This window comes from Pelobates fuscus, chromosome 6 (genome assembly GCF_036172605.1).
Source record: "Pelobates fuscus isolate aPelFus1 chromosome 6, aPelFus1.pri, whole genome shotgun sequence".
NCBI classification, from domain to species: Eukaryota; Metazoa; Chordata; class Amphibia; order Anura; family Pelobatidae; genus Pelobates; species Pelobates fuscus.
In genome coordinates this window covers 20591126-20663214 of record NC_086322.1, presented here as the reverse complement: position 1 = coordinate 20663214, position 72089 = coordinate 20591126, and the positions used below count along the sequence as shown (strand labels likewise).

The following is a 72089-nucleotide window of genomic DNA, read 5'->3' as shown; positions in this document are numbered from 1 at the left end:
GAGTAATTCGGTGAAATCCTGATTGAACAGGGGTCACATAGCTTGATAATACTCACATATTTGCGTCTGAAAGCATGTTTTCAACATTTTTGACAATTAAGGGAACAATGATATCGGACTGTAGCTAGATACCAAGGTCTCTCTGAATGAATCTAAACTATAACCATAAGACTTGCCTATAATGGTGTGTAGGTCGAGGAGGTCAGCTGACACCTACAGAGATAACAGCAAGACTCTAAGCTTCCATAGCTGTCAGTGGGTATTACATGCCTGTATAGTATACACTTAAATGAAAGTAGTCTTACAGTGTCCAGGTTAAATATTAGGTAAGATATTAGAACTCTGAACCATGGACAGTTATTTGGATTGTTTAGTAAAGTCTAGTGCAGGCATAGACAACCTTCGGCACTCCAGATGTTTTGGACTACACCTCCCATGATGCTTCAACAGCATTATGGGTGTAAGAGCATTATGGGGGATGTAGTCCACAACAACTGGAGTGCCGAAGGATGCCTATCCCTGGTCTAGTGGTTACATTTTAATCTTTTTGCCATGTTTTAGATACAGGGATAGGCAACTTTCGGCACTCCAGATGTTGTGGACTACATCCCCCATAATGCTCTTACACCCATAATGCTGGCAAAGCATCATGGGAGGTGTAGTCCAAAACATCTGCAGTGCCGAAGGTTGCCTATGCCTGTTTTAGAGTATATAAACATATGATGATGATGATAAAATCGGTTAAAGGGCATTAATTGTGTGAAAAATGTTAGCTTTGACCAGGGTTTATGACTAAGTGGCTACTACAAAAGACATTTGTGTACAACTACAAATGGTATGCCATGATGGGAGTCCTTTTCATTCCTGGGCTGCTATACGGTCTCAAAGGCAACATAGGCCCAGCACACAAATCAATATGTAAAAACTGACATGGGGAAGCTCTTTAACCCCTTAAGGACACATGACGTGTGACATGTCATGATTCCCTTTTATTCCAGAAGTTTGGTCCTTAAGGGATTAAGTGACCCTGTAACTTTCGTAAATACAATGAAATTTATGCATTGGAGGTACTGTTGTACTCGTGAGATATCACAGTATACAAATAATTGTATTTTATTGCATTATAAAATTCATATTAAAAAAAATAATATATATATATATTTGTATTGTGTGTGAAATGAAAGCTCTGTTTCTCCTGAAAAAAAATAATATAATAAGTTAGGGTGCACACTTAATACAAAAGAGGTACCGTATATACTCGAGTATAAGCCGAGTTTTTCAGCACATTTTTTGTGCTGAAAAAACCCAACTCGGCTTATACTCGAGTCATAGTCTGTATTATGGCAATTTGCATTGCCATAATACAGACTGGGGGGAGAGGGGGGCTGGCAGAGCTGTACTTACCTTTCCTGCAGCTCCTGTCAGCTCCCTCCTCCTCCGCGCCGTCCGTTCAGCACCTCGGTCAGCTCCCAGTGTAAGTCTCGCGAGAGCCGCGGCTCTCGCGAGACTTACACTGGGAGCTGACAGAGGGAGCTGCACAGACCGCGCGGAGGAGGAGAGAGCTGACAGGAGCTGCAGGAAAGATAAGTACAGCTCTGCCAGCTCCCCTCTCCCCCCCACTGAACTACCAATGACACTGGACCACCAGGGAAGGAGCCCCCCTCCCTGCTATGTATCAAGCAGGGAGGGGGGACGAAAAAAATATATAATTAAAAAAAAATTAAATAATAATAATTAAATAATAATACAAAAAAAAATATAAAAAATAAATAAAAATAATAATAATTAATAATATATTAAATGCCCACCCCCACCAACACATACACAAACACACACTGCATCACACACACTCACACTTCATTCATATACACACTGCACTCACACACACTGCACTCACACACACACACTGCACTCACACACACACACTGCACTCACACACACACTGCACTCACACACACACAATGCACTCACACACAATGCATTCATACACACACTGCACTCACACACACTGCACTCACACACACTGCACTCACACACACTGCATTCATACACACACTGCACTCACACACACTGCACTCACACACACTGCACTCATACACTGCACTCACACACACTGCATTCATACACACTGCATTCACACACACTGCATTCATACACACACTGCATTCATACACACACTGCATCACACACACACTGCATCACACACACACTGCATCACACACACACTGCATCACACACACTGCATCACACACACTGCATCACACACACTCACACTTCATTCATACACACTGCACTCACACACACTGCATTCATATACACACACTGCACTCACACACACTGCACTCACACACACTGCACTCACACACACTGCACTCATTATATACACACACTGGAAATAAATATTCAATTAATATATACGCACACACACTGCACTCATACACATACACACACACTGCACTCATACACGCACTGCACTCATACGCACTGCACTCATACGCACACACTGCATTCATTATATACACACACTGTAAATAAATATTCAATTAATATAATTTTTTTAGGATCTAATTTTATTTAGAAATTTACCAGTAGCTGCTGCATTTCCCACCCTAGTCTTATACTCGAGTCAATAAGTTTTCCCAGTTTTTTGGGGTAAAATTAGGGGCCTCGGCTTATATTCGGGTCGGCTTATACTCGAGTATATACGGTAGATTATGGTTGAACAGACATATAGCTCAAATTCTAAGTTTTGTTTTGGTCAGAATTTGGACAATTGCCTCCGTCCTTAAGTAAATATGACCAAAAAAATCTGTCTGTCTGTCCGTCCATCCTTTTCTCCACTTGCTTCTGAGCATGTTGCTCAAGAAATACATCTTTATTCCTCTATAAAAATGTTACAAGATTTAATAAATGGATAGTTTCACACATTTCGTCAAGTGAACATAATCATCAAGGAGCGTGATAAATTGATGATAAATTTGCCTCGTTGGCAAGACATGTTCTATATATTTTAAAAGGTTAATAAGGCTGACATTCTAAGCAGGAACTCCTGTGCTTTGCGATTGTGCTATTATGTGACAAGTGATTGAAGTGGTAAATCAAACCAATGGTCAACATTCATACCTGTAGTTGCTTTTCAAATGGGAAGTTGAACTTTCCCAGTAATTAATTAAAAGCTGAAAGAGAAACGGTTCTAATTTAGAAAATTAGGGCAAAGTTTAACGAGTGTTCTGTGTGACAATACCTCGTCCTTTCTTTTAGAACAAAGTACAGAACTGGAAAAAAATGATTTGAAGAATTCTTAAAGGACCACTCTAGTGCCAGGAAAACATACTTGTTTTCCTGGCACTAGAGTGCCCTGAGGGTGCCCCCACCCTCAGGGACCCCCTCCCGCCGGGCTCTGGAAAGGGGAAAGTGTTTAAAACTTACCTTTTTCCAGCGGTGGGCGGAGAGCTCTCCTCCTCCGATCCTCCTCTTCTCCTCCCCGTCGGCTGAATGCGCACGCGCGGCAAGAGCTGCGTGCGCATTCAGCCGGTCACATAGGAAAGCATTCATAATGCTTTCCTATGGACGCTTGCGTGCTCTCACTGTGATTTTCACAGTGAGAATCACGCAAGCGCCTCTAGCGGCTGTCAATGAGACAGCCACTAGAGGAAATAGGGGAAGGCTTAACCCATTCACAAACATAGCAGTTTCTCTGAAACTGCTATGTTTATGAAAAAAATGGGTTAACCCTAGAAGGACCTGGCACCCAGACCACTTCATTAAGCTGAAGTGGTCTGGGTGCCTAGAGTGGTCCTTTAATGAACTATTTTGACCTGAAATTCCATTTCTTGCTTTAGAATATAAATGACAATGTGCAGAGTGGAGACAGTGCCTGCATGCTACTAGGGTGCATGAAGAATCGGGTATCAGACAGAATTTGGGGTGTCAAATGATTGGGGTGAAGGGGATGAACGCCGCCTTTGTAGATGTTGGTGTCGTGTAGCAGACGGCATGACGTGTCCAGATGAAGTAACCGATGCACGTACATTTAAAGCGCCACTCTCTCTTTTTTTTTTTCCTTCCTCACTTTTTATTTTCCTTTGCACCTTTTACCTCCATAATAATATCTCCCTGCTTTAAATGTTATGGAGCACAGACTGGAGTGATTCGAGTCAACACTGGCAGATATGAGCCAGAACAGAGGTCACAGCGCTGGGGTATGAGAGTAGTGAACCAAAACAACTAACTGCTCAATTCCCTGCCATTTAGGAGTTAAATCACTTTAGTTTCTGTTTAACCCCTTAAGGACCAAACTTCTGGAATAAAACAGAATCATGACATGTCACACATGTCATGTGTCCTTAAGGGGTTAAAAAGCCCTAGTTGGTGTGACTGACACAGCCTGCATGGAAAATAGTTTTATTTCAATCAGATGTTAACATGCTTTAGAAGTTTTTAAAGAACTAATGGCCTCGTACCATTTCTCCTTACTTTCCTTTGATTGTGCTGTATACCTGCCAAAACCCCTGTATTAAGCAGTGCAGTCCTGAATTTAGGTCTTTGCTGCCACCTATAGGAACACACTGGTGCTTTATCAATCAGCATTTGGCTGTGCCAACTTGTGTGTAGCGGTAGCGGTAGCGGTTATCGTGTGGTGCGACACATTACATCCCCCCATTCAAACCCTTAACCCAATCAAAACTAGGAAACATATATGTGTGGTATAAAAAGGCCACAGCTTTTATTTATAATTTAACAAACATATTTATAAAACCAACCATAAATAAAACAAGGTATAAGCATTATTTAACTTGAACTAGTCCTTGCCAACCGTACCACCAACCCTCTAGGGTACACGCCCTACCGAGGCATCAGCCCTCCCCCCTCGTCTAGGATACCTGGCCTTCACCTTGGCCTTCCAATACCACATGCCAACCCCTGGCCACCATTCCTGGCACAGAGGGCACGCGCAAATACCCAAACCTTTCCCGAGGTTAGGGGAGGGGGCCCGACCCAGCATCCTTCTTTTCCTGTACTCCTCTTCCCAATTGGTTCGGCAAGGACCATACCCGCCACTAGCCCCGCTGCATTTACGCCTAAATCAGCGGGCGCGACCCCCAAGCAACGCCATGGCCTGCTCCAACGCATCCTGCAGCTCTAGGTTAAACAAGTCCAAACCGACATCAGTGAGATGGACCCCATCCGGGCGAAAAAAGATTGCTGCCTCCCGCTCGAAAATACGGTGTCGCACTGCCAAGCCCCCGACACCTAGCACAAATTTGGAAACCCGCTTATTAATCTTTACTCGACAGCGCTCCATAGCTCCCTGATCGCGTGCGCACTTCCAATAGTTCCTGGAAACTATTCCTGACCATATTAGGCAAATTTTCGGAAAAAGTACTCGCAAGCGCGCCAAGTCTCGCCTGATCAGCTCCCCTAAGCCCCATGCAGGCAGCGAACCTAAATCGTTCCCTCCCAGATGCACCACCAAAACATCCGGGATTCCTAATAAAGTGGATAACTGCACGACCTCAGGCAACAGCTGACCCCATTTCATGCCCCGGAACCCGAACCACCGGACCTCCGCCAGTTCCCGAGGTATTCCAAGCCTTGTCCCACCCGGGCGAACCCCAGCCCGCAGGTGGGCCCAGTAGATGTAGGAATGACCGATTATCCAGATCCGTCGGCCGGGCCCTGTGGAGAAAACACAAGGGGGATACTGATCAGACGTGTGGGCCGAACATATGACCGAAACCTCCCCGATTCCCATCTACCAATCCTTTGAATGGCCTGGTCCGAGAAACCTAAACGAGAGGCTTCCGTAGCGGCCCCAATCCGAAAAGAGTGACCCCCAAAGTCTGTGCTCGAAATACCCAGTTGTTCGAGTGCCAAACGGAAAACCCGGAGAAATTGGAAGCGAGAAAGAAAAGACCCATCCCCATGAATTAACAATGGGCCTACAACACCCGGGCGACACAGAAGGTAAGATTGAAAAGCTGCGACGGGACAGACAGCCGAGCCGGGAATGGCGCGAAGGGAAACCCATGCCCCCCTACCAAAAATGTCAGTTTTCGACTTTCGCACCAAAAAACGCACCGTATCATCCACGACAGACACATCATGGAACAACAAGCCGCCTGGAATCTGTTTGCTAGGGCTCACAAGCTCCCCAATCCGCAGAGCACCAAAGAAGGCGAAAGAGAAAGCCACCCGAAACAAACGCGCTTCGAAATCGGACAAACAGACCCTGGATAAGACCGACGCGATACCAAGTAGCAGTGCGCCAGAAACCGGTCTCCTGGAATCCCGAGGCTGCGGACCTCTACGCCAGCCATGCATTGCAAGCCGGACCATGCAGTCTTTGGTCACATCCGGCACGCGAGTCAGGTTGAACCAGAAGCTCAGACCTGACAGCTTCCCCAATACCGTGGCTGGGGAACAACCACTAGCCTCCCAAAACCAGAGCAACCGTAAAACCCCTTGAACCCTCTCCGCAGATGAAGAAAACCCACCTTGGTCCTGCTCCAGAGCGACCCAGTCCCCCCATGCCTTACCGTACCGGGCCCAAGTAGCATCCGACACTGAAGACCGAATCCATTCCCTTATTCGCTCAGGCCAAGGGACCATAGCTCTCTGGGACAGGGAAGGCCCTTCGTATCTACTTCGGGCGCGATCAGACGAAACACCTGCCATTGGAAACGAGAAAGGGCGTCAGCCGTGGTATTCTCTACACCGGGAATATGCACAGCGCGACATGTAACGTTCAAAGACAGGCAACGCAGTACCAAGCTCCACAGGAGCCTGACCACCGGAGGAGAGGAGGCTGTCAACCGATTAATGGCCTGGACAACGCCCAAATTGTCACAGTGGAACACGACACGCCTGTCCTTGATCTCCGGCCCCCAAAGATGGAGAGCCACCACAATGGGAAAAAGCTCCAAGAACGCCATGTTCTTGGTCAGGCCCGAGTCGAACCACGATCTTGGCCAAGGTTCTGCGCACCATTGTTTTCCCATGATAGCCCCAAAACCCGACGAACCCGCGGCATCCGTAAACAGGTGCAGCACTGAGTTCGCTACCTCGGGCTGCTGCCAGTAAGACCTACCATTGTACTCTTCCAGAAAAACCGCCCAAACCGCTAAATCCTCCCTGAGCGGTTTGGTCAAGCGGACGAAGTGGAATGGCTTCAGTATCCCAGACGTGGCAGCCGCCAGGCGTCGGTTAAATACTCTGCCCATGGGCATAATCTGACAGGCAAAGTTTAATTTGCCCAACAAGGATTGAAGTCGTTGCAGCGTGATCTTCCGCAAGGAGCTCGCCTCCTGGACCACCCCACGTAGATCAGCCAACTTGTCCAACGGAAGCCGACATTCCCCGACGACCGAATCAATCTCGATCCCGAGAAAGCACAAGCACGTGGAAGGGCCAATCGTTTTGTCAGGTGCCAGCGGCACGCCGAACTTACAGGCCACATCCGACACTGCTTGTAAGATCCGGGAGCATATCGGGGAATGCGCGGGGCCCACACACAGAAAGTCATCTAAGTAGTGAAGCAGGGAATCGTAACCGGACTCCATTCTCACTACCCATTCCAGAAAAGAGCTGAAACATTCAAAATAAAAACAGGATATTGCACAACCCATCGGGAGACACATATCCACGTAATAATGACCTTCAAATGCACAACCCAAGAGATGATGGCACTCTGGGTGAACTGGTAGGAGGCGAAAAGCAGACTCGATATCAGTTTTTGCCATGAGTGCTCCGGGGCCAGCGGCCCTTACTATGCCCACAGCAGCGTCAAAGGACGCATAGGAAACGCGGCATAATTCAGCTGCAATGTCATCGTTTACCGAGCACCCATGAGGGTGCGACAGGTGATGAATCAGCCGGAACTTTCCCGGTTCCCGTTTGGGCACCACGCCCAACGGTGAAACCCTTAGATCGGGGAGTGGCGATTCCCGAAATGGGCCCGCCATGCGGCCCAGCGCTACTTCCTTCGCCAGTTTTTGCCTGACCACCCCTGGATATTCAGAAACAGATCTCAGGTTTCTGCAAAAACCGGAGACCTGCCGAGGCCGGTGAGGGATCCAAAACCCCTGCCCAAATCCCTCCAGTAATAAGGCTTCTTATTCTTATAACGATTTAGCCATGGGCGCATCGCGTCGACGTCCACCGGCGTCTTCGCCCTTAGCGCCCACGGAGTCCCCTTTGTCGCCAGTTTTGGCTCGTTTGAAGCATTTTGAAGCAGGGTGGGACCCGCCGCACCCCGAACATTCATGCTTGAAGCGACAACTAGACCCGAATTTGCATTGGCCATCGTTATATTGCCAACAGCAGCCTGTTTTACGTTGACTGGCCGACGCTGCGGTTGAAGAACCCGCGCCGGCCCCCCCAAGAAAGGACGACAGGCCCCCTTGATGTGAGGCTGGGCGGGTCATGATAGCTAACCACAAGCCAATGTCCATTTGATCCCAGCCCATGGAAGGCCGAACCGCTAAACGTTGGCAGAGCTGCTCATCATACCGCCACCACCCTAACCCGCCGTACACCCGACAAGCGTTCCATATCACGTCCTGGTAGCAGAATAGGGAAGAACATTTGGCGGGAGTCTTCTCACCTATCACGCTGGCTAAGATCGAAAAAGCTCGGATCCAGTTTCCGAAAGTTTTCGGAATCTTCCGATACCGAAACTTTTCTTTGTCCTTTTCGGACTCTTTAGCGTCAGCGTCCACCCGGGGAAGATCTTCCATAGGGAGGAGAGAAAAAATTTCAACAAATTCCCCCTTGTCTATTTTTGCGCACAATTCCGGTGTTAGATGGAGGCCCAGAGGACCTGACCAGCACATGTACGCCGCACCGTGCGCGGCCGGAGCAACCCCCAAACCCGAGAGAGCAGCGGCGTCCCCGGCCGTGCCCCCTGCAGTTTCCGGCATCACCGTCAGTAACGCCGAGGTTGAGGGGCTGGGGGCCTGTGTCATATTGGCGGGCATTGACGCCGCGACTGCTGAAGGATCAGACCCTGCGGAACCTGCCCAACCCGCCCGAAGTTGGTTATCTAAAGCCACCGGGGGGGAAGCCCCGGGGCGATATCCCCGCTCAAGGGTTAGCAAAACCTGCTTCATAGCCTGGAGTACAGAACCCCATTCTTGCACTTCCCCTGCGCCAGCACCCCCCAAACCCGACCCCGTTATACCGGAGTACTCACCTGCAGGAGCTGAATTGGAAGGTAGCAGCGGGACTTCAACATGCCCACCAGGCTGCAACGGCCCCAAGGGAACTGCGACCGCAGGAAGCACTGCACCAGTCACAGCATCAGGGAACCGACTTGTCAGCCGACCAGGGGTGACCTGCGAAGACAGGACAGGTGAAAAAGAACCCTGCCCACCCATCCCAGGTAATTGGGGACCCGCAGAAGTGGTAAAAACTGTGTGTGAATCTGGCATGGCAGAAAGAGCCCCAGAGGGGGCAGCATGGGCCGTAGTTAACGGTGGGGCAGATGCAGAGGGCATCAGACCCATAGGGAGGGGTCCAAGGGGGGTAGGATGGGCAGGAGAGAGTGTTGGGAGAGCTTGATGGGCGGCTGAGGTTGATGAGAATGCAGGATGGACGGATGAGGTTGATGGAAGTGCATGCTGGCCGGATGAGGTTGATGGGAGTGCATGCTGGCCGGATGAGGCTGATGGGAGTGCCTGCTGAACGGATGAGGCTGATGGGAGTGTGGTAGTGGCCGGGCCAGGGGAGACAGAGCGGGGAGGATGAGAAGGGGGGGGGGGCTGTGCCCACGAGTAGCCGGACCTGGCTCTATACCCCGACCCCCCGAACCCCCCAACCCCCTACTGGTTGCCCTGCCGCCTCGCGGCCTACTCACCACTCCTGAAGAAGGGCCGGCCGCCGACCTCACTTGCTCGCGCTCCGCCTGAGATCCGCCATGAACCGAGCGCCTGTCAGGTGCCCGGGTCGTCGCCAACGTTGTGCTGGAAAGTGATCTCGCGGCCGACCTCCTGGAGGCCCGCGAGATCACAGGAGCAGGAACCGGCGCGGGACGGCCATCACCTCGCCGAGAAGCGGCAGCCGCACGGGAAGCTCTAGACCGCCTCGGGGAGGAGGCGACAGACTGCACTGACTCGCTGCCGCCCGCGGCCGCGGGGGACCTGGCGCGCGCGCCGGCAACGGGGCTCCTGCTCCTACCCCTCACCCGACCCTCCCGCGAGGGGCTGTAACGGGTAGGGGGACGCGCCCGGCGGCGCGGAGTACCCTGGCTGCCGACAGAGGGAGCAGCTACCAAGGAGGCACCCTGCAGTCTTACCAGCTGGGCCTGCAGGTGCCGGCCACCGTCCTGGAGGGCCTCAGCCCGAAGAGCAGCAAGGATTCCATCGATATCCATGCTCCTGGCCGTGGGGTAAGCAAAAGCAACAATAAATGATAGGAAACAGGGGGAGAAATTGTCACCTTGCCGTTATTTTTAAGATGGCTGAGGTGAAGGGGACAAAATGTCCGTTATTTATACAACCCCACCCAAACCCCTAACCTAAATGCCACACCCATTTTACACCCACACCCACCACACCCACACATGCCTCCTATCCAGCTAGCTTTCAGCCCGCCTCCTCTGGGCCTGAACTGATCCCTTTCTCAGTGTATTTCGGACGTGTGCAGAGCATCTTTATAAATATGACATTTTTGCTCTTTTGATGGATGTGACCGGTTGATTTTAATGACATTTAATAAGCACACATTGTATCTGATTGCTATTGGCAGATTTTTGGTTTCCGAATATCTCAAGTAAGTCCAGAATCGCAGATGTTTAAGATTAATACGCTACATGGGGCAGGAGGCCCGAAATATATCTTATAACTGACAGAAGCTGCAGGTTTTAGCTGTGAGCTATTAGACCTGCTTTTTATTAACAAACTGTTTGGGAGTTCCCAGTAATACCTGCAGCCAATAATATGATATATCAGCCTGCAAGGTCTGCTGATTCAGATTTCAATCTGAGATGGTTAATGTACATCCAATATCACATCGCATGAGCCAAATATTGCTGTATCCGCCTCAATCCCCATTCTCCATTTCAACTTGGAAATGGAACCAACATTTTATTTGTATAACAGTTTCCATATATATATATATGAGGGAGCACCCCCTTTGTGTTGGTGTTTGCATGTTCAAACCTCTTTGGTTACGGAGGGTGTTCCACCTTAGAACATTGCTGGGTATTCACTGAGCTCCAAATATATTCTAGCATATTCAGCGAACAGGAAGAATTACCTGGAATTCAAAATGAGCTTCAAAACGTTAGGACAAAAAAGATGAATTGGAAACATTCTCAGAGTAATTCTGATTCCAAATTGCTATTTTGGCCTTAAATTTGAGAATCACTTTAAATTCACTTCAAATTCCCAGCTGTTCGCACTTTAGTGAAGACGCCTGTTAGAGTTGGGAAGTGTAATGGTTACAGCAATTCCCCTGGTCTGTACCAAGAGGAGTGGTTTAAACAGGTTAAGGGGAACCGGCTGCATTTTGGTTATAATTTTTGTGTTTGTGAATAGCTTAAGTAACAAACGGATATATAGCCGATTTTAACAGGTAATAAAAAGATGATGTTAATATGACTGCAATAAATACATTTGTCTTTTTTAAATAACTGAATCAGGGGCAATTATGCCCCTGCAGTCTCACTCTTCAATTTTCTGCCATTAAGTGATGAAATATTTGTTATTTCTGTTTATGCAGCCCTAGACACACCTCCCCTTGCTGTGGCTGATACAGCCGGCATTAAAAAAAAAATTGGTTTAATTTTCAGATGTTAACTTACTTTTGAGGTTTGTTTTTTTACCTCGTACTCAGTTGAAGATTAAATACACACAGAAAGCTCCTGCAAGTTCAGTACAGGAGATAAGAATTTCTAAATTACACCCTGTTCCAAATTATTATGCAAATTCTATTTAAGTGTCACAAAGATTAAATGTTTTGCTTTTCAGTTTAACTCATGGATGGCATTGTGTCTCAGGGCTCTTTTGATCACTGAAAACAATCTCAGACACCTGTGATAATTAGGTTGCCAGGTGAGTCCAATTTAAGGAAAAACTACTAAAGGAGGGTGTTCCACATTATTAAGCAGAGCACCATTTTCATGCAATATGGGGAAGAAAAGGGATCTCTCTGCTGCCGAAAAGAGTGAAATAGTTTAATGCCTTGGACGAGGTATGAAAACATTAGATATTTCATGAAAACTTAAGCGTGATCATCACACTATTAAGAGATTTGTGGCTGATTCAGAGCACAGACGGGTTCGTGCAGATAAAGGCACATTGAGGAAGATTTCTGCCAGATCCATGCATCGGATCAAGAGAGCAGCTGCTAAAATACCATTACATAGCAGCAAACAGATATTTGAAGCTGCTGGTGCCTCTGAAGTCCCACGGACATCAAGGTGTAGAGTCCTCCAGAGTCTTGCAACTGTGCATAAACCTTCTATTCGGCCACCACTAACCAATGCTCACAAGCAGAAACGGCTGCATTGGGCAGAAAAATACATGAAGACTAATTTTCAAACAGTCCTCTACACTGATGAGTGCCGTGCAACCCTGGATGGTCTAGATGGATGGAGTAGTGAATGGTTGGTGGACGGCCACCCTGTTCCAACAAGGCTGCAACGTCAACAAGGCGGTGGTGGAGTCATATTTTGGGCCGGAATCATGGGAAGAGAGCTGGTCGGCCCCTTTAGGGTCCCGAAGGTGTAAAGGTGACCTCTGCAAAGTATGTGGAGTTTCTGACTGACCACTTTCTTCCCTGGTACAGAAGGAAGAACTATGCTTTCCTTAATAAAATCATCGTCATGCATGACAATGCACCATCTCATGCTGCAAAGAATACCTCTGCATCAATGGCTGCTATGGGGATAAAAGGAGAGAAAGTCATGGTGTGACCTCCATCCTCCTCTGACCTCAATCCTATTGAGAACCTTTGGAGCATCCTCAAGCAAAAGCTCTATGAGGGTGAGAGGCAGTTTACATCCAAACAGCAGCTCTGGGAGGCTATTCTGACATCTTGCAAACAAATTCAAGCAGAAACTGTCCAAAAACTCACAAGTTCAATGGATGTAAGACTTGTGAAGCTGCTATCAAATAAGGGGTCCTATGTTAAAATGTAACGTGACCTGTTAAAATGTTTAAAAAGTTAAAATGTTGTTGTAAGTTTGATTGAAATAGCTTTTCAGTAAAGCAAACACAACAAATGACAATTTTCAGTTCTGTACAACCTATAAAGTGTCGTGTAACTTACTGTGTGTAATAATTTGGAACAGTGCATTGTAAGTTTTTATGTTTAAAAAAAATACTGTTATCCTCTTTACAGGAAGGCTGTGTAAGTCACATGCAGGGAGGTATAATCAGGGCTGTAACAGTGGTTTAACTGTTAAATGGCAGAGAATTGAGCAGTGACTATAGGGGTATGATCTATACACCCAAACTCTTTCATTAAAGGATCACTATAGTGTCAGGAAAACAAACTCGTTTTCCTGACACTATATCATCCTTAGGACCCCACCCTCAGGGTCCCCCTCCCTTGGTGCTGAAGAGGTTAAAACACCTTCAGCTACTTGCTTTAATCCAACGCCGGGCTCCCTCGGCGCTGGGGACCTCTCCTCCCCTGCCGACGTCAGCTTCTGCCGCGCCCGCATTCAAACAGTCCATAGGAAAGCATTTGTCAATGCTTTCTTATGGACGTTCTGCACGCTGGATGCGATTTTCGCGTCCAGCATTGCAGAAGCGCCTCTAGCGGCTGTCAGGAAGACAGCCACTAGAGGGTGGCTTAGCCCTGCAATGTAACCTTGCAGTTTCTCTGAAACTGCTATGTTTACATCTGAAGGGTTAAAACCTGGGGGACCTCTGACTTGCCCGATGCCACCTGAGAGCTGACTGGTTATGGGACTCTGCAGAGCCTGGACCACCGGACGGGGGAGACTCTACTAACGCAATTTTAGATAGTGCTGACCCAGACCCAAAGGGAGAGTACATAACCGCTAGTAACACCAGCAACAAAGTGCACACGAAACGCTATATTTTCAGCGGGACAGGTAATCCACCTGAGACTTCCAGACACACCCGCACACCACTTCGACTTGGCATAGGCCACGACCCGAACCAAGCCCGTGTAAACCAGAACCACTGAGGGGGCCACAGCCGCGGCTACTCCGGTACATACCGTGTAGTGGTACGGCTCTGGACACCCACCCAGTTACACGGGACCACATCCTATACAGAAGGGTCCACCAACACCTACTACATAAGTTGGTATACACACACACACGGACACACCCTACATAACTGCCACACACACACCCCCACCACCACACACGACTAATCACCCACACACACTCCAGGGGACAGCCAAACACAGGTAGACACACAAGCGCCTACGGAGACACACCCGCAGACGTTTTACGACTGTGACGCTGTGTCACGAGGGACCTCATACCCATAGCGCTCTAACTCTTCGCTGGACGCCCCGGGGGGTGCTCACCTGGCCCCCCGCCCCCCCCTCCCCCTCCTGCCTCTCTCGCCCCCCTCTGTGCTCTCCCTCCTTCCCCTTGCTCCCGTTCTTTCTCCCTGCCGCCCTACGGCGACTGATCCGGCAGGCAGGGCCGGATTAAGAGCCCAGTGGGCCTGGTGCTGATAATTATGATGGGCCTAATTACAAAATCTTATTGACCAAAAACACTAAAACAGTCCTACCTCCTAAGCGTCATGTTTCTGATGGAGATGATGCTGTAGGGAAACTCATAGGATGCAACTATGAGAAAACACATACCCTTTACTAATCTCATGCTTTCATCTTTCAAGTAAACCCATACCCCCTAACAGCAGTGTCCAGTAAAGCAGGAAGTCTATGGATGCGGTAAAAGGGTGGGCTACTGACACAAATCACATAACCAGAACGGCCGAAAGGGCGAACATACACAAAAAGGGGGAATATCTGTGTCCCTATGTCTCCCAGTCCCTTAGTGTTTGTGTCCTCATGTCTCCCAGTGTCCCCATGTCACTAGGAGACATGGAGAGACATTGGGACACTGAGAGACATGGGGACACAGATACTAGGGAACACTGGGAGACCTGGGAAATCTGAGACTCTTGGGGACACTGGGTGACAGACATGAGGGGACACGGGGAGACATGGGGCACTGAGACACTGTGATATATACGGGACACTGGAGACTTGATAAAAACCTGGGTACAGGTCAAAATGTTGCGGTGTCCAATAAACCTGCTTAAAGCTATCACAGTGAGTGCCTGAGATTTTTTTCTTTTATACTAGGGGACACTGAGACACTACGGGCACAGAGACACTACGGGCACAGATACACTACGGGCACTGAGAGACATGGGGCACTGAGACACTGATACATAGGGGACATTGGAGACTTGATAAAGACCTAGGTACAGGTCGAAACGTTGCGGTGTCCAATAAACCTGCCTAAATCTATCACAGTGATTGCCTGAGATTTTTTCTTTTATACTAGGGGACACTGAGACACTAGGAGACATGGGGACACAGAGACATTCGGAGACTAGGGGACTTTGGGAGTCTAGGGAACACTGAGACACTTGGGACACTGGCACACTACAGACACTGAGAGACACCAGGGACACATGGGGATACTGAGATACTAGGGACACTGGCTGGGAGACATGGGGACACTGCCATGTCTCCTATGTCTCAAAGTCGCCCAGTGTCCCCATGTCTCCCTGTGTCTCCATGCCTCTCAGTGTCCCCATGTCGCCCAGTGTCCCCTAGTGTTTGTATCCCCATGTCTCCCAGTGTCCCTTAGAGTCTGTGTCATCATGTCTCCCAGTGTCCTGATGTCACTAGGACACTAGGGGACACTTAGAGACATGGGGACACTGGGAGACATGGGGCCACTGAGACACTAGGGACAGTGGCTGGGAGACATGGGGACACAGACTAGGGGCCACTGGGAGACATGGGGCCACTGTGTCCCTAGTGTCTCAAGGTCATGGGCGTCCGAATGGGGGGGTAAAGGGAGGTACTTGGAATCAGCAAGGAATAGGAAGGGGCAGCAGGAAGGGGTAGGGACGGTCTGCAAGGAGCAGGAGGGGTCACCAAGGAGTAGGAAGGGTCTGCAAGGAGCAAGAGGGGTCAGCAAGGAGTAGGAAGAGGCAGCAAGGAGCAGGAAGGGGCAGCAAGGAGTAGGAAGAGGCAGCAAGGAGTAGGAAGAGGTAGCAAGGAGTAGGAAGAGGGAGCAAGGAGTAGGAAGAGGGAGCAGGAAGGGTCTTCAAGGAGCAGGAAGGGTCTGCAAGGAGCAGGAAGGGGCAGCATGGAGTAGGAAGAGGCAGCAAGGAGCAGGAGGGGTCAGCAAGGAGTAGTAAGGGTCTGCTAGAAGTAGGAAGGGGCAGCAAGGAGAAAGAAGGGGCAGAAAGGAGTAGGAAGGGTCTACAAAAAAGCAGGAAGGGTCTGCAAGGAGCAGGAAGGGGCAGCAAGGAGCAGGAAGGGGCAGGAAGAATCAGAAGGAACAGAAAGGATCAGCAAGGGGCTGCAAGAAGCTGGAAGGGGCAGAAAGAAGCAGGAAGGGCAGTAAGAAGCAGGAAGGGTCTGCAAGAAGCAGGAAGGGCCATCAAGGAGCAGGAAGAGCCATCAATGAGCAGAAAGGGATCAGAAAGAGAAAGGAGCAGAAGGGCGCAAAATAAGCAGAAAGTAGCAGAAACGTAAAGGAGCAGAAGGAGCAGAAGGAGCCTCAGAAGACAAAGAAGACTGTGTCAAATGAAGGAGAAGAAAATGAGATTGGAGCAGTTCATTCTGGACACCACATCATAAGGCGTTGGTACTTGGGCCTGGCAGGGAAACTTTGGACCTTCTCATCTCCCCAGGTAAAAACAAACAATATCAGTGTTAATGTGTTCACTTTTATTTACTGAGTGTCAGGAAACACAGAGGGCCGCTGGGTAGGGGTGCCGCTGATTGGCTAGATGGGTCAGCTAGCACTCTAAGCCAATCAGTAGCTCCCCATTTATAAAAACGTAAAACATTTTTATGAATCGGGAACTAGCGATTGGCTTAGAGTGTCAGCTGACCACTCTAGCCAATCAGCGGCACCCATGCCCAACGTCAATCTGCACTTCCTGACACTCTGTTTCAGAAATCGAATACCACTGAGCGACCTGGAGATCTGGAGCTGAAGGAAGCCTTTGGGGGTAAACCATTTGAGAGCGGTTTCACCACTTCAAAGAAAGAGCACCCAGGGGCCTCCTTGCATCACAGCATTTTAATTTAGATAAAGTTGTTATGGTGACCAGAATGTTCCTGTAATTTGATGAAAGGAACACTATAGTGTCAGGAATACAAACATATATTCCTGACACCATAGTTGTGAAAACGCTATTCATCCTTGCTTTATGTGAAAATGACTATGCTCCTTTCCTTTCACGACACTGTCAAAAAGGGGCCAAGCATGGATGTCATTACAATTATGCCCCCCCGGAAAAATACCTGCGAACGTCCATGCTCAGGGTCCCCATGTTCCCCAGTGTCCCAAAGTCTCAGCCTCCCCATGTCTCGGAGCTGCTGTCTGGACTCTCTGTGCAGAGCTGCTCCCCCGCGGATCAGTGAGTAGAGAGAGGCAGGGAGGGAGATGCCGTAACTTCTTATCACTGCCTCTCTCCACACAAACAGCGACCCCTACTGGCCGGCGCTGGTATTGCAGAATAATCTATGTTTATACTGAGACAGACATTTGTATTGCAGGTATTACTGCAATACCGGCACCGGCTAGGCAGCCTCAAATACCTGAGAAATACTTCTGAGAAATACCTGGCAACCCTAAGAAATACATGAGAAATACCTGGCAACCCTAAATGTAGTGTGTAAAAAAAAAAAAAAATGTAAAAAAAAATATATATATTTTTTTTTTAAACCAATGGGCCTATTCCATGGGCCTGGGCCTGGAGCTGCAGCTCCATCAGCCCCTATGTTAATCCGGCCCTGCCGGCAGGCCCCGGCCCCGTTCCCGCACACAAGAGGGGGAGACCCCTGGCTGGAGACACGGAGTGGACCGCTTACAGCTGACCAACGAGTGGGACACGACAATGGCCTACTCTCCGGCACCCCTGATCATTACGACGCAGAACTGCAGGGGCCTCAACACCCCTGAAAAGAGATCACACCTCTTGAGAACCCTCAAGAGACAACACGTTTCGTTTGCTCTCCTGCAGGAGACTCACCTGAGAGTGGAGGCAAACTCGCTGCTCAAGAACCGACACTACCCACTAAACTTCTATAGCAATCACCCCACAATGCGAAAAACGGGGACAGCTATCCTGATCGCAGCTAACCTCCAGTTCGTGCCCACAGACCATCTGTCGGATGGCGATGGCAGATACGTCTTCGTTAAGGGAATCCTGGCGGGTAGGACGTATACAGTAGCGAACATATACACCCCGAACTCGGGACAAGCCAGCTTCCTCCGCAGGACACTGAGAAAGTTAGCCAACTTCACGGAAGGAGTGCTGATAATGGGAGGCGACCTCAACGTCCCACTAGATCCTCTGGTCGATACATCCATGGGACGGAGTAGTGTCCCTGACTCAGCCCTGCAAACTATTCGAAGATCCCTCAGAGCGCTTCGCCTGACAGACGCGTGGAGGGCGCTCCATCCTACAGACCGGGACTACACCTATTACTCCACGCTACACCATAGGTATTCCCGGATCGACTACTTATGCGTACAACAGGAAGGACTCACATTCCTCCGAAAGGCTGACATCCTCTCGACCCCCTGGTCGGACCACAGTGAAGTGAGGGTAGAACTGGAATCACCACTTTACCGCCCAGCTAGGATGACTTGGAGACTCAATGACACCTTACTCCAAGATGTACCGTCGAGAACGTTGATCGCGGATCACATTCGTCGATACTTCGAGGAGAACTCCACAGAAGACGTTTCGGACATGACCATCTGGGAGGCGCACAAAAGTGTTCTGAGGGGCCACCTCATCAGAATGGCCATACAAAAAAAGAGGGAGGCAGGCGCACAGATTAAAGACCTCACCAGACAGATAGCAGATCTGGAACAGATACATAAAATAACCCAACACGACCCAACTTACCGTGAGCTGACCCTGAAAAGGAAACAACTCACAGACATCCTGGAACGTAATCACATGAGACAGGTGCAACGCTCAAAGGCATTCTTTTACACGCACGCTAACAAGGGGGGCAAACTTCTCGCCCAAATGCTCAGGGGACCGCAGAAGCAGGCGCAAGTACACACCCTGCGCACTAGACAGGGCAAGCTTACACAATTCCCAGATGATATCGCCAACGAATTCAGGGTGTACTACTCACAACTATACAACACCCCTGCAACAGATGGTGACACCAGTACCGCACAGAAGAGAATTGACACCACCAATTACCTACAAGAGTTCAACCCAGACTCCCTCACCCCGGAAGAAGCGGAGGGTCTTGAAGCACCCATCACTGAGGGGGAACTTAAGCTGGCCCTAAAATCGGCAAAAAACGGTAAGACACCGGGCCCGGACGGGTTCCCGGTGGAATACTACAAAAAATTTAGCGATGACCTAATACCGAGATTAGTAAAAGCCCTTAACAACCTACGTGATGGAGCTTCCTTTCATAAGGAATCCCTGGCGGCGACGATCACAGTGATACCTAAACCGGGGAAGAACACGGAACAGGTGGGTAACTACCGCCCAATCTCCCTCATCAACACCGACATAAAACTCTTCTCGAAGATACTCTCCCTCCGTCTGCAGGCCTTCATGCCTAGACTAGTCCACCCTGATCAGACAGGCTTCATCCCGGGCAGGGAAGCCAGAGATAGTACGCTCCGGCTCTTCATGCTACAACACCTGGCGAAACACCTACAGAAGAAGCTACTTTTACTATCCACGGATGCGGAAAAAGCATTTGACAGGGTGAACTGGCACTTCATGATGGAGACACTGAGGAGGGTCGGTGTCGGAGAGGGAATGATGACCTGGATCCAGACGCTGTACCATCAACCTAATGCCAGAGTCAGGGTGAATGGAGCCCTCACGGACAGTTTCGAGATTCGGAACGGAACCAGGCAAGGGTGCCCACTCTCGCCACTTCTGTTCGCACTCACCCTGGAACCGTTCCTCGACAAAATCCGCAACAACCCCCGGATCCTGGGCCTTACGCATAAGACTCAGGAACACAAAGTAGCCGCCTACGCGGATGATATGCTGTTCTTCTTAGCCGAACCCCTTGAGTCGCTCCCACTACTCATGAGCGAATTCCGGTTATATGGTACACTATCGGGGCTAAAGCTCAACCTGCCCAAATGCGAGGTCTTGAATGTGACGGTCAGGGGAGAGGAATGCGCCACCCTGCAACACCAGTTTCCGTTCCACTGGTGCACGGAATATATGACATACCTCGGGCTCCGGGTCACACCTGAAGCTAGAGATATATACGCACAGAACTACACACCCCTCCTGACAGACATCCTTGACGACCTTAAGAGATGGAACTTCAACCACATCTCCTGGCAAGGTCGTATAGCAGTCATTAAAATGAACATCCTACCAAGGATATTATATAAGTTCCACACCATACCTCGCACAATCCCACCGGCATTCTTTAAAACCCTCCGCTCAGCGTTCCTCAGATACATATGGAAGGGAGAGAGAGCCAGGATCAAACATGACACACTCTGCCTTCCCAAACCGTGGGGAGGTCTGGCCCTGCCGAACCTCCACAAGTACTACCAAGCCACGGTTCTACAACGCATCAGAGACTTGCACTTGGTGTCCCCTCACAAACGGTGGACCTCCTTAGGCCGGGAATTAGCGGACAACCACTTACACCTCTTCCTATGGTACAAGGAAGCAGACGCCAAGAAGGACCTCGGGGAGGACTCGCCAATCACCCAGACTCTTAGGACATGGACCCGACTGAGACAAACTTCCTATATCTCACCTACCCCGAGCCCCCTGATCCCCATTGCCCATAACACTTACATAGGCGACGGAATACCGCCTCCAGCATGGCCGCTACCAAACCAAGACGGGTTCATACCACTACATATGGCGATCACAGACAGGGGGATGAAGACGTTACAGGACATATCGGAAATAGAGAGACCCACGTTGATGCACCAATTTCATTATGCCCAACTTAAACACTTCTATCACAACTTGCCGCATAGAACTAGACTGCACAGGGACTTAACGTGGTTTGAACAGTTATGCTTCCAGACACCCGAGGCGGAAGGTACAGTCTCCACAATGTACCAGCGACTGGCGACAGGAGAGAGGGAAAGGAAAGATACCTTCAAGAGGCGCTGGGAAGACGCACTGGACAGAGAATACACAGAAAGTCAATGGGAGCAAGTACTATTGCTGCAACATAAGAGCTCTTCTAGCTCACAATACCAGGAGACGAACTACAAGTTGCTATCTCACTGGTACCGCACCCCATCTCTGCTACACCGAATCAGCCCAGAAATTCCAAACACATGCTGGAGATGCGAGACTGAGACCGGGACCCTCCAACATATTTGGTGGGAATGCGACGGTATTAAGCCATACTGGGTGAATGTTGGAGACGAAATACGAAAGATACTAGGCGAACCTCAGAACCTGATGGCAGACCTAGTCCTACTGCACCACACGGACAAATCGCTCTCAGCTTATAAAAAGTCGATCCTTCGACACCTCTTGAACGCGGCGAAGACACTGATACCACTGCTCTGGAAGAAGACGCACCCGCCGACGATCGGACAATGGAGACGTAAAGTGGACGACATCCAAAAAGCTGAATCCATAATAGCCAACCTGCTGGGCAAACAAGAAAAGCATGCAGATCAATGGGGACCCTGGTTCTTCTACCGCTCGCAACACACAGATGATGACTGAAGGGATGTGGGAATACGGGTCCCGGGCTTGCCTGATACAACTTCCCTACCTCCCCACTGATCTGCCATATCCTCGCCAGGGGCCGGGGGACAGGTGGGCAGGGACCCCGGTGAGACCGGAGCGGAGACCTCGCCACGGGTGGGAATGGATATTCGGGGGACGGGGTTAAGGGAACGCTATCAGCGCACAGAGTAACCAGAATTGCATGCAACGCGTGTAGGGAGATAATTATTTTCTTATAATATAGAATACACACACACTGACAACCGATGCAACACAAGAGAGACTGACACCACACGGAGCCGCACGGGGGAGGGCGGGCGGATGGAGAGACAAGGAGAGGTACATCTGAGACGCACACCACACCTACCACCACACGCACATACCAGCACCTATGACCACCCAAATTGACACCCACACATACACCCGAAGCAAGACTGGCCCAGAGATGACTCCCCAGACGCTGGGTACCTTAGCAGACAGATGGATAGCGGGAACATACTGGCTATGGACCACAGGGAACGCATGACCCGACAGCTACCACTTAGATGGCAGGGACGAATAGGGGAGCAGGGGGTCCGCAGACGCTACTCTAGCCCGCTCTCTACACTGGACACCCTGGTACCAGCAGCACACATGAACAAACCACTGGTGAGTCATATCAACTCCCAAACGCAGAACTACCTCAAGGCACCACATAATTCCCACCGACGGCTACCGGGGAGGGGGTGGGGGGAGCGGATGCCTCATGCACCCAAGAGAACACATGGTAACTGGACCGTGACAGCTAACCCCTGACCCAGCCTAGTAGTAAACTGTGTCCTGCACTGCCATTCCCACCACAACTGCAACCTGATACCTACCAACCCAAGCTCAAGTAGGGATATATAGGCCCATGCTAGAAATGCTGGACCCACTCTCCGAGCTCCGAACCAAGTCTTGCACCTAACATCATTAGACCCTGGTGTATGTTATGGGTGGATAGGTTGCTAAACAGACACCTAGAGCATGTATCTCTCGACACATCCCTCTGTGAAAAGCTATGGATATTACGCTCAATGGCCCCACTTGTCACTTCCAATGGCTCTCCCCGAGATCTGAGTGGCCGCACACGGGGGGCGGGGGGTGGGGGGTGGGGTCGGGGGGGGGGGGTCGGCAGGGGGGGGGGGAGGTATGGGGGGAAGGAAAACAGAAAACAGAATGTTAACATGTTGACAGTTAATGATGATAATTAATGTTAATTAATGATGATATGCTCGTGTTCAGAGGTGCCCTGCGTGTCGCTTCAATTGGAAAGATAACTTACAGTTTTTGCATGTTACCGTTGATGTTTTGATCGCCGGGACCTGCGTGTCCCACTTAATGTCTACTCAAACTTGACTAACTGAACATAACATCTCAATAAACACATATTTACAAAAAAAAAAGCCTGGGGGACCTGGCACCCAGACCACTTCATTGAGCTGAAGTGGTCTGGGTGACTATAGTGTCCCTTTAAGCTAAATTTGTTTTAGTGACTGAAATGTGTCCTTTTAAGTAAATCATAGAATCATTAGCAAAATGTACTTCATTTTTACTAATACTATTCAAACCAGCAACATGAGGGATTCGGCTATTCATTAATCCCATACATCTCCTGAACCAAGAGACTGTGAGACCTATGTGGTGCCATCTGGTATTGGACTCTAAATACTGGATTCTTGGTGGAAGGGAAGACCTGGAGTTAATAGTTTGGACTTCACCTTAAGAGGCAAATTTATGCTCAGCATGGTGGAAGCTGGCGTTTTGCTGAAGGCATGCACATCTACAGGATACGGCAACGTCAGACCAGATCGTACTGTAGGATTAGGCAATACACTTTTGGTAGATGACCATGTCATGATAGTTGGATGACAGAGCCAGAAGCAAGAAGTATCTCTTAGATCTTGACAGTCAGTACATAAAATGTCATTGTTACCAACAAACTTTAGGACAGCAATAGTCCTGAAGTTGGCAACTTGGCTTGCTCGGCTGTACTGGACTTGGTTCATGAATGGAAGTCACTATATTGTGGAAAACATGCAACGCAGGCATACACTGGCAATTATGTCTGGACAAATAAAGGTTACGCTATTAGGCTCAAGTGTGGACAGTGTGATGAGGGGATGACGTAATGCATGCTGCAAGAGGCGGGGTTAACGACTAAAGGCGAACACAAGCAGAAAGAGTGGGAGCGGAGAAATTGAACAGAAACTCCGGTATTCAAGCATCCAAGCGAGCCGAGCGCAAGTGCTCTAGCAGCAAAGCCACGGGAGAAAATGTTTTAATATTACACGAGGACGGAGCGGTTGGGGACTATATGAAGTTACAGTAAAAGGTTTGTTGTGGGCTGTAGGGGACCGTGGCACTGCCGTAGTCCAGAAGAGGCAGACGTGGTGGGGAGGCCAGTGGTGTGGTCGGTGTGTAAGGTGTGGGAACCCTGATACCAACGTGTTTTAAAACAGACACGCTACCACACAATACCTCGATAGAACCGAGACACTCACGTGGACACCGAGCACTTAATCTCTGCAGGTTGTATAAAGGCTGCACGCAGGTTGTAGGAAGAAAAAAAAAAGTGAGTCTCTGTAAATTATACTAATAAGCAAAAAAGGAAAAAAACACTACAATATATAAAACAATAAAGAAGTAAATTAAGGTGAATTGCTTAATAAATAGGAACAAGGGAGGAATGAAAAAAGGAGAAGAGGAGAAATCAGATAGGAAATAGGAGAGAAAAGAAGAAGAGAAAAAAAGAAAGGATTGCTTGAAATTGAACCAAGACTGATATAACCCCGGGAAAAAGCTTAAAACAAGGGAGCAAATTTTAAAGGAAAAGTTTAAAGAGAATGGAAAGGGAAGGGGGGAAAAAAGTTTAAAAAAGGGAAAGGGGGTAAAGGAGAACTGCAGATACAAATATACCCAACTAAAACGTGCCTTACATGACTTCTAAAAAAACAAATAACACAGCTTCTAAGAAATTGAAAAATGAAGAAAAAACTAAAAAAACGTGTCTCGGCTAATTATTTTTTTTTTTTCCACAAGCTTCAAATAAAGCCTCAAAAATCATAGATCTAAAGAAACAGATGATTCCATGAACTTGGCAGTGAATCTAGGAGAGCATACTTCATTACATGAATTCGTGGAAAGATGCTTTAAAGAAGCTCTACAAGAACTAAAAGTAGAAATCAACAACCGCACTTTAGAGATCAGAAAATAAATTGGGGCTTAATTGGAAAAAATGAAAATGCTTGAAGAAAATTTACAAAACATCGACACACAACAACTGAGCCTTCAAAACAAATTCCCTTCTCTCCAGAGTAAACAAGCAGGATCTAAAACTAGAGTCGCTAGAAGATCGCGCAAGAAGAAACAAGCTACGTTTTAGGAACATCCCAGAAGAAATCTGAGAAATTACCTGGTCCAATATTTTAAAGGGACACTATAGTCACCTGAACAACTTTAGCTTAATGAAGCAGTTTTGGTGTATAGAACATGCCCCTGCAGCCTCACTGCTCAGTCCTCTGCCATTTAGGAGTTAAATCCCTTTGTTTATGAACCCTAGACACACCTCCCTGCATGTGACTTACACAGCCTTCCATAAACACTTCCTGTAAAGAGAGCCCTATTTAGGCTTTCTTTATTGCAAGTTCTGTTTAATTAAGATTTTCTTATCCCCTGCTATGTTAATAGCTTGCTAGACCCTGCAAGAGCCTCCTGTATGTGATTAAAGTTCAATTTAGAGATTGAGATACAATTATTGAAGGTAAATTACATCTGTTTGAAAGTGAAACCAGTTTTTTTTTTCCATGCAGGCTCTGACAATCATAGCCAGGGGAGGTGTGGCTAGGGCTGCATAAACAGAAACAAAGTGATTTAACTCCTAAATGGCAGTGAATTGAGCAGTGAAATTGCAGGGGAATGATCTATACACTAAAACTGCTTTATTTAGCTAAAGTAATTTAGGTGACTATAGTGTTCCTTTAAGAAATTCGGGGTCGAAGATAAAGAATTCAACTCAACAATCGAACGAATACATTGCCTACCAAAACCAAGCACGTTGAAAAACAACACATTTAGAGATGTCATTGCTAATTTTCAATCCTTTGCATTCAAAGAAAACATCTTAAAAATGATAAGAAAAAATAAAGTGAAGGACGATAAATTTAAAGATGTGTTGTTTTTTTCCAGAAATTACGCAGGAAAATTTTTGCGGACGCTCTGCAGTTACTAAGACAAAATTATATTCGCTATAGCTGGGGTTTCCCAACGTCCAGCAATTTGTTCTGGGGAGGCAAAAAATGTGTATTCCAAACGCGAGAAACCTTAATATCTTGGTCAGAAGAGACTCTACCTAACTGAACAGTAACTTGGGACTTTAATATTTTAATTTTTTAATTTTATTTTTTATCTATTTCATGGTAGTATTGATAGGACCAACTATGATAAGCACCATACATGGCTCATAACTAAAGGCACGATAAGAGGATTGAACTATCTGGCACAAAAGACAATATATTGAACACATATATATAGGAACACAACAGAGCATAGCACAAATTGCACTGTATATAGACACAAGATACAATGGTAAGATTTGAATTAAAAGAATTCACATATTACACAAATACTTTATGATGGAACTTCAAAGAGGGTTTATTGTAAGGATGGTTTAAATTTTACTTACTATAAGATTAATTAACCTACACATCAAAATATGATTACATATTGTAACACAAGCACAGGTCGTTTTATAATATAGGGTAATATCTAATTAAATGACGGAGTGCACTTATAATAAGAAGATATAGTAATAAGGAAATAGTTGGTATAAGTTGTTTTCTGTTTTTTTCCTCACGCTCTCCAATACATATCAAGAAACATATAATAATAATAATAATAATGTTTGCTTCAACCAGTAGATTACGCCTGCTGTAGGTTCATTGAACTTAGTAGTTTGTCCCACCTCCCTTGGTATGTCAGGGGTAGTCAGTCATACTTATTCCCTCTATTTAGAGGAATTAGTTTGTGGTATGCTCTTCTTGATGGTCAAGAAGACTTTCACAAATGTGTTTTTTCTATGTATGTATACATGCCACTGTAGTACCTATCCTGAAAAAACATCTCTTGACCCGTCCTCCCCCTCTAACTATCATCCTATATCCCTGCTCCCTTTTTCCTCAAAGCTTCCTGTATGCTATAGGAGTCAATTCAAGGTACTAACTCACACCTATAAAGCACTGAACAAATCTAGCCCCTCTTATATCACAGATCCATAGGTATATCCAGGGCCGGCCTTAGGGGTGTGCGAGCTGTGCGGCCGCACAGGGCGCCATGTAGCAGGGGGCGCCGTGCGGCCGCACAGCCGGCCGGGATTTAAAAAAAAACAAAAAAACATTTTTTTTTTTTCAAATTTGCAGCGGGGGCGGAGCTTACCGTGCGGCGGGGGCGGAGCTAAAAGCGGAAAACTGCTGCAGGCGAAGCAGGAAGGAGTCCCTGCTTCCCCACCAAACAGTCACCAGGAGCTGCACTGCATCCACAATTAACTCCACAAGGATTGTCAGGTGAGTGTGACTCTCTGCCTGTGTTAATTACTGTCTGTGTGTGTATGACTGTCTGCCTCTGTGTGTCTGTGTGTATGACTGTCTGCCTGTGTGTGTCTGTGTGTGTGTGTATGACTGTCTGCCTGTGTGTGTGTGTATGACTGTCTGCCTGTGTGTGTCTGTGTGTGTGTGTATGACTGTCTGCCTGTGTGTGTGTGTGTATGACTGTCTGCCTGTGTGTGTCTGTGTGTGTGTGTGTATGACTGTCTGCCTCTGTGTGTGTCTGTGTGTATGACTGTGTGTGTCTGTGTGTATTACTGTCTGCTTCTGTGTGTGTCTGTGTGTATTACTGTCTGTGTCTGTGTGTATGACTGACTGTCTGCCTGTGTGTGTCTGTGTGTGTGTATGACTGCCACTGTGTGTCTGTGTGTATTACTGTCTGCCTCTGTGTGTGTGTCTGTGTGTATTACTGTCTGCCTCTGTGTGTGTGATTGTGTGTATGACTGCTTCTGTGTGTATGACTGCTTCTGTGTGTATGACTGCCTCTGTGTGTATGGCTGTCTGCCTCTGTGTGTATGGCTGTCTGCCTGTGTGTGTCTGTGTGTATGACTGTCTGCTTGTGTGTGTCTGTGTGTATGACTGTCTGCGTGTTTGTCTGTGTGTATGACTGTCTGCGTGTGTGTGTATGACTGTCTGCCTCTGTGTGTGTGTATTACTGTCTGTGTCTGTGTGTATGACTGACTGTCTGCCTGTGTGTGTGTGTGAGACTGTCTGCCTTTGTGTGTCTGTGTGTGTGTGTATGAATGTCTTCCTGTGTGTGTGTATGGCCGTCTGACTCTGTGTGTGTGTGTGTGTGTGTCACATACAACCAATACACGCATATCACACACTGTTAATACACCCATTACAAATATCACACATAACATACATATCACACACCGTCATCACACCTACTATCACATACACAGACAACACAAACATTACAGCATACATGGATGACGGGGGGGGGGGGGGCGCTGTGAAGATTTTTCGCACAGGGCGTCTAAATGCCTAAGGCCGGCCCTGGGTATATCCCTTCTCGGTCTCTCCGCTCTGCCCATGACCACCTCCTGTCCGTTGTCTGCACCCGTACGGCCAACTCACGCTTGCAGGACTTCTCGCGGGCGGCTCCCTTCCTATGGAATAGCCTGCCTACCACCATCAGACTCTTCCCTAGTCTTCAATCGTTTAAGAAGTGCCTTAAAACCCTCTACCTCACATACCTGTCTCTTGCTCTCTCCTGAAAGGCAGCCCACCTTATTTGATTGCAAATTCCTGTCCTATTGTGTTTTACACCCCACCTCCTATAGAATGTAAGCTCGTTTGAGCAGGGCCCTCTCCAAACTATCGTTCCTGTAAGTTTCTTGTAATTGTCCTATTTATAGTTAAATTCTCCCTCTCATAATATTGTAAAGCGCTATGGAATCTGTTGGCGCTATATAAATGGCAATAATAATAATAATAATATGTTGGTTTGTTTTGCTGCCAGCCATAGACAGGGAATGAGGTTTAATTAATTAAGGTTTTTTCGCTTATGGTTAGATTTATGACAGTAAATGTACAGGGACTTAATTCTAACTTCAAACGACAAATGGTGATAAAAACAATGAAAAAGGAAGCAATAGATATTTTAATGAAACTCACTGGAAGGCAAACGATGAACAAAAATGGTGGACTAATAAGACATGTATATTCCGCTTCCCTACCTGATAATAAAAAAAGAGGAGTGGCCATTAAAATGGATAAAACCATACAAGTACATGCTACATATCAGAGTAAGGATATAAAGGGTTGTTATATTGTTATAGTGTGTGAGATTAACAATCAACTATTCACTTTAGTAAATGTTTATTTACCCAATACATATCCAGTTCACTTTCTTGAAAAGATTATAAAAGAAATTAAACAAGTCAGATCTGGATAACTTCTAATTGCAGCAGGAGATTTAAATTGTGTTCCGGATTATTATATGGATAGGAAATCTAATACTTCCAATAAGGTAGACAAAAATGCCATTAAACAATCAAAAGAATTAAATAAATGTATAAATGAAGCAAATTTGGCCGATATTTGCAGAGTTCGCCACACGTGTGAAAAGGAATACACACACGTCTCCAAAGTACATCTATCTTTCTCTCGACTTGACCTTTTTTTAGGTGATATGTGAGGAACACCAGTAAGACTTATATAAAAGATAATGTATGGTCCGACCATAGTTTAGTTATCTTAGAACTAAATGACACACCAAGAGCTAGAACCAGAACCACATGGCGATTAGATGATTATATTCTTTAAAATCAACCAAACCATATGTAATATACGTAATGTAATAACAATTTTCTTTTCAAGAGAACTCCACACAGTTTGGTGTGCTTTTAAAGCAGTTATCAGAGGTCATATTATTCAATTAAAATCAAATCAAATTAAATCGAGAGGTGCTTCTTTAACAGAGTTTTATATACAGTTTCATAATTTTTCTCCAAAGAAAATTTTTATTAATCCAAAGAAATCTTGAAGAAATTTCAAGTAAGATTAAACAACTAGAACTGGATATGACTATTAAAAATTTAGATCGCCTTAAAATGAAATTCTACCACAAAGGAAATAGGGCTGATAAAATTTTAACAAATAAACAAAAAAATAAAAAAAAAAAATAAAAAGAAAGAATCTCTTTAATAAAAGTTAATGATCAAGTATTCATGACCCCAAAAGATATAGCGAATGCGTTTGTTGATTTTTATAAACAACTTTATAATCTTCCCAAGAAAGCTTCAAAAGTGGACATTAATAATTATTTGAATAATATAAGTCCACCCCCAATTGCAACTGAAAAAAATAAACAGATTAAATCAAACAATAAATATAACTGAAGTTGAAAAGTTATTGATAAAATGGCACAAAATAAAACACCAGGTCCTGACGGTTTCAGCAATTTATTTTATAAACTTTATAAAAAAAGAAATAGCACCACACCTAGTTTCAACTTTCAATGAGATATTGAGTAAAGGCACTTTGCCTCATGAAATGCTCAAAGCAAATATCTTACCTATATTAAAACAGGGAAATAATTCAACAGATTTAACCAATTACTGTCCTCTCTCACTCATAAATGTTGATACTAAGTTATTTTCTTCATTATTATCTCAACGTTTGAAGAACATTTTGTTAGACAACATACATCCGGACCAGATTGGCTATGGGCCAGGAAGGTCTTCTTATAATAATATTAGAAGAATAATTCATATTTTAGACACAGTTGAGGGGGTAGGTACTTCCCTCCTTACCCTGTCGTTAGACGCAGAAAAAGCTTTTCACAGGGTGGGATGGGAGCACATGTTCGCTACATTACAACTATACGGTGTGAGCGATTGGATGCTTAATGCTATAAAATCATTATATACTGTCCCTACAGCAAGGGTGGTGGAGACGAATTTATGTTCAGACTGGTTTAAATTCAAAAACAGAACCAGACAGGGATGCCCTTTATCACCTATTTTGTATCTTTTTTCTATTGAACCACTTGCTACAAAAATTAGAGAAAACAAAGACATAAAGGGGTACCCAATTAATAATCATCAGTCAAAACTCTGCCTACATGCAGATGATGTCCTTGTATTCTTGACTGATCCAAATAAATCATTGAAATATCTGTTGGAATAACTAGACAGATTAATTCATATTTCTGGTTATAAACTAAATATGAGTAAAACTGTTGCTCAAGTTTATAACGTGAGCAAATCTGCAGTAAATATAGTTTTGATTTTTCAAAGTAGAACTTCACCTACTTGGGGGTTATCATTCCATCAGACATTAAAAAAATAGTTGAATGTAATTTCTTGGACAACTTAAAAGCCATGAATATAATATTAAAATAATGGATTAATAACGAGATATAATGGTATGGTAGAATTAACATCATAAAATCGTATATTCTACCCAAATGGGTTTACTTATTCAGAATGCTACCATTAAACTTTCCAATTCCCTGGTTAGAACTAATCCAACGTAGCTTCAGAAATTTTGTGCGGAAAGGGAAAATACCATGCATCAATATTGATATGATGTCAAAAAATATTAAGATGGGTGGTTTAGGCTTCCCTATTGTCCAACAATATCATGATGCAAGCATTATATATCATGTTTAATCAAATTTTTAACAATGAAGACTGGTATCATCTAGAGATATTGACTGTAAAAACGTATCTACTCTAATATGGAATTTAGGGACTAGTCACTACCATTGTGGAATATTTTATTTATTTATTTTTTTTAAAAGCTAATTTATCTGATAAAATTCAGAAATTCTTGAATATTCAAGAAATTGAAAACAATGTTGTAACGGATCACCTGGCACCCCGACTTGGTACCTCCGTTAATGGATGCTCCTAGCGCTTCCCGAGGCCTCCAAGCACTCTAGCCGACACCACAATCACCGAATCAGAGAAGCATATGAATCCTCTCAAGCCTCTGAATGCTGTAGACAGTTGAATAGGAACCATATGAATAGGTTTGCACTCCTAGCAGTCAAACTGGAACAGCATGCAATAAATCCTTCCCCCAATAATGAGACAACACTTCACTTTGAGGGTAAAACAGGAACTCTGGACTGGCTCATCCAGCCTGGCTTTTATTTCCATCTCACACATACAGGCCACACCCAGGGGGAGGCATAAAATAACCAATCCGAGATACGGTACAACCCACACATCCCCTCCCCTTAGCCTGAGAGATAATCCACTTATTATACAGTTTAAAACATAACTTTTACACAATATCTGTAACTTCAAAACCATACATCACATTCACATACAAATCACATATTCAGACTCAGCATACTTTAAACATAAACACTTCCAAAATTCAGGCAAATCCCTCCAGTGGATCAAAAGTTACATGGAAGTCCTTTTATGACCGACCGCCAGCACATTTTCTTGCCCAGAACAGTTCCATGGATTTGGGCTGTGCGGTCGGTCAATTTCTGGCATAAAAACAGCTAAGTCCTATTCGAAGTGTGCCTGTACTTCGACTTTAGTCGAAGTGGAGTTGATGTTAAGGGTCGGCGGTGTTCGAAGTTAAAATGGCCGCCGCCACGTGGTCCTTTGTCCGATACCGGCCACTTCGACGACTTCGACAACTTCGGTAACTTCGTAACTTCGACAACTTTGGTAACTTCGGTAACTTCGACAGCTTCGACAGCTTCGACTGTGTCCGAAGTGCCATATACAAAAGTACCAATCTGTCCCCAAAGTATTTAAAGGGCTAGGGACAGTATTATACAATCCACATGCCCACAAGTATTTCTTAAAGGGTCAGTACATTATGGTAGCAGCCCATAAGCCCCAATTCAGTCCCTTAAAGGGCAATATCTCCCAGGGACCATAATCACTGGGCAGGAGGCTGGCAACCAGGCTTCTCCAGTTCTCAGTGGCGAGGTTGGTTCCGCCACATTTCTCCCCTTTACCAACTAGACTAACAGGGTATCTGACCTCTTGCCGGTCAGTGCCCTGGTTAGTCCAGCAACCCACCCACAAAACAGAAACTGCAGTACAGCTCACCCACAATAACTGGTTACTACACCTGAGTAGAGGAGAACTTTGTCCATGCCCAGGTGCCTCACCACGGCTGTGCTGGGGGCTGGTAGACTGCCTTGGTGGGTTGCTGAGTGGGCAGAGACCAGCGGTACTCTGCCCGGATGCCAGCACTACCACGGGAGTAGTCGGGTTGAAGCCTGGTTGTTGGAGACCGACTGTCTCCCCTTTAAATACACCGCTCTGCTGCTGGAGACCGACTGTCTCCCCTTTAGTTACACAGCTCTGCTGCTGGAGACAGACTGTCTCCCCTTTGGCTAAACCGCCCTGTCGTGGGGGGGCAGGACCGACCGTCCCTACCCCTTGGGCTGTAAGTGCAGAGACTACGGTCCCATCTGCACAGTTGTGGGGCTTAACATCTCCCCTTGGTGGGTTAGGCTGCTGCTGGAGAGAGGGTGTAACAAGCTCCTCTCTCTGGACGGTAAACTGCCGCTGGGGAGAGGGGTTAGCCGGCTCCTCTCCCGGACAATCTCTCTGCTGGTGGAGAGGGGGACCAGCTGTCTCCCCTTTCATTATTTTGTCCTGCTGCAGGGGTGTGAGACTGACGGTCTCTGCTCCTTGCAGGACACACTGCCGCTGGGGAAAGGAGGCTGAGCTCTCTATTCCCTGCACATTACTGATCCGCCGCTGGGGAGAGGTGGTAGCAAGCTCCTCTCCCATACATACTTCCATACTCTGTGGAGGGAGACCGACTGTCTCTACTCCCAATACAGTGTCCTGCTGCTGGGGAAAGAAGACTGGGCTCTCTCTTCCCTGCTGGACACTCTGCTGCTGGGGAATGGAGACTGGGCTCCCAATTCCCAACAAATCTCACTGCCGCAGGGAAGGGAGGACGGCCCCTTCAGCTCCCTGTAACTTGGGCGCAGAGACCACGGTCCCATCTGAGCTGGTGTGGGGCGTACTGTCTCCCCTTGGTGTGCTAAGCTGCCGCTGGGGAGAGGGGGTAACAAACTCCTCTCCCTTACACACCTTCAGCCGCTGGGGAGCAGGGCTGACCCTCTGTACTCCCTGTAGGCAGGGCGCAGAGACCACGGTCCCATCTGCGTTGGTGAGGGGCTTACTGTCTCCCCTTGGTGAGCTGCGCTGCCGCTGGGGAGAGGGAATAACAGGCTCCTCTCCCTGAACCGTAGACTGCCGCTGGGGAGCAAGGACGGCCCCTTCAGCTCCCTGTAGCTTGGCCGCAGAGACCACGGTCCCATCTGCGCTGGTGAGGGGCTTACTATCTCCCTTTGGTGAGCTGTGCTGCCGCTGGGGAGAGGGGATAACAGGCTCCTCTCCCTGACCCGTAGACTGCCGCTGGGGAGGAAGGACGACACCTTCAGCTCCCTTTTTGTCTGCTAGGTACTGCAGGAACTCTGCCGTTGATTTCCTTATGAACTGCACAGTTTTCTCAGAGGGGTTGGGTCCAAAGAAAGCCAGCCGTATGGCAACCAGTCTGTCCAACCGCTCCTGAGTGTAGCCAGGCGCCATGCTTGCTCTGCTGAAGTTTCTTCTTTTGTGGAGAGGGGCGCTGTACGGGTACTTTGTAATCCAAACGAACTGTGTCTCCGAGCTGCTTTACCTCACACTAGGACGCCATCCCACCGCTTGCCACCAATGTAACGGATCACCTGGCACCCCGACTTGGTACCTCCGTTAATGGATGCTCCTAGCGCTTCCCGAGGCCTCCAAGCACTCTAGCCGACACCACAATCACCGAATCAGAGAAGCATATGAATCCTCTCAAGCCTCTGAATGCTGTAGACAGTTGAATAGGAACCATACGAATAGGTTTGCACTCCTAGCAGTCAAACTGGAACAGCATGCAATAAATCCTTCCCCCAATAATGAGACGACACTTCACTTTGAGGGTTAAGCAGGAACTCTGGACTGGCTCATCCAGCCTGGCTTTTATTTCCATCTCACACATACAGGCCACACCCAGGGGGAGGCATAAAATAACCAATCCGAGATACGGTACAACCCACACATCCCCTCCCCTTAGCCTGAGAGATAATCCACTTATTATACAGTTTAAAACATAACTTTTACACAATATCTGTAACTTCAAAACCATACATCACATTCACATACAAATCACATATTCAGACTCAGCATACTTTAAACATAAACACTTCCAAAATTCAGGCAAATCCCTCCAGTGGATCAAAAGTTACATGGAAGTCCTTTTATGACCGACCGCCAGCACATTTTCTTGCCCAGAACAGTTCCATGGATTTGGGCTGTGCGGACGGTCAATTTCTGGCATAAAAACGGCTAAGTCCTATTCGAAGTGTGCCTGTACTTCGACTTTAGTCGAAGTGGAGTTGATGTTAAGGGTCGGCGGTGTTCGAAGTTAAAATGGCCGCCGCCACGTGGTCCTTTGTCCGATACCGGCCACTTCGACGACTTCGACAACTTCGGTAACTTCGGTAACTTCGACAACTTCGGTAACTTCGGTAACTTCGACAGCTTCGACAGTGTCCGAAGTGCCATATACAAAAGTACCAATCTGTCCCCAAAGTATTTAAAGGGCTAGGGACAGTATTTTACAATCCACATGCCCACAAGTAGTTCTTAAAGGGTCAGTACATTATGGTAGCAGCCCATAAGCCCCAATTCAGTCCCTTAAAGGGCAATATCTCCCAGGGACCATAATCACTGGGCAGGAGGCTAGCAACCAGGCTTCTCCAGTTCTCAGTGGCGAGGTTGGTTCCGCCACAATTAAACGCCTCTTTTCAAGACCACCCATACATATGTTGCAGAACATAATTTTTTAATAGTATTATTTAGTTGATACACTTTTTGTAATCCTGTATTTTTCCAGTTTTCTAACTTCCCACTTAACGCGTTTCGCCTAATAGGCTTCCACACACTTCTGAAGAAGCCTATTAGGCGAAACGCATTAAGTGGGACTATATTTTATATCTATATTTTAGATTTCATTGTTTAGTTTGTTTATATTAAAGTATACTTTTTAGTTACTTTCTAGACTTATAATCTTCATTTCCTGGTATCCTGTATATCCTTGGTGGGGATCATACCACCTAAGCTGTTTACACTAGAGCAGGTTACATGCTCTGGAAAGTGTAAGTACATTACTATTTATTATTTATTTTACCATTTGGACTTACTTCACCATATTGCTGCTATCTTTTCTTTTTATACCAACTATACACATGGCACCTTGAAAACATCTGCGGCAACCACCACAAATCCAAAGACGGGGATTGTACCGTCCAAGCGCTTTACAGTAGAGCTCTGTTATAGCTCTATTTCATGTGAGTGGACTGTACTTAGTTACTTATCATCTATTTTTAAAACAATATTTGCTGTATTGCGCTATTATCTTTTTATTTCTATTTCTCTTTGAGGTCACGATTAATTGGAATATCCAAGAACATATGTATGTATTTTTGTATATTTTACATTTAAAACAATAAGCGCGGTATACGCCTTCTCTTTTTCTGCTATTCACTCACAAGGTTGGGGAATCCTTGTTCTGTATACTGCTGCCTGGTTACTATAGTGAGCGCCTATTACCCTTCCTTTTTAAGCTATTTCTTAGGTCACCACTTCTGCAGATAAAGAATTAGCAGGAATCACTTGAGTGACTTTCTGGGGTCATACATGGCAGTCTCTTAAATGGGATTTGGCTAGCAGTAGGGCTGGCTGGGCAACGTGTCCCATCGATACAGTGGAAGATGCAGAATGCGGTTCCTGACTTAGCTGGGAGTGGGCTGATAAGTGTGTATGTTAATACAGAAATGTCTCGGAGAATTAACAAACTCTAGACAGCAGGTATGAAACCATGCCGCCCTCCTTGAATAAAGAACAATGCTGTAGTAATTCAGTGTTCAGTTCTTAGACCAGGAGCATGATAAATCTGGCCTTTCTACAATTACCTATTAACGGCATTTTCACAGGAAAATGCAAATACATTCCTTAACACTAGAATCTCTTGTATTAAATGATATTGAGCTACATTAACTATTTACCCGACTACCAGTAAATCCAAAACCAATAAAGGCCAACACAGTTCTAAACAGTTTAATTACATTTTACAAATATAGAATGGTAGAAAAATACACAAATATATTTTAGCGAATGCTGTGGTAGATCGTGAACTATTGATTTTTTTTAATACAATGTATTCAAATTATGGATCTCTGTAATGCATAAAGATTTATTTTTTAAAATGGATTATTGTATCTTATAGGATAATTGTGATCTGAGAAACTGGCTTATTCTGTCTGATATTAGTACTATAAACAAGAAGGTGATATAAACCCCAGACTAATTAGAATGATTACATGGTAATAACTTGATGAAGGTGTTCAGGAAAATACATTGCCATTTAGTATAAGGAGATAAAGCATGACGAAAAATGGCAAATCTACTGGAACAGCATTGTAAGCACCATAAACAGCCTGCTGGAATCTCCTGGCACCATCTCTCAGTACAGGGTCAAACTATCTGTGGACAGTTTGCCAGTTACTTGGGCTCCCCTGAGAGCAATCATGTATTGCTAAACTTACAGAAGTTCTTGGCTGAGAGTGTCAGGTGATACTTGCTGCCAATGAATGATGTGAAAAGTTGCACAAATTAACACAACTATAAGCATAATAAGAACTTCCGTTTCAACCACTTTGCGAAGACCAGAAGCCGGGGAACCTGTGAGTACTGGCCAAGTCCAATTGTTACCTTAGTTTGATGTTTCCCTTTAGTGCAATATTGCTGGGCAGTGACTGACTTGTGAGATATGCTCAGTGGTCTTAGATAAAATAATAGGGGCCCTGGGACTGTCTGAAAGAGTTCAGCAACTTCCAATGTGGGAAAATCTCCGTACAGGAAAATGCAAACCATTTACAAAACCATCAAATGCAAGAACTTACAGGTGAGTTTCTAATTTCGTGTACTTTCATTTAGTCTTGTATATTTGCAATGCGTTATCCATATAATACAATAAAATTAGAGTTATCTCCTGCCAGGACCGTCCCTTCAATATTAACACAAAGTTAAACCATTGAAATTGCTCAATTGTTGTTTATTCATTTTAGGAAGATCTTGTTTCCCCGAGAAGAAGACTTTCTCTGTCCGTACGGATATATTTATAGTATGACAGGGAATTCTGCCATTTATAGTACTGATTTAAGTGTATATCTGTGATAAAAAAATAAAAATAGAAATAAAACACTTGGCAGGACCCACGTTCATTTTTTCTCAGCTTCTTGCAGTCGCCGAGTCAAATCGTCAATTCGGACATTTTTCATTTGAAGGAGTTGTTCCATTCTGCGCAATTTCACCTGCAGGATCTAAGGAGATATAATATATAAGCACAAAGGCTATGTTCAGGTTCTGCTGGTCTTCAAACACTTCCTGGACCTAGGTGATATTATTACCCGATTCAATCATCCTCATGGTATTGATCTTTGAAAGGATTAATCTCGTGGTTTCACTGGGGCTACAGACACTGTAGTTGGGGCACGTACCAGTGAGCTAGCTTTTATTTTAGGACAGTAAGCAAAAGGAAGAGGGCCACGAAAAAAACATTCAGTATTTATATCACTGAATGAGATACTGATTGGCCAGGGCTGTGTTTGGATTGTGCTGGCTCTGCCCCTGATCTGCCTCCTTCACAGTCTCAGCCAATCCAATGCTTTCCTCTGTGAAAACATTGTGATTGGTTCAGATCAACACTTGTAATGATGTCAGTCAAGCAGGCAGATCAGGGAAAGAGCCAGCAGCAGCAGACTGGAATAAAGGTAAGATTTTACAATATTTAAAGGGGGATGAGGGTGGATGGTGTTTTTAACACAATAGGGTGTCAGGATTATATTGATCCAGCACACAGAATAGTATCACACCTTAGAACTAAGGGTAACGTCTTACCGGACCTGAGAATGGCCGGACTTAACGTACCCAAGAATAGTAAAAAACAACTAGCCGAGGTCAGGGACACAAAACGATACACATCGATAAGGAAAAGCCAAAAGTCAAGGGTACCATAAACCAAGGAAGTTAAAACTAGGCCAAAGTCAAAATCCAGAAAAGCATGATCAGGAACACACTCTCAGATAACCATAGAAACATAGAAAGAAACATAGAATGTGACGGCAGATAAGAACCATTTTGCCCATCTAGTCTGCCCAATTTTCTAAATACTTTCATTAGTCCCTGGCCTTATCTTATAGTTAGGGTAGCCTTATGCCTATCCCACGCATGCTTAAACTTCTTTACTGTGTTAACCTCTACCACTTCAGCTGGAAGGCAATTCTATGCATCCACTACCCTCTCAGTAATACTTCCTGATATTATTTTTGAACCTTTGCCCCTCTAATTTAAGACTATGTCCTCTTGTTGCGGTAGTTTTTCTTCTTTTAAATATGGTCTCCTCCTTTACTGTGATAGAAACATAGAATGAAGAAACCATATAAACAATCTAGGGGAAACCATGACAGGGCGATGAGCTAAGGGAATATGAGAGCTTAAATAACCTTTTTGCAGATCCGATTGGCTGTACCTAGCCCTTGACCCCAAAACGTGCGTGTCCGTCTTTTGTGTGATGTCACAAGCATGTCGACGTCGTCTTTACCATGGATAGACGTGGGGTATATTTTTAATACAGTTGTGTTTAATGTCATCAATTACTAATGACTAATATAGCTTTATCTTATTGAATTAGAGTACTCCAGAGTGTTGGTGGCAAGAGTATCTTCCAGTAACCATAACCCTATGTTTGCATTGGCCTATAACTGGCAATAGATACAAAGCGCTTGGCAATACTGTACCTTCATTCATTCGTAAGTAGTGCAGGGCATCTGCTGTAAAAACTTTTAAGCTCTGGGATTGAGCAATAATTTCTAAATAATGAATACTCTTATTATTTAGGTGATGTGATAAGACATTGTGTCCATAATAACGGAGTTATCCATTGTGCCATGGCCCCCTCACCTGAACGTTTTCCTGAGATGCCATCAAAGCTTGCTCCTTCTCGGCCAGCTGTATGCGGAACGTGACATCTGAATTGGCAGCCTGGGCATATCCTTGGTGAGGTTTACTGGGGAACAAAGACAATATCAGGATTGGTAAATATGACCAAAACATTCACTCCATGGAATAATGAAACAAGACACCCAGTATGAGACCTTGTTAAACTATATGTTCTCTGTAGGCTTTAAAAATAAATACCGGATTATAACCGACTAAATAAGAGTCACATTGACATGACGGCCATTATTAAACGTAAAATAGAATACATGAAATCCAAGTGTTAGGGTTCTAAAAGATCCTATTAGAGAAAGAATTATGTAAAGGGGAAGAGAAAGAGAGGACATTTCATTAATTTTAACACAGTATCTAAAGCTGTGTTTCTGTGTCTTCACACCTGACAAGGTAAGACTTGTTTTAGGAAAAATACCTTCTGCATGGGCTGGATGCTGTTCCTATCGCCATTCATTGGCTTATAGTGTCAGCTGACCGCTCTCAGCCAATGAATGGCGTCCTGTGCTTAGAATTATGCACAGAGTTGACATTAGACAGCCCGGGACTCTTATTGCAGACGGGTTGTCGACAGCACAATGACACTGCTTGTATCTCCACCTCTGGCAGCAAAAGGAGTTAAACGCTGTATGTGCTGTGTTTCAAAACAAAATGCTGCACATAGAGACACCAGGACCACATAAGTGGCCATGGTGCTTGGACTAACCTTTTAAGGTATTATAAATGCTGCTTTGCTGTGAATTTATCAAGGTATGATCATTTGATGTGTTATTGTTTCATATAAGACAGAAAGCATGACTTAGCATTTTCAAGTACTGTTTGTTTCTGCAAATATATGAAGATGGAGGCACCGGGGTCTACTCTAGTCTGTTATTGTATTATGGAGCAGGATTCTCCCGTGTAATTATAAGACAATGTCTGTCAGCCATCTGATATTAGCATTTCCAGTCCTACAAGCCTAATTCCACAAGAAAATGGCCGTGATTTGGGGAAGGCGGTTAATTAGGGTGTAGGAGAAGGCAGGAAATAGACTGTAGACTCAGTAGCACTAAGTTGAATTGTTTATCTCTTGTATAAAACTGACGGAGCTTAATAAACTCAGAAAATTCCTCAGAATTCCTACAGTAGATTGTGGATCGCAGAGTAAAGCTTGATGACTATCCATTAATTACCTTCCGTGATCACTTTTTACAGCGGGCCGCTGGCTGTCCTCTGTTCCATTAGCTTTATGTTTTGTCGAATAACCTGGGTGGTAAACAGACATGAATAATGAGATCCATTAATCTTTATAATCACCAGCTGTACAGGCTATGCAGAAGCAGAAGAAAACTGTGCAAGTTGTATGTGTAACTTTCTGTATAGCTGCCAAGCTTCAATGAAGGTAGTTTAATAATAACAAGAAATGTACCCCCTTGCTGTAGGTTTAGGGATGTACAGTTATGGAGTGTTTAAAATTATGGTGACCTATCCTAAGCCCCGTTTATCATAACCAGTGTTAAGTCTTAAACTAGACTAAGACAATTCAAATAACTAAAATACGACTCCAACTAACAAAAAGACTATGACTAAAACTAAATTGAAATTTGATGCCAAAATTCGATCATAACCCCAAAGTCCTCTAAGAACTCCCTGTAGCGAAAGCCACTTCGCCACTGTGTTTTGGAGGGGGCTGCTTGCCCGCCTCTTACCCTGTGACTACGGTCCCTGGGCGATTTGGCCCTTTATGCACGGTATTTGGGCATACTGTGGGTTATTGGGCTGCCCCAGGATTATGGGCCCTCTCATCAGCCCATACGAAACTTAAACCCCATGGCGTTTGAACTGTGTTTGTGGCATCTGAGCGCTGTTTGGATATGTTGAGCGCTCAGATCCAAGCCATCTGGGGATGGGCTGAATGTGGGGGTTCTGTTTAGTATAACAGGAGTTATGTATTTTTATTTCTTTTGGTGGTTGCTGGTAACATGTGCTTAATGGAGGCTGTGTTTGTCCCTGGATATAATTAAATCAGCTTCTCCATTGTCTCCAGGATAGAGGATTCTGGGGAACTAGTTTGAGCTGGAAAAACCATGCTTCCAGAAGGTCAAATGCACATTTGTACTAACTTTTGAACCCCTGGTCCAATTCGTATGATTTTTGAGTATGTTGTTCCCCTGAATGGATTGATTGTGAATATGTATTTTTATGCGAATGTGATGTATATTTTGGGAGTTATGAATATTGTGTAAAAACTGTATTTTCCCTACCTATGATAATTGTATTTTCCTGTGTGTACAGATAATTAGTTTACAGGTAGAGGGGAGGGCTATGTGTGGGATGTAACTATTGTGTGATTGGTTAATGTACGTTACTGTGTGTGTCCCTCCCCTTCATGGGAGCACCTAATAAAAAGATACCAGCGTGCCGGGCTCTCACTCACCAGCGTGCCGGTCCCCCCCACCTCCCAGGCTAAAGGTAAGAAGGGGAGGGGGGGGGGGGACATAAAGCCTACTTTTTTATTTTATTTTACCCCCCTACTTTTTTATTTTATTTCACACTCAATCCCTTCTAACATGCACACACAACACTCACACCCAGCACTCTCACTCCCATCACACCCAGCACTCTCACTCCCATCACACCCAGCACTCTCACTCCCATCACACATAGCACTCTCACTCCCATCACACACAGCACTCTCACTCCAATCACACCCAGCACTCTCACACCCATCACACACAGCACTCTCACACTCATCACACACAGCACTCTCACACCCATCACAGCACTTTCACACACAGCACTCTCACACCCATCACACCCAGCACTCTCACTCCCATCACACCAGCACTCTCACTCCCATCACACCCAGCAATCTCACACCCATCACACCCAGCAATCTCACACCCATCACACACAGCACTCTCACACTCATCACTCTCACACCCATCACAGCACTCTCACACCCATCACAGCACTTTCACACACAGCACTCTCACACCCATCACACACAGCACTCTCACACCCATCACACTCAGCACTCTCACACCCATCACACTCAGCACTCTCACACCCATCACACTCAGCACTCTCACACACATCACACTCAGCACTCTCACACACATCACACTCAGCACTCTCACACACAGCACTCTCACACATCATCCACAGCACTCTCACACTCGGCACTCTCACACACAGCACCCTCACACACACATCATCCACAGCACTATTACACTCAGCACTCTCACACACATCACACTCAGGACTCACACACATCACACTCAGCATTATCACAAAACATATCATACACAGCACTCTCACACACATCATACACAGCACCCTCATACACAGCACCCTCATACACAGCACCCTCACACTGCACCCTCACACACAGCATCCATCATACACACATACTGCACCCCTCACATACACACAGAACCTCCCCAACACACTGCACCACACACATACACAATACTTCCAAACACACATATATATATATATATATATATATATACACACGCACACACACGCACACACACACTACATTCCTGACATACACACTCTGGATCCCCTATACACACACTAGATTCCTTGTTAGCAAACACATACTACACCCCTAAACACACACTCTCTACAAACACTACATCACATATACACACACACACACTATAGCCTGTATGCACACACTTGCTACATCCCCTATACACACATTCTCTACAGCCCCTAGCCACATATGCATTACATTACACCACAAACACAATACGACTAAAACCGACCTTATTACACAATATCACACCACAATCAGCTCACTCTATACACACACACACACAATCCCACAAGCAGGCTACAAACACAGCACAATACTCTTTCCTGGCATTTTTGTCTCCTGGTATCCATTTATAGAGACGCCAGAGACAAGTTGCAAGGAAACACAGTGCAAGCATGTTATTAAATTTGCTTGCACTGTGCAGAACAAATACAGGGCTTTTTTCTCATGCTAGAGCTCTTTAGCAGAGCTCTGCGCATGGTCTGCCCTGGCCTGCACTTTGAGAAGGGGGCGTGTTTGTCGTTAGTGACGACAAAACACACCCTCTCTGCCCCGCCCCTTCTTAGTGGGCCGCTGTGATAAAAAAATGCCCGGGCCGAATTTTTATCCCAGTCCGGCCCTGGAGCTGTGTACCCAGAGGGGAGACGGTCGGTCTCCCCCTCCCACAACCAGGCTTCAATCAGGCTACTTCAGTGGTAGCGCTGGCACCAGGGCAGAGTACCGCTGGTCTCTGCCCACTCAGAAACCCACCAAGGCAGACTACCAGTCCCCCACACAGCCGTGGTGAGGCACCTGGACCTGGACAAAGTTCTCCTCTACCCAGGTGTAGTAACCAGTTATTGTGGGTGGGAGGTACTGCTGTTTGTGCTTCATGGGTGGGTTGCTGGACTAACCAGGGCACTGACCGGCAGGAGGTCAGATACCCTGTTAGTCTGGGGGGTAAAGGGAAGAAGTGTGGCGAAACCGACCTCGCCACGTGTCCTTGGAGGGGGCTGCTTGCCCGCCTCTTGCCTTTGGACTATGGACCAGACCTTATGTGAATGTGTTAACCCAGATAGTTATGCCATGGAGCCCATTCGTGTAGTTAAAGACTTCGGCTCCGTGGCGAGTGAACTGTGTGAGTAGGATCTGCGCGCTATTCGGTAGTTTTGTGCGCGCAGATCCCAGCTATCTAGGGATAGGTGACATGTCTGCGTGTTATGTGTAAAAGGTGAATTTATGTATTTTAAAGTGTTTTACTGTCTTTGTGCTCCCATGTGCTCAATGGAGTCTGTCTCTGTGCTGGAGATAATTGGATTACTTCTCCAGCACAGAGAAGGCTCTGTAAAAACCGGTCTGAGCTGGAAAGCTAGGGGTTTTAAAAGATACTTTACTAACTTTTGAACCCCTGGTCTGATCCATGCCATTTTTTAATATGTTGTTCCACTGAATGGATTGATTGTGGATATGTAATTTTGTGTGAATGTGATGTATGGTTTTGAAGTTATAAATATTGTGTAAAAAGTATATTTTAAACTGTATGAATAATGGGATTATGTGTCACACTAAGGGGAGGGGATGTGTGGGAGGTAACATCTATGTCATTGGTTATTTTATGCCTCCCCCTGGGTGTGGCCTGTATGTGTACTCTTGTAATAAAAGCCAGGCTGGATGTGCCAGTCCAGAGTTCCTGTTTAACCCTCAAAGTGAAGTGTCGTCTCATTATTGGGGGAGGATTTATTGTATGCTGTTCCAGTTTGACTGCTAGGAGTGTAAACCTATTCATATGGTTCCTATTCAACTGTCTACAGCATTCAGAGGCTTGAGAGGATTTATACGCTTCTCTGATTCGGTGATTGAGGTGTCTGCCAGAGTGCTTGGAGTCCTCAGGAAACGCTAGGAGCATCCTATAACGGAGGTACCAAGTCGGGGTGCCAGGCGATTCACATACAAATCACATGTTAAGGGTTGGCAGTGTTCGAAGTTAAAATGGCCGCCGCCATGTGGTCCTTTGTCCGATACCGGCCACTTCGACGACTTCGACAACTTCGGTAACTTCGACAGCTTCGACCACTTCGACAGCTTCGACCGCTTCGACAGCTTCGACCGCTTCGACAGCTTCGACAGCTTCGACAGCTTCGACATCTTCGACTGTGTCCGAAGTGCCATATACAAAAGTACCAATCTGTCCCCAAAGTATTTAAAGGGCTAGGGACAGTATTATACAAATAAAAAGAGGAAGATAAAGAAAGAGATAGGAAACTCCTAATCTCTAATCTAGATCGACCATGTTAGGAAACCCCTTCCTAGTAGTAATGATAAAACTTAACCTTTAATGGAGATGCAGTAAGACAATGTGAACACAAATAATAATAATAGTGGTAACAAAAGGAAAAACAAAAATAGAAAATAAAATAATAGAATAAGTAGTGGTTCCTAAATAACTGTGGTAATGGACAATAGCAATTATAGAAAAATTAAATTGTTGTCCTTATAAACCACCTATAGGAGGAGAATTAAAGTCCAAACTGGTACAAGCAAATGTAAAGGGGGAGCAAGTTTAGAGCGTTCAACCGGCATTTTAGTTAGCCGATGTTATACTTACTTCATATGCTCCACGTAGGTGGTCTCCTGATAGTACGCAGTAGGGGAGCTCCTATGGTTATAGGGTTTTGCAACATTGTGTACCCTAAGTGTAACTACTTGTTAGCTAGTGTGCTAAAGCCTTTCTATATTGGCGATCCTTCCCATTCTAAGAGTTGTAGAGGGCATTTATAGCCTAACTCTGACTCTCTCCCTCCACCTCCCCCTTTACATTTGCTTGTACCAGTTTGGACTTTAATTCTCCTCCTATAGGTGGTTTATAAGGACGACAATTTAATTTTTCTATAATTGCTATTGTCCATTACCACAGTTATTTAGGAACCACTACTTATTCTATTATTATTATTTTTTTCTATTTTTGTTTTTCCTTTTGTTACCACTATTATTATTATTTGTGTTCACATTGTCTTACTGCATCTCCATTAAAGGTTAAGTTTTATCATTACTACTAGGAAGGGGTTTCCTAACATGGTCGATCTAGATTAGAGATTAGGAGTTTCCTATCTCTTTCTTTATCTTCCTCTTTTTCTCCTTAACACGTATGTAAGGGTTACCCCCTTTCCCAGGATTCCCCAGACACACTCATAGGCTGGTTGCCGTAGGCAACTGGCTTGTTTGTCTTCACAGTATTATACAATCCACATGCCCAAAAGTAGTTCTTAAAGGGTCAGTACATTATGGTAGCAGTCCATAAGCCCCAATTCAGTCCCTTAAAGGAAATATCTCCCAGGGACCATAATCACTGGGCAGGAGGCTGGCAACCAGGCTTCTCCAGTTCTCAGTGGCGAGGTTGGTTCCGCCACAAATGTATATGCTGCGTAAAAGAACATCGAAGACGTATGAATCCTTGAATCAAAATACAATGATTCATGTCCTTGCTTTCTAAGGGAGATCTTGCTAATACACAGATAACATGAAGTCCTTGGTTCCATACTGAAGCCATTCTAAAAAGCCAAGGATGGGGTTCTGTTTTTGGTCGGTACTGAACACAGCTATATTAGGAGATTCACTGTGAGGGCTTGGTCACATGTCAGGAAATAAACGCATTTCAAAACGCTTAATGGATACCGTCTGAGATTCACAACTTGGGAGGTACACTTCTGATTTTGGGTCTATTATTCTGCAGATCCAGGACATTTCCCTGGTGTCTTGCTTCTGAGGACAACAGGTACAAGTCGCCAGAAAGCTCTGGACAGGCACATCATTAACAGCAAAGGGCATTCCTGCCAGCATAAGATTTCTTCAGGATACTGCTTGCCTTGGCAGCCCAGGGGGTGGGGGAATTGGCTGTCATGCAGTGCAGATAGGCGCCCTGTGTCATTTGTTTTAATTATCAGTTAGACCTGTGCGCACCTGAAACTAATAATATTCATTTATAGAATTCTGTGCTCTGTTTATTTTACCTGCTTCGGTCTGATTATTGGCTTCAGCTCGTGGACTCTGCACCTGAGTGAAAATACAGATACACATTTATTGCTGCAATAATTCAGAATTATTTCCATTAATTTATGGGCTGGGGACCATAGCATTAACATAGTATTAACCCAAGAGGAATGTAGCCAGGCTACTTGTAAGTGGTCAGGTGTAGATTGGCTAGAACATAGCACCCCCTGCTGGAATCTTCAGCTAGTACAACTAAAAGCTATATTTCTTATGAACATTATAAATGGACAATCTTGTTACTACGATAGGTAGCATTATTATATAGTGCCATTGTATTATATTAATGATATTTACATAAATAAATATGTGATCTCTGTATTGCGCATGAAAATAAGGTGAAATGCGTTGTGTTCCATTTCATGCGTTGTGTTCCAACGCAGTTTACGTTACCTTGGTGGCATCCCCTGAGGTTTGGCTTTGTTTCTGCTTTTCCTCGATCTTCTGTCGTAAAGTATTAAGAACAAGCTCCACCACCCCCGGGGAGCACTGGATAACTTTACGAATCACGTCATCCGGTACAGAAAAATTCAGTTTAGTGAAAACTTTCCTAGGAGACAGAAAAGTGTTGCGGTTCAATGACATAACCTATTAAGTCATTTCTACATGCAGGCTATCAGATATTGGCTGGTGTGATTTAAAGATGGAAGGCACATCGCTTTGTTAAGAAGGTGGAGGGAACAATGGATTCCAGGTCTACGTTTGGTCTCTAGATCAATGTTATTTTGTATCTTGTTACATTTACATCATATTCTAATCTATTTAATCCGGGTGAAATCATACCCACAAGCATCCTGCACTTGGCAATAATCATTTTAAGATTTTGTGCAGTACAGAGCGCTCACAGGAGGGAATATTAAACACCATAATCACTACAGCTTATTGCAGTGTTACAGTTTATGGTATTACCGATTATTATGTACCATTACACTTTATTACATTATTACTGATTTTACTATTATTAAAGTGCATGGTCTTATCACAGCTTATTTATATCAAAACATTATTTGATTGGTGCTTGCTGTATCATTAAGGTGTATTGCATCATTACAGGTTATTCCAGTGGTTTTGGTACAAGACACTCCTGTCTTTTAAAACTATCTTGTTTGGCTCCATAACTTCCCCCTCACCCCTCTCTCCCCTCCACCCAGCTTTTGACCTCATCTTATTTTTTTCAGCTTTGCTGTAACAATATTTAATTAATTGTTTTATTGGTACTGTGTTTGTCAGTTAATTAAATGACAATTATATAAAAAAAAATTGTATAAGTTATACCTGTACTACAATAAAAGAGAGATACACCATCACTTATAAAAAGGTTTGTAACAATATCTCAAAGGCTTGTGGTACATGTTGCATGTGTGCACAGCCCTCTGAGTCGTGAGCGGAATAGCTGAATAGGACTGTGTGCGCATGTTCACAGTACATCGCACGCCAATCCGGTAGATAATTTACTCAGTATGAACAGCCCCGAACATCTCGGAACAGATGAAGAAAATATCTGGGTCCGGACACCATCATCGCGACAATGCGTATCATGCTTAGAGTGCCCTTTGAGGCAAAAGACATAACACTCATATCAGATTCGTACATCAAGTAAATCTACTCAATATTTGTAAAATGTTGTATGGGATGGGAAAAGGTTAAAATGAACCCTCTGTTGGGGTACCAGATCTAAGAGATGTAAATGTTTTAGAGGAATAAAGCTCTGAGTCGGTGCAATAGCCCTTGATATTATATATTGTCCACTAAGTGAAACATTACTAGAAACCCTATGTCTTCAGAGAGCGAGCAGGACTTCTACACAGCGATCATGCGTAAGTGCTTACTTGTTCAGTGTGTTCCAGTTGCTGAGCTTCTGCTGGGCTGAATTAGCTGGAACATAATTGTGCATTTCAACCAGTTTAGGGAAATGAAATTTCACCAATTCTGCAGTCAGGACTGGATGGGAAAACGAAGAAACAGAATGAGTTAGAGATTGTTGTGTTTAGTAATGACCTGCGTCTTGTTCTGCAGAGTTATATCTGAGGCTTATCACATTTTCATTCATTGACTGTAAATGTATCTATAATCCATTGTCCAACAGCATGGAATTTACACTCTGATAATAACTGACACAAACCACACAAAAAAAAAAATCAATATGTTGCAACTTTACAGTATCATTTCATAAGGCTGCACGCCATTAAAGGGACACTATAGTCATCAGAACAGCTAAGCTGAATGTGGTTGTTCTGTTGTGTATGGAGACCACAAGAAGCCTGGAGCTGGTAAAATTATCTCGTGCATACACTCATTACTCGCTAAATTGCTCAAGAATACGTAAAGCTACTACCGCAGCCATGAAGTCATTACAACCGAAATATCTCAGTGACTCAAAATACATAGAATTCTAGAGAATTTCTCTCTTCCTGGGAATTGTACACATTCTGACAGTTTACATTAAACAAAAACAAATGAAAATTCACTAGAGAATAGAAAACAAACAAAACAATTTAACTAGTCCTCGTCCAACAGGACATTTTACATAGAGATGTAGTAAAAATACTATTATTAGTGATAACTCTTTGTTAATCGTATAAGCTTTCTGTCGTTAGTGATAACTCTTGTTATTAGTATAAGCTCTTTGTCGTTTGTGATAGCTCTTGTTAATAGTGTAAGCTTTGTATCGTTTATGATAGCTCTTGTTAATAGTGTAAGCTTTGTATCGTTCGTGATAGCTCTTGTTTTATTTAAATATTTTTTTTTCCCAATTTGTTTTTACAATTTACAAAAATACGTACAATACCTCAATGAGCAATACAAATATTCAAGTAAATGTGTTTCCATTAACCCCTTAAGGACCGAGGACGGTTCAGGACCGTCATCTGCATTTTTGCCTTGCTGACCGCTGACTGTCCTGAACCGTCCTAATGGTCCAATGTACTTACCCGATCGCCGTCGTTGGTCCCGGTGTGGGGAGACTGCCTGCAGCCCAGACAGTCTCCCCATGGCGGATTAGGACCCCTGTGGCCATGTGATCGCTCAACAGGGCGACCACATGGTCACAATAGGTGTCCATGTGTCTGCCTGCAGGGGGACTGTCTGTGCTGACAGGCAGTCTTCCTGCTAGTGTAAAATCCTAAAAAAAAAATAAAGGTTAAAGTTAATAAATAAAAATAATAATTATATATGTGTATATATGATATATAGACGTATATTATATATATAATATAATATAATATACGTCTATATATCATATATATAATGTCATACTAAGAGGACATAGATCTACGATCATGACCGCATTTAGGGATCAACATAGCGACAAACCAGTGGCCAAACATTTTTTAAACTCCCGACTCTCAGATTTGTGGCCATAGATCATGTTCCTCCTATGTCCAGAGGAGGGGACAGATCGAGGATCTTGCTACAACGAGAGGCCCAATGGATATATCGATTGGACACTGTCGCCCCTAAGGGGCTCAATGAAAATATTATTTTGTCTATGTTTCTATAATTGGGGTATAGAACACCGTGAGATGTGTTGTTTATATCTGAATTTTTCATTTATTCTCTCCAGCTGTCTCTTTTGCTCCGTTCTCTCTGTGTTGCATTCTTTTTCAGTCTTTCTCCCGTTCCGGGGTATTTCCTGGTGGCTCCTGATCGATAGAATAGGTCTTTAAAATGACTAACTCCTCAAGAATATGGCTATTTATCCCCTAGCCGCCGACTCTATTATACACAGGGGTGTAATAGTTATCTTTGCCAGTTATGATATAGCTGCCCTGCTTTGTGTCTTTACATAGATTATGGTCATCTTAAGCTAGTTCTCCATTGTTATGTTTGATTTGATATGGTGGATATCACCTTTATATGTATTCTTTATGTCCTATGTATATATAAGATTAGGTGGTATAGCTCTCTGGTGAGATCTATATGACACTTATGCACATTTTCTTCACTGCATGCAATTTGGCACTATTTTCATTGCGTGATCACATACGTGGATTCACTGTAAAAACCTTACAAATTTGTTTGCATCTTATATAGCGGTATGCATAGCTATTCCTACATTTCTCATAGTTCACATTTAATCTACATTGATATATATTCACATATCTATACACAGCTCGGGATAGATAACTCTGTAAATGTTTTGTATATGGGTTTCCTAGCAACACATGTACACGTCAGCACGCACGCAGCACGGCAGGTCACGCAGTCACGTGATCGCTAATTCACTTCCGGGTTTACACGGAGGAGGGGAGGTGATTCAGTCACGATTGGTGAGTACATTATTGATTATGCTATATATTTGGTTTATGTTTATTGATACACTGATCTTGAGGAAGACCCTGAGGGGTCGAAACGTCGATCGTTATTTGACAATTTGGAAATAAAATACTAAAGGACTTTTTATGAAGACCGGAGAGTGCTTCCCTTATTTCTGCATATATATATATATATATATATATATATATATATATATATATATATAATAACTATATATATTGTATATATATTATTATAAAATACAAATAATACGTAATTTAAATTAAATAAAAAATGTAAAATAATAATAAAAATTAAAAAAAAAAATTCTATATGAAATTTTATTCTAACTGTATTTTGATATTAATATATATATATGTAAATCAAAATACACTTAGAATGAAATTGTATATATATATATGTATGTATAAATAAATAAAAAGAATACGAAATATACATATGTCCATATACAAAATTGCATAAATAATTATATAAATATACACGTAGACTTCAAATATATAAATATGCATATATATTTAAATTCTACATGTGTATTTATGTAATATTTTTACATAATTAAGTAATTTTATTGATTGCAATTTAAGGGACCTGCCTGCCAACCCAGGTCGAAAGTCCAGAGAATTTAATTTGTTAGCACTGTATTTTACCCTGTAACGTTCTACGACACCCTAAAACCTGTACATGGGGGGTACTGTTTTACTCGGGAGACTTCGCTGAACACAAATATTAGTGATTCAAAACAGTAAATCATATCACAGCGATGATATTGTCAGTGAAAGTGACTTTTTTTTTAATTTTTCACACACAAACAGCACTTTTACTGATGATATAATTGTTGTGATACATTTTCCAGTTTTGAAACACTAATATTTGTGTTCAGCAAAGTCTCCTGAGTATAACAGTACCTCCCCCCCCCCCCCCCCCCCCATGTACAGGTTTTATAGCGTTTTTGAAAGTTACAGGGTCAAATATATGGGTCAAATATTTTTACATTGAAAATGGCCAAGTTGGTTACGTTGCCTTTGAGAGCGTATGGTAGCCGAGGAATGAGAATTACCCCCATGATGGCATACCATTTGCAAAAGAAGACAACCCAATGTATTGCAAATGGTGTATGTCCAGTCTTTTTTAGTAGCCACTTAGTCACAAACACTGGCCAAAATTAGCGTTCAATTTAGTTTTTTTTTTTTTTTTTTGTCATATTTTTATAATTCTTTATTTTAGTAGTACATGGAAAGAAACATAACCAGGTAGTGACATGACATTGATAAGTAATATGACAAAGTATATTGCAGGTATGCAACAGGTCATGTCTAAAGACTTGCACTTTTTTTTAAATAAACATTCAAAAGGTGAGAAACCTCGACATGCACAAAAAACATTGAGTAGAGATAATTGCAAGCTTGTATTATGCATGTCAAGAAGTCTAATTAGTTGTCAGTATACTAAACTAAGGTATGTTACTGCTTATACTAGGGCCACTGTGAGGAAGTTACAAGAGACTTTGAGAGATGCTGTATGATTACCGGTGGCCTGGGTAGAAATACTGCCAGCACATCTTTATAGTGACATATATGCTAGACCTGCATGATAGACAAGATATGTTGGAATTAAGACTAGGCAATCAGCTCATAAACCAGCAAGATCACACACATTAAAAAAAAAAGAATTAGTAATAAACAAGAGTAAACAGTATGGAGGCTGTTGGGAGCTGAATAACTTAATGTGGTAAAAAAAAGAGTTCAGCCTATGCCCAGACTGGGTGTACTGAGTGGGCTGTGAGAGTTCTCCTGACCCAGGCCTGAAGATTGCCTGATTGTGGCAAGTTGGAATTCCCCATTTTCGCACTCCCATCCCCAGATATGCTCAGGGGGCAACACGCCAGATTTTGGGGCCTCTTCACGCCGTTTTCACAAGGCTTTAGCCGTGGTTACTCCCCAGATCAGAGCCAGTGGGTCGTCTTCTGGGATCTCTCCCTTCACATCTCGCTGATGATGGCTGATCGAGGGGCATGGACGCAGGTACCTTTCAGGATGTAGAGGCGCCGGGTCGGCGATTGGTAAGCCGAGCTGCATGTTTCTATCTCCCAGCTCTCTCCAGAGGCGTGTGCAGGGATCCCCATAAGGCAGCAGAAATACCTTCTTCCACATCTTGTGTGCCTCTGCTGCCTCGTGTTGTTCAGAAACATGAGGTGCCGCCATCTTAGGTGTGTTTAGCGGTCGGTGCTGATCGTCTTTGTGGTTTAGGAGGTCCAGCAGAGAAGTGTGCTGGCGGGGACCGGGATGACCCCCACCGGTCCAGAGGGGGGGGGAAACGGGACCAGTCAGTTGCTCCGTGGGAGAGCCAGTGTGGGGCAGTGAGCAAGGAAGCAAGGAGGCGGCCGTCCACTCCGCTCCTCGCTCGACTAGGCCTCGAATTCCGGAGTCTCGATTGTTTGTTTAAGGCTTTAGTATTCCCGGATCTGGGCCCGGCACCAACACCAGCTGTCAATTAAGTAGCAGATTATTGCTTCTGGGCTCCGAGTTGGTACAGGCTCTGCCGAAATTCAGCTCTTTAAGCTAAAGCCCTCAGGAGCTGCTCAGACATGCGACTTGCCTGCATGGCGGTCCGGCCCCGCCCCCCTCAATTTAGTTTTTTACTTTTTTCACACACAAACAAATATGAACGCTAACTTTGGCCAGTGTTTGTGACTAAGTGGCTACTAAAAAAGTCTGGACATACCCCATATTGAATACCTTGGGTTGTCTACTTTAAAAAAAAATATGTACATGTGGGGTGGTATTCAGAGATTTATGACAGATAATAGTGTTACAATGTCACTATTGATACATTTTAAAAATGTATGTTTTGAAACCGCAATATCCTACTTGTACTTATAGCCCTATAACATGCAAAAAATAGCAAAAAGCATGTAAACACTGGGTATTTTTAAACTGAGGACAACATTTTGAATCTATTTAGCAGTTTTTTTCATTCGCTTTTGTAGATGAGTAAAAGATTTTTCACATAAAAGTCATAAAACATGTATTTTTTTCAATTTTTCATCATATTTTTTAAAATTAAATTACATGAGATTATATAAATAATGGTATGTAAAGAAAGCCCCTTTTGTCCTGAAAAAAACAATATATAATTTGTATGGGAACAGTTAATGAGAGAGCAGAAAATTACAGCTAAACACAAACACCACAAAAGTGTCAAAAAGATGCCTGGTCGCAAATGTACAACATCGCAAAAACAGTCCGGTCCTTAAGGGGTTAAGACAAATGTCTTTAAAGTGCATTTATGCAGACAGTGCCTCGAGTAACGTTACATATAGGTACATAGAATCCCTATACTTCAAGGCTAAGAGGAACCGCAGTGAGATTACAATGTCTGTAATTTACATAAATAGCAAAATTGAGGTATCACCAAACAACATTCACACTCAGACACACATGCAGTCCCGAGGAGCTAGGGTTATTAGAGCCATATATGCAGTTACTTCCCAAATAGGCACATCTTTGCAGCTAGTTTCTCTCGGGGGCCAGACACACCGGAGGCATCACAAACCATCTATATTATAAACCTTAATTGCTAACTATATTTTTCCACCTACAAATTTTCGTCAAACCAACAGAGGTCCCTTGAATTATTCAGATTTCCATTGGTATATTAATTGTTTTTTAATTTCAAGGTATATATATCTGGCAGGTATTGTAAATCTGTTCATAGATATTCTTCCATAGATTACTTTGACACCATACGTGGAGATAGTCTCCTTTCCCATCATCACATCTCCAACAAACATGATTCTGATCTTTATAAATTTTAGCCAATTTTTCCGAGACCATATACCATCTGTTTATGAGTTTATAAAAACTCTCTACCTTAACTATCGCGCTTATCATATCTTGCTCAGTCATTTCAATATGTAGATCTTTTTCCCACTTAGTCTTAGATTTCCAGACATGGGACTTCTGAGAGTCCTTTAATAACTCGTAACATCTAGTAATATGGCTTTTAGTTCTGTGAGTTTCCAGAATCGTTTTAAGATTACTTATGATTTTATCGACCTGGAAATCCAAGAATTTCGCCAAATAGAACTTAATTCTTAAGTATGTAAATATCTCCTTGTTATCAATTCCGAACTCTATTTGTAGCTGGTTAAAAGGCTTGATTTCCTTTCTATCTATATTCTCTTGGATATTCTTAATTCCCTTCTGTAACCATTCGCTGATATTAATATTCCCCTTAATCCCCTCCATGGGTAAGAATGGAAACAGTCTATATTATATATTTAAGTCCTTCTTGATTTTATTCCATGGTCTCAGAATACTGTCAATAATAATCGAATTTCCTGGACAAACTGGTTTGCTCTTGTTTTTCTCCTTTCTTGTTGCCCCAAATAGGGCGGACAGACTGTCTGTCTCTACTAGTGTTTGCTCTATTTGGTACCAAGCTTGATCTTGTTGGTCTGTACTTCTTGATCTTGTTGGTATGTACTTAAAGTATTAACAGCATGTGCCAACATGCAGGCATTATGATATTCTATTATATTTGGGGCAGCGAGACCCCCGTCTTTTTCTTTCTTAAATAACAAATTAAAACTTATTCTGGGTTTTTACCCCTTCCAAATGAATTTAGAGAAAGCTGACTGTATCATTTTTAACCACGGAATTGGGACTTGTATTGGTAGCATTCTAAAGAGAGAGTTCCATTTGAGCAAAATGTATGAACGTGTTGTATTTATACGCCCTATCCAGGAAATCTCCCTACTAACCCATTCTTTTAAGATCTTCTTTGTGTATTTTATGAATGGGAGAAAATTAACCTCTATGACTTTTTTTATGTTTCTTGGTATTTTAATACCGAGGAACATGGTATTACCCTTTGCCCAGACAAAATCATAAGATGTTTTAAAAAAAAAAACTTGTCTTCACTAGATATATTGCTTGTCATTATTGATAGTGATAGCTCTTGTTAATAGTGTAAGCTCTGTGTCGTTCGTGATAGCTCTTGTTAATAGTGTAAGCTCTGTGTCGTTCGTGATAGCTCTTGTTAATAGTGTAAGCTCTGTGCCGTTCGTGATAGCTTTTGTTAATAGTGTTAGCTCTCTGGCGTTAATTATATCTCTTTGTTAACAGTGTAAACTTTGTGTCGTTAATGATGATTTTGTGATACTGCTTTGGAAATAGTGATATATCGTTACTGCTTTTTGTTTAAAATTGTAGTTCTTTACTGTTAGTGATAGTTTTTGGAAAATAATGATAGCTGTTTGCTAATAATGAAGACTTCTTAGTGTCCGATTACTGACAGACGTTTCTGAATAGTGGCTGTTCTTTCTGAACACTGATACCTCTTTCTGAATAGTAAGAGTTTTTTTTGATGGTAACTGATCCTTACAGTTAGTGAGAGCTCAGATACAAACCAATGGCTTTTTTTGTGCACAAATTTCTCAGATCCCAGTGTGAATGGTCCTCCTGACACTTTACAAATAATATCTGAGATTGACAGATGGCTGCTGGAGGCGCAACATGTGACATCATATGTAACAGATCCCCTGTTCCTAAATTACTGTTTTTCATTGACTGAATCGGTATACGAACCTCGCCGAACAGATTGCCCCATTTGGTTTGTATACTGAATAAAGCACCGAATACATGGACCACCCAGAACAGCCATGTGCCAATCGTTAACCCACTTGACCTCACTAACAATTTCACAAACCGCAATCACTTCAACATGCTAAGTGGTCGGCTGGGTGGCCGTCGTTCGGATGGACGAACACGAGGCGCCGGCCATCTTGGTTTTTGTACGCACCCAGTGGTGTTTGGTCATCAAGTGTATGGAACTATTATCAGACTACGTTTGTGGGATCTGAGTGCTTTTCGGATATGTTGGGTACTCAGATCCAGGCTATCTGGGGATGTAGTACTTGAGGGGGTACCTAACTGTTAAAGGGGTGTATTGGGGGATTATTCCTATACATGTCCTGGACCTAAGAGTTAATATAATTATGTTGTGTACTTTGTGTCTGTCCCCTCTCAGGTCCAGTGGAGAATGCCCCTGGAATGTGTTATTGTAGACCCATTGCATGGGGATTCACATAAAATGCAGTGTGTGGTCCCAATTAAAACCAGTTCACTTCACCCTCAACACAGAGCCTCGTCTCGTGATTGTATGAAACAGCTATACCAGCTTTACCTGCTTTATTTGCCACTTGGATAACTACTTGGGGATGCTACAGCACTACTCACACTAGGAGGAAAGGACATCTCTGTCGGAAACCCCTCTTCTCTCGGGGTGGTCACCATATCATATATCTCTGCAGCCTCCATCAGTACGACCTGTGCTTTTATGAGGGAGGATTCACAGAAATCTGTGCTTATCTACGTGATCAGTTCGGCTTCCCATCACTCGGCTGACGCCATAGCGAATCAGAGCCAGGTAGCCTGTCGACCCCCAATACTGCAGTCTCTCAAAACATCGTATTGGTCAGTCTGGCCCTGGAGGGTATTGGGATTGTGGGCCACCAGCCCAAGCACAAACACATGAAGTGCCGGGTTAGATAAAGCTCTGTGGCTACCTCACTCATACATAATGAATATAAGTTTGATTTTAATCAACAAAAGATTGGTGCACTGAAGCCAGGGCCGGATTCCCCATCAGGCAGTGTAGGCACCTGCCTACAGAGGTCTGACCACTAGGTGGCACTTGTTTACTGCAATTATAATGTGCCTTTTTGAGATTAAATACACTGGAGGGGAGAGATAAGTACCGGCAGCCATGGCCAGTGTTCTCTGTAGTCCAGTCAGCCTTAATACTAGACATGTGCAATTCGTTTCGTTCCGAATGTAAAGTTGTTCGAAATTTCAGGCAATTCGGACATTTGAATTGCCGAAGTGCCAAATTTCGGAAGTGCCGAAGTGCTTCGGATTTCTGAAAAATGTCAAAACAAGCGAGGGAGAGAAAATGACATGAATGATGACAGGATTCTTGACCAATACGATAATTTCTTGCACTGGGAGCTCTATAGATGTGTAAGTCGTTATGGTGGCAATCCTGGCACTGGGAGCACTACAGATGTGTAAATGGCTGTGGTGGCAGTCCAGGCACTGGGAGCCCTATAGATGTGTAAGTGTTTGTGGTGGTTAGGGGTAGGGTTAGGGAGCCCTACAGATGTTCTGAATTCTGAAGTCCCGAACTGCCAAAGTTTCGAATTGCCGAAGTTCTGCATTTTGGAAATGCCGAACTGAATTGACGAATCCTAGTAGTGCCGAATTTTGGAAGTGCCGAACCGAACCATGCACATCCCTACTTAATATAGGAGATACAGTAAAATGTGTATTGCAGAATATACATTGAAACATTAATGCAGTGAGAGAAGCTCTCATTTACATGAAATAAATATTACTTTTCTGTTGCTGTCTGTCACAGTTATTTACTAAAGTGAGAATTCAAAGTGAATTTCAAATTTAAGACCAGAGAAGTCCAATAGAAACCATAGCTGACTTGGAGAATTTTATAATTATTTTCGGTCCCTAAATTTGAAACTCAATTTGAGTTTTCACTACAGTGAATAACCCAGTCAGTGTTTAATAATGTTGTGTAGTTTTGTCATTTGATTGAGACCTAGTGATCAAATGGTGCCACTGCAGGGGCACGTGTTGACCAGCAGATGGCAGCAGCTTACCTAAAATAATGATGTGCATTGTGCAGGTGTCACAATTTTTATATTGACATTATGAGGTGTGACTTGAAACCCTGTGGTACTCAAGGCCGGATTTCCCATTTGGCAGAGTAGGCACCTGATCTCTAAGGGGTGGTGGAGGGAGATAAGTACCAGGAGCCTCTGTAGTCCATACAGCCTTAAAGGGACACTATAGTCAACCAAACAACTTCAGCTTAATGTAGCTGTTTTGATGTCTATAGCCTGTCCCTGCAGCCTTTTCAGAGAAAACATTACTGCCTAGTAACACCTCTAGTGGCCTTCACTCAGACGGCCACTAGAGGTGCTTCCTGGGTCAGTGCTGCACAATGTGAAGCACTGAAGTTTAGCGTCTTCATGCAAAGTATAGAGACACTGAACATTGCCCGTAGAGATGCATTGATTCAATGAGGACGAGATGCTGATTGGCTCAGTGCAGCAGTTTGACGCACAGGTGCAATAGCTTCCCAATGCTTTCCTATAGGAAACATTGGAATGGCTGAGATCAGAGGTGGGCACAGCCGTGGCAAGATGACAGACACTGGGAAAAGGCACAGAAAAATTAGGTAAAAAAAGGTAAGAAAACCCACCTTTCAAAAGTAAAGATAGTGGGCCGGGGAACTAAATAGCCATTTTACTACTATAGTGTCAGGAATATATGACACTATAGTGTTCCTTTAATATCAGAGCTGTAGGAACCGTTATAGAGTGTATAACACTTAGTGCTGTCCCAGATCCTCCAGTGTCTGTGTGTGAAGCTGGACAGGAAGTGGAAGGGATCACTTCCCATCTGCCCACTAACAGCCTCTCACACAGGAAATGCCTTGCTGGAGGAGCGGGGGAAGCTCTGAGTGATACACACTGTTTAACCACTCCTGCAGTTCTAATATTAAACTGACTGCTGTACAAAACACAGAGGAGGGAGAGTACTTTACCAATAACCGTTTAAACTCCAGCACTCAAAGCCTTAACCTGAAAATAAACCCCCTAGGTTTTACTAAACACCTCATGTACCACAACACCTCATGTACCCCATTCTAACACTTAACCCAATAATCCTACATAGCCTTTATACTACAAATTTAACCCCTTCTAAGCTGTTAATCATCTTAAAACACTAGACACCCCATGTAACTTAACTCTAATGTTAACCCCTCTTTAAACAATCCGTTTTCCTGGCACTGGAGGGTCCCTCTCCCTCCCACCCACCAATCCCCGGTTACTGAAGGGGTGAAACCCCTTCAGTCACTTACCCGAGGAAGCGACGATGTCCCTCGTTGCTGTCTCCTCCTCCGCGCCGCTCCTCCCTCTGATTCCGTCGGCCGGTGGGCGAAACTGATCCCGCCCACCGGCCGAGGAGACCTAATGCGCATGCGCGGCAATGCCGCGCATGTGCATTAGGTCTCCCCATAGGAAAGCATTGAAAATTTATTTCAATGCTTTCCTATGGGGAAATGAGCGACGCTGGAGGTCCTCACACAGCGTAAGGACGTCCAGCGACGCTCTAGCAAGGAAAATCCTTGCTAGAAATCAGGAAGTGACCTCTAGTGGCTGTCTAGTAGACAGCCACTAGAGGTGGAGTTAACCCTGCAAGGTAATTATTGCAGTTTATAAAAAACTGCAATAATTACACTTGCAGGGTTAAGAGTAGTTGGAGTTGGCACCCAGACCACTCCAATGGGCAGAAGTGGTCTGGGTGCCTGGAGTGTCCCTTTAACTTTAACCCTATCCACGTCTAACTTTATCTTTAACCCTGCGTTGCATTTACACTGTACATACACTCCCTGTACTCACAGATTCACACACAATGCATTACAAGCAGAGAAGAAATATGCACATACAGGCATTTATACATATGGAGTAGTGAAATATGGATATATTTTAGACTGTTTAAGCCTGCAATGTCCAGGTAATAAATCCATTATACTCACTTTATCTCCCTTTTTGGGGGTTTGTGAGCAGAGGGTGCCTTAGAATGTTGTGTGTACATACCCCTGCCCTGTAATCCGACCCTGTCTGTGTCTCAGGAAGCCTGGAAGCTGTACTTCACCCATACCACTTCTCTGGAGACTGATTTTAAGGGATAAAAGACTATATAGATGTTGGGCAAGTGCAGAACTTAAGTAGATATGAAGAAAATTCCTAAGAGGTATTACCGGGCCTTAGAATGGCTGGGTTTAACGTATAAAGGAAAAAACCACAAGACAGGATAAAGACAAAACGTAGAAATAACGTAAACGATGGACAAGCCACGAGTCAAGGAATGGAGATGTCAGAATAGTCAGGAGCCAAGCCAGAGGTCAAAGAATACAGAGATCGGATAGTCAAAAGGGAAGCCATGGTCACTACACAAGAATCAATACAAGGAACGCGCTCTCGGATAACCACAATGGAAACCACGAGAGGGCACAGAGAAATGGACAAAACAGGTTTATATAGTTTAAGGGGCTCCCTGATTGGCTGCAGGGAAGCATGTGATCATGGGCGTGTGTGTGATACACCTACAGGATTAAAACTGATATGGCATTTTAAGGATTAAATTGTAAAACCCTCAAAATCTTCAAAGCTGCAGCGGCCGGCGTCTCTAATGATTGCAGACCCGGCTGCTGTGTGAGGAGGAGGAGCTACCATCCGGTTCAGGTGAGTGATTGGCAGCATTCCCATTACCACTTGGGAATGCCGCCAGACCGAGGAGTGCCCGCCATGTCTCAGTCCGCTCCCGGGCGTCTGCAGGAAAGGTAAGTATTCGGTGGCATTCCCCGGTGGCGTGACACTCATACAATACAGAGAGCTGAGCATAACACAGAGATACTCATACAATAAAATAAGTGGGGCACAACAATCAGATTAGTCCTCAGAGTCACAGCTCCAGTCCTGCAGTTTGAAGCTTCACACATTTTTAACTAGCCACAGCATGAGTATCTTGGGTCTCAGCTGTAGAGTGACTGAGAACTGAGATGGTGGGTATGTGCAGTGGGTGTTATTAAAACTACTAGTGACAGGCAGCACAGTGCTTGGTGTGAAATCCCCCTCCCCTAACCACCCCTGGCTTTATATATATATATATATATATATATATATATATATATATATATATATATATATATATAAATAAATACACACACATTTGTTTGAGTAACGTCCCTTGCTTAGTCAGCCATCAGGCAGTCACTGGGTCTATTGGGGCAGAGAACAAGATAATATTATACACTTACATCTGGCAGGAGCTGCTGCTGTGCTCTCTCTGTACTGATTCCAAGATGGCCTCTTGCCACTCCCTCTTGGGGGCACTGCAAACCCACCCTCTGGTGCTATCAGCCAATGATGGACCCTGAATTGAGGCCAATCGCATGCCACCCCTTATGGGTAGCTGGCTCTGCTGCTTAAATGGCAACTCAATGGAAATTCCTGAAACTCCTTCTTAAAGGAGACTAGGTGTCACACTGTCTGCCGGCCCGATCCTGCCAGAGAGCGGTATGGGTACCAGCGAGCGCATCTAGTCGCGGCTGGATTCACACAACGCAAGGGGAATGCTGTCAAATACTCACCCTGTCAAAAGCGCCCGCCGGCACATCTCGTTGCGGCTGCATTCCCACGTGGTAATGGGAATGCCGCCGATCACTTACCTCTTCCTACGATGCCTGGTGTCCTCTGACAGGCACTCCTTCCCTCACACAGCAGCCGGGTCTGTAATTATTAGAGACGCCGGCCGCTGCAAGTCAGAACATTTTAAGGTTCTTACTTAACCCTGTGAGTGCCTAACTATGGGAACGTGTGTGTGACGTCACACACGCATTCACTGTCACATGCTCCCCTGCAGCCAATCAAGGAGCACCAGTGGCGTACATACCAGGGTCGCAGGGGTCGCGGCTGCGACCGGGCCCGGCCCACCAGGGGGCCCGGCCGCCCCTGCGACCCGGTATGTATGTCACTTGGCCAGCCTCTTCTCCTGGGGGGCCCAGGAGCCGGCCACCTCCGGGCCCCCCGAGGCTGGCCCTGCTGTCACCCGGCTGGCCGGTCCTGCGGGCGCGCGAGGGAGCACTCTCCCCCGAGTGCTTCCTCTTCAGCTCCCTCGCGCACCGCAATGATACCGGAGCCGGAAGATGACGTCATCTTCCGGCGCCAGTATCAGTACGCGGCGCGCGAGGGAGCTGAAGAGGAAGCACTCAAGGGAGAGTGCTCCCTCGCGCGCCCGCCTGCTTGCCTGCCTGCCCGCCGGGTGACCGGCCCCCCAGGAGCCCAGCAGCACCACTGGACCCCAGGGAATCCCCTCAGCACTCCAAAAGGTAAGGAGGCTGGGGGGATTAAATTTTAAAAAAAACGTGTTAGTGTGTGTGTGTGTGTTAGTGTTAGTGTGTGTGTTAGTGTGTGTGTTAGTGTGTGTGTGTGTTAGTGTTACTGTGTGTTAGTGTGTGTTAGTGTTACTGTGAGTGTTAGTGTGTGTTAGTGTTACACACTAACACTCACAGTAACACTAACACACACTAACACTCACAGTAACACTAACACACACACTAACACACACAGTAACACTAACACACACACACTAACACTCAGTGTGTTAGTGTTACTGTGAGTGTTAGTGTGTGTGTTAGTGTGTGTGTTACTGTGAGTGTTAGTGTGTGTTTTACTGTGTGTTAGTGTGTGTGTTAGTGTTACTGTGAGTGTTAGTGTGTGTTAGTGTTAGTGTGTGTTACTGTGAGTGTTAGCGTGTGTGTTAGTGTTACTGTGAGTGTTAGTGTGTGTTTTACTGTGTGTTAGTGTGTGTGTTAGTGTTACTGTGAGTGTTACTGTGTGTGTTAGTGTTACTGTGAGTGTTAGTGTGTGTGTTAGTGTTACTGTGTGTGTTAATGTGTGTTTTACTGTGAGTGTTAGTGTGTGTTAGTGTTACACACTAACACTCACAGTAACACTAACACACACACTAACACTCACAGTAACACTAACACACACACTAACACTCACAGTGTGTTAGTGTTATTGTGAGTGTTACTGTGTGTGTTAGTGTGTGTGTTACTGTGAGTGTTAGCGTGTGTGTTAGTGTTACTGTGAGTGTGTGTTTTACTGTGAGTGTTAGTCAGGGCCGTCTTTAACATTGATTGGACCCTGGGCAAGCATTTGTTTGGGGCCCCTGCATCCTGCCATCCCTCGCCCTCCCCCGAAACTTTCACTCTCTGGCATGCAATCACGCCCTCCACCCCAACACAGTGGCAGAACTAATGCAAGACATTGTTTTGAGCCACCCCTCTAGCGCAAGAGCAGAGAAAAGATAGATCCTCATCTGTTGTACAATTCCCACGATGCTATGCCAGCTGGGGATCTACCATTTGACCTTGCAGGGCTGTATTTGTGAGCAGTGTTTGTGCATTTGAATGTGAGCATGTTGTTGTATACAGTATGTGTGTGCACGTAGGGTGTAGTATTGGTGTTTAAGTGTAGGGATGTGTTTCTATATACTTTTTGAGTTTGAATTCAGGGGTGTGTTTGTATGTAATGTTTGCAGGGGTGTGGTTGCATGTTGTGTTTGATTGCCTTGATGAATGATATACATTGACAGATATACATACACATTAGCACACTGATACATGCAAACATCTGGACACATGCACACACTGACAAAGACTGGCGTATAGACACACAGCCACATACATAAATACACGTGCACACACAGAGATAAAGACACTGGCATATCCACACACAGAGATACACACTTACACACCGACACAGATATATACACAAATACATGTGTATTTGTGTGCAGTGTTGGTGTAGGAATGCTGAGATGTATGCATTGTCACACAGATGCACTCTCACACAAACAGTGATACACACAGGAACACAGATACACATGCAGTGGTGTATTTGTGTGCATTGTTAATGTTGGAATGCAGGGTTGTATTTGTGTGCAATGTTAGATGGGATGTATGCATTGCCACACGCACAGATACACACACACAGTGTCAGATACACACTTACACACACAGTGTCAGATACACACACACAGTGTCAGATACAAACACTGGCACAAACACAGCCAGATACACACACACAGTGAGATACACACACACACACACACACAGTGAGATACACACTCAGATACACACACACTCAGATACACACACACACATACAGTCAGATATACACACAGTCAGATATACACACAGTGAGATATACACACACACAGATACACAGTCAGATACACATACACATACAGTGAGATACACGTACATACACACACACACACAATGAGATACACACACAGTCAGATGTACACACACACACAGATACACATACAGTCAGATAAACATACATACACACAGAGTCAGATACACACACAGCCAGCCAGATACACATACAGCCAGATACACATACACACACACAGTCATATGAATTCACATAGTTTAGTCACCCTCCTTACCTTTACAGAAGTGTGGCTTCCCTGTAGTCCAGTGGGAGCATGATGGCTGAGATTGATGGGAGTCTTCTTCTTGGTCTGTACCTCCTCCTTCTCTCCATGTATGTCTAATCCTCCCCAGCGGCACTCTGTTTAATGGGAGGAAGTGACCTCACAACACTTCCTCCCAGCAGGCCGGAAGACAGGGGCTCGGTCAGGAGCTCTCTTAAAGGGCCGGGGCCCCTGATTACATCACCTGCTGCAGCCCACTGGGATATTTCTCAGTATCCCGGTGGGCTGTTCAGACCTGGCTGCGGACAGGGGGCCCACAGGGCAGCTGCTTTGGGCCCCCCAGGAGCAACTGGGCCCTGGGCAGCTGCCCTGTTTGCCCCTTGTTAAAGACGGCCCTGGTGTTAGTGTGCGTGTTAGTGTTACTGTGAGTGTGTGTGTTAGTGTTAATGTGTGTGTTAGTGTGTTAGTGTTACTGTGAGTGTTAGTGTGTGTGTTAGTGTGTGTGTTAGTGTGTGTGTTACTGTGAGTGTTAGTGTTACTGTGAGTGTTAGTGTGTGTTTTACTGTGAGTGTTACTGTGTGTTAGTGTGAGTGTCAGTGAGTGTGTCTGTTTAGTGTGTCTGCTAGTGAGTGTCAGTGAGTGTGTTACTGTGTGTGTCTGTTACTGAGTGTGTTTGTATTAGTGAGTCTGTTTGATGTCTGTTAGTGAGTGTATGTTTTGTAAGTGAGTGTGTATGTATGTCTGTCGCTGAGTGTGTCTCTGTCAGTAAATGTGTGTGTCTGTTAGCTAGTGTGTATGCGTGTGTTAGCTAGTGTGTATGCGTCTGTTCGTGAGAGTGTGTATGTGCGTGTCTTCAGCACTTACCTTTCTCCAGCGCCGGACTCCCTTGGCGCTGGGGATCCCTCCGCCTCTCAACTCCGAATGCGCATGCACAGCAAGAGCCATGCGCGCATTCAAACCGCCCATAGGAAAGCATTACTCAATGCTTTTCTATGGACGTTCAGTGTCTGAGAATCGCGGAAGCTCCTCTAGCGGCTGTCAGTGAGACAGCCACTAGAGGCTGGATTAACCCTCAGTGAAACATAGCAGCTATGCTTTCAGCTGCAGGGTTAAAACTAGAGGGACCTGACACCCAGACCACTTCATTGAGCTGATGTGATCTGGGTGTCTGTAGTGGTCCTTTAAGTGTGTGTGCATCTGCATGCACTGGTGTACATACCGCGGTCGCAGGGGTCGCAGCCCTGCAACCCCTGCGACCAGGTGCCCGCCGCCATGTGTTGTGGCCCCGGCCCGCGCAGAGTAAGCGAGCGGGGGGGGCCCACGGATCAATTTTCGCACCGGGGCCCCATAGGTCATGTGTACGCCACTGAGGAGCACCTTAGACTATTTAAACCTTTCTCCTTCATTTCTCTGTGCCCTGTCGTGGTTTCCATTCTGTATCTGTGAGTGCGTTTCTGGTATTGTTTCTTGTGTATTTTGACCTTGGCTTTCCTACTAACTATTCTGATCTCTGTATCCCTTGACCTTTGGCTTGGCTCCTGACCATTCTGACTTCTATTTTCCTTGATCTTGGCTTTCATACCGTGCCTGTCTTGTACTTTTCTTTTTATACGTTAAATCCGGACGTTCTAAGGTTCTGTGTGTTGGGCATATTAGTGTATCCTGCAAAACCTGCTGAAACTGGGCAGTTTTCAAAACAGACCCATTGACATGCCCAGAAGCTGTCAGAAAGCTCCTCCACTGGGGCGGATTTACATAGGGGCTGATGGAGCTGCAGTTCCAACTCCATTCCCATGAAATAGGCCCATTGCTAAAAATATATATATATTTCACATGTCTATGTAGGAAAACAACACCTGTGTGGACTATGCAAATACTCTTGCTGCTTCAGTCTTTCTAACACTGTGGCATGTTCCCTTTATTCTACACTCACTACCTACATGTTTTCTCTGTCCCAGACTGTATACCAGGAGATTCTCAATAGTAAGGAAGTTAGGAGAGGAGTGGACCAGTGAGTGCTAGAAGACAGTGCTAAGAAAGCCTGGAGCTAGTGCATCATTAGACGCATTAATGCCAAGCTCAGGGTGCTGTCTGCATAGTATGCCCTTAGGTGGCCAGCCTGCATGATTGGCAAGGCAGTCTGATGTGCATTCACGCCAGGCTGACCTAATTCCTCAGGCAGATTGTTTTGGGCATGTTTGCCCCTTTGGGTGATTCGAGTTAGTGGCCCGCCCACCGAAATCCTGCTTCACCGGACACTGCTGTTAGGGGGTATGGATTTACTGCTGTTAGGGGGTATGGATTTCCTTAAATTATTAAAACGAGAGATTAGCATAGGGTATGTGTTTTCTGACAGCTATATCCTGTGAGTTTCCCTCCAGCACCATCTCCACCAGGTACATGATGCTTGGGAGGTATAACTGTTTTAGTGTTTTCTGTCGATACGAGTCTATAATTAGACCCATCATAATTGTCAGCACCAGGCCCAATGGACTCTTAATCTGGCCCTGGCCCTGCAGGACTGAAAACTATTACAGAATCAAAGAAACACTCATTTTTTTCCCAGATATTTTTTGGCTTACCCCCCTCTGGTCCAGAAAAAGAATCTTTATTTTTCTAATCTACTGCAAATAATTTTTCCCCACATAAAAACTGGTGGGGCTTGCCCCAAGTGCCTGTCTGGATGAGCCTCCAGTGGTTCTTGCTAATCTGATTGCAAGCTCAGTCAGACAGGATCTGTTATTCGTGTTCTGTTAATTATCTGGGTGTAACTGTATCTATGTGCATTGTGTGACGAGCTCATTGCCAGCAGAACCTTAATAAATACTTAATAACACAAGTGGGCAGGGCAGTTAACATATTTGCGTTTTAGCTGGGGAGAACTCTGGGATGTCCTGGGGCATGTGAGGTTAATTACTGATACTACAAAACTGAAACTGCATTGTGCGGAGATAAAGTGGTCATTATATGAGTTAAGGAACACTATAGCGTTGCAGATACAAACATGTATTAAAAATGCTATAGTGTCCCTGTCCACATTCAGATATAGGTCCTCCCTCGTTTGCATTAAAAATGTGTGAATCAAACGTGTTACCTAACAGTTTCCAGTGCTGATAAGCTCCATTGCCCCTGCCAGTGCCAGTCAGCACTTCCTGAATTTCAGAAGCTCGATGCCGCTGGGAAGTTTGGAGATATGACACTGGATCCAACCTTTGGGGTTAAGCCATTCGAAAGCGGTTTAACCTATTCAGGTTAGAAAGTGCCTGGGGACCTCCTTGCACCATAACAACTTAATTTAGACGATTTGAAGATGAGTGTCCCTTTAACGTGCAACAAAAAGCATTGCAGTTTCTAAAAAAAAAAGGGGGAGGTACTGCCCACCATGCCTGTCATACTATGATCAAATTATTAATCATACCAATTGGCTTCTTGTGGGTGGGCTTATATATGTTATAAGTCAGTTAGAGGTCTATTTACCATATAACAAATTGAAGTAAATTGAAAAACACATTATAACATTTAGAGTCAAGTGATGATTTTGAGAAATACTCCATTTCTGATAGTAACAGCTTGGGATATTAGTCTAAGTTAAACAATTTGTTTTTCAGTTGACGACAATTTGGTGTTTAGTAGCTAAATCTCAATGTCTGTTGTTATTACCACACCCACTGGAAGGCTTTTCCCAGTAACAACTATCCTTTGCATAATATACTCCTCAAACACATTAGGCCTCAGGACACTAAGTTCATTCTCGTTGCACACCTGTTTTGTGTCAGGTATTTGATCGATTCTACTTCCCTTTTTCTGCAGAGATGAATATGAAGGTTATATAAAGGTTGATTTGTGTGAATATACATTCTGATCATATTTTAACGCAGTGTGAATGATTAGGTAAAATGAGATGCTAATCGTGGTTACCGGGAGAAGAAGAGAACGTTTCATAGGGACACCTTTATTCTCTGGCAAGGTTTTAACTAAAGTGTGATTTGTAGGGAATTCAGAGTGCACACACTACGTTAGGCCAAAATCGCGCATTGGGAAAAAAGACAAAATTAAACTTTTTTTCATAAGCCGCTATTTAAGCCCAAATTCTGAAATTCAGTTTGAATTATTTTACTACTGGCAATTAACACTTCAGTGAATAATCCTGACGGTGTTATTTAGGAATAAGGAACACTCCAAGTCCACTGTAGTGGTTATGGTGCGAGTAAGTAAGATGTCAAACCAAGTTAGTACCCGCGGTTAGAGGGAAGGAGGGTTAGTGGGTCTCTGCATTTTAGAAGCTGTGTATTATGTGGATTAAGTATACTGTGCCCAGCATGTCCAGCGTCAGTGGGGTTTAGGGGGCACTATCAGTGAGGTTTATGGGGGCACTGTCAGTGGGGTTTAGGGGGCACTGTCAGTGGGGTTTATAGGGGCACTATCAGTGAGGTCTATGGGGGCGCTATCAGTGAGGTCTATGGGGGCACTGTCAGTGGGGTTTAGGGGGCACTGTCAGTGGGGTTTAGGGGGCACTGTCAGTGGGGTTTATGGGGGCACTGTCAGTGAGGTCTATGGGGGGACACTGTCAGTGAGGTCTATGGGGGCACTATCAGTGAGGTTTATGGGGGCACTATCAGTGAGGTTTATCGGGGCTCTGTCAGTGAGGTTTATGGGGGCACTGTCAGTAAGGTTTATGGGGGAAATGTCAGTGAGGTCTATGGGGGCACTGTCTGAGGTTTATGGGGTCTCTGTCAGTGTGGTCTATGGGGGCACTGTCAGTGAGGTTTATGGGGGCACTGTCAGTGAGGTTTATAGGGGCACTGTCAGTGAGGTTTATGGGGGCACTGTCAGTGAGGTTTATGGGGGCACTGTCAGTGAGGTTTATGGGGGCACTGTCAGTGAGGTTTGCAGTGCCTTTATAAACGGTGCTAAAATGACGCTCACTATTTTAAAGTCACTGTTTTCTTTGCATTTCTAAAGGGAATTATTGAAAGCGATATTACAGTAACTATTATTTTATTATTATTATTATTTTGACCCACCCATATTTCCCCTTCACTTTGCAACCTTATTCCAAGCGTGGCTGTCCGTGTTCTCTGATTCTATGACATAAAGCACACAAAGTAACACACACAGATACAAACCTCCATCACTGAAATCCCTAGAGATATTCTTTTTGGGTCTAGAGAGAGGAATTTTGTCCACCCATGTGTAGAGCTCGTGTAACGTCTCCTCGTCAAACTCTGCCGCCATTATATGCTGTCTTTATAGTATCCAGCGTCTCCTGTAACTTCCAATAATAATACGTATTTCTCTATGTGCCAGTGGGGCTGGTTTATCTTTACTCTGTATGTTAATGAGTGTAAAGTTTCATGGCAGCAACCATATTGTTTATTGTAACCATAGCAACAGCTGTGCTTAGCATCCAGGAAGTGTGGAAGGTTTCTGGGACTTGTAGTTCTTGGCTCTGAATCTAGTTTTTATCAGGAAAACAATCTTTATTTACTTGGCTCTTGTAGTAACTGTAACTAATGGAAGCTGCATGGCTTCTCCGATTATTAGTTTACCCACAGCGACCGTTCCATCGGTTCTTACTTATTAACATCTATGTGTGTTCTTATAACTTAGGATATTAACATGGGAATACTTTCATAACATAGAAAAAGTTTATAATAAACATTATAACAATAGCAAACAGATTTTAAGGAAATCATTCATTTAGATCAAATAAAAAAAATAAACTTTTTCATATAAACCTATTTATTGCTTTAATGTTGTAGCGGGATGTCTCCATGTAACCCGACTGGTAACCCCCCTACCCCCACCCCTCCCCGCACCCCTCCCCGCTAGTCGCTCCCCTCAGCTGATCTGGAACTCTTGCATGGTTAGGGGACTTAGTTCTATGCGCTCCCAGGAAGAGACGGCACTCAGTCCTGGGAGCAGGGGCGTATTAGCCGCGAGGCAAACAAGGCATTTGCCTTGGGCGGCATTTTCCAGGGGGCGGCAAAAAACGCCGCCCCCAAATGCCCAAGGCAAATGTCTTGTTAGCCTTGCGGCTAACAGACATGCTGGGCTGGTTGCTGGTTGCTGGGCGGCCGGCGAGGGAGCTCTTC

At 44.6% G+C, this 72089-nt stretch overlaps 1 protein-coding gene across 1 annotated transcript; it reads right to left on the bottom strand.

Annotated features, from left to right (window-relative positions):
• Nucleotides 1-38103: 38103 nt before the first annotated feature.
• On the bottom strand, nucleotides 38104-71320 carry SPEF1 (sperm flagellar 1). Its single transcript, XM_063459779.1, has 7 exons — nucleotides 71121-71320; nucleotides 49453-49564; nucleotides 48017-48173; nucleotides 47587-47629; nucleotides 41247-41319; nucleotides 40027-40132; nucleotides 38104-38387 (listed from the first exon to the last, which is right to left on the bottom strand). The coding sequence occupies exons 1-7, from the start codon at nucleotides 71227-71229 to the stop codon at nucleotides 38286-38288; spliced, it is 702 nt and encodes a 233-aa protein (XP_063315849.1). The 5' UTR covers nucleotides 71230-71320; the 3' UTR covers nucleotides 38104-38285.
• Between the last annotated feature and the right edge of the window lie 769 nt (nucleotides 71321-72089).

Excerpts from the sequence above, each read along its gene's own strand:
- SPEF1 (XM_063459779.1), bottom strand. The coding sequence starts at position 71,229 with ATGGCGGCAGAGTTTGACGAGGAGACGTTACACGAGCTCTACACATGG. Across the intron at positions 48,174-49,452 it reads AACTGGAACACACTGAACAA|GAAAGTTTTCACTAAACTGA; the intron begins GTAAGCACTTAC and ends TCTGTCTCCTAG. Across the intron at positions 40,133-41,246 it reads GTAAAAAGTGATCACGGAAG|TAAACCTCACCAAGGATATG; the intron begins GTAATTAATGGA and ends TTTGTTCCCCAG.